This window comes from Pan paniscus, chromosome 15, assembly GCF_029289425.2.
Source record: "Pan paniscus chromosome 15, NHGRI_mPanPan1-v2.0_pri, whole genome shotgun sequence".
NCBI lineage: Eukaryota > Metazoa > Chordata > Mammalia > Primates > Hominidae > Pan > Pan paniscus.
The window spans coordinates 21,736,542-21,808,630 of NC_073264.2; the positions used below are offsets into that span (position 1 = coordinate 21,736,542).

The window sequence follows — 72,089 nt, forward strand, 5'->3', positions numbered from 1 at the left end:
CTGGATGGCAAAAGGCCGTCTCTACCTGTGGGTCACACTTGGTTGTTGTGTCTCTGTTCTATGGAGCCATAATGCTGATGTATGTGAGTCCCACACCTGGCAACTCAGTTGCTATGCATAAGCTCATCACACTGATATATTCTGTGGTAACACCTGTCTTAAACCCCCTCATCTACAGCCTACGCAACAAGGACATGAAATATGCCCTCCATCATGTCTTCTGTGGAATGAGAATTATCCAGAGATCATGAATAGGGTTTTTGATAACCCAATGACTCTTAATGTGATTGGAAGAATAATCCTCTTCTTTTAACACGAACTGACTTGATTTTATTCATGGTCATTGCAGTCCTTTTGTACAAGCAAAACTCTTCATGTATCTGATCATATTTTGATGAGCTTCTAGTTTCAGAAATGTGCTCCATGGGAGCAGGTTGGCCCCAACATATGCTAAAAATAACACTTAAAAATCTTAATATCTTCATCCATGTCCCTACAAAGGACATGAAGCGGTCATTTTTATGGCTGCATAGTATTCCATGGTGTATATATGCCACATTTTCTTAATCCAGTCTATCATTGTTGGACATTTGGGTTGGTTCCAAGTCTTTGCTATTGTGAATAGTGCCACAATAAACATACGTGTGCATGTGTCTTTATAGCAGCATGATTTATAATCCTTTGGGTATATACCCAGTAATGGGATGGCTGGGTCAAATGGTATTTCTAGTTCTAGATCCCTGAGGAATGGCCACACTGACTTCCACAATGGTTGAACTAGTTTACAGTCCCACCAACAGTGTAAAAGTGTTCCTATTTCTCCACATCCTCTCCAGCACCTGTTGTTTCCTGACTTTTTAATGATCGCCATTGTAACTGGTGTGAGATGGTATCTCATTGTGGTTTTGATTTGCAACCATCATTCTCAGCAAACTATTGCAAGGACAAAAAATCAAACACCACATGTTCTCACTCATAGGTGGGAATTGAATAATGAGAACACATGGACACAGGAAGGGGAACATCACACACTGGGGACTGTTGTGGGGTGGGGGGAGGGGGAAGGGATAGCATTAGGAGATATACCTAATATTAAATGATGAGTTAATGGGTGCAGCACACCAACATGGCATATGTATACATATGTAACAAACTTGCACATTGTGCACATGTACCCTAAAACTTAAAGTATAATAATAAAAAAAATCTTAATATCTATTTCCAGAAAGGTTTTTACTTTGGTGTGCAGTCTCCATCCACACAAATTTATTAAGACATATTAATCCAATTGATTGTTTGCTTACAGAGTTGTCTATCACTTCTTTTAAAAAACATAATATGCCTGTTGACCTAGATTTTTGGTGACACGTCATTATATAAACTAAGATACACTTTATATATATAAACACTTTATACTTTAAGTTTTAGGGTACATGTGCATATTGTGCAGGTTAGTTACATATGTATACATGTGCCATGCTGGTGCACTGCACCCACTAACTCGTCATCTAGCATTAGGTATATCTCCCAATGCTATCCTTCTCCCCTCCTCCCACCCCACAACAGTACCCAGAGTGTGATATTCCCTTTCCTGTGTCCATGTGATCTCATTGTTCAATTCCCACCTATGAGTGAGAATATGCGGTGTTTGGTTTTCTATTCTTGCGATAGTTTACTGAGAATGATGATTTCCAATTTCATCCATGTCCCTACAAAGGACATGATCTCATCGTTTTTTATGGCTGCATAGTATTCCATGGTGTATATGTGCCACATTTTCTTAATCCAGTCTATCATTGTTGGACATTTGGGTTGGTTCCAAGTCTTTGCTATTGTGAATAATGCCACAATAAACATAGGTGTGCATGTGTCTTTATAGCAGCATGATTTATAATCCTTTGGGTATATACCCAGTAATGGGGTGGCTGGGTCAAATGGTAATTCCAGTTCTAGATCCCTGAGGAATCGCCACACTGACTTCCACAATGGTTGAACTAGTTTACAGTCCCACCAACAGTGGAAAAGTGTTCCTATTTCTCCACATCCTCTCCAGCACCTGTTGTTTCCTGACTTTTTAATGATTGCCATTCTAACTGGTGTGAGATGGTATCTCATTGTGGTTTTGATTTGCATTTCTCTGATGGCCAGTGATGATGAGCATTTTTTCATGTGTCTTTTGGCTGCATAAATGTCTTCTTTTGAGAAGTGTCTGTTCATGTCATTCGCCCACTTTTTGATTGGGTTGTTTGTTTTTTTCTTGTAAATTTGTTTGAGTTCATTGTAGATTCTGGATATTAGCCCTTTGTCAGATGAGTAGGTTGCAAAAATTTTCTCCCATTTTGTAGGTTGCCTGTTCACTCTGATGGTAGTTTCTTTTGCTGTGCAGAAGCTCTTTAGTTTAATTAGATCCCATTTGTCAATTTTGTCTTTGTTGCCATTGCTTTTGGTGTTTTAGACATGAAGTCCTTGCCCATGCCTATGTCCTGAATGGTTTTCTTCTAGGGTTTTTATGGTTTTAGGTCTAATGTTTAAGTCTTTAATCCATCTTGAATTTATTTTTGTATAAGATGTAAGGAAGGGATCCAGTTTCAGCTTTCTCCATATGGCTAGCCAGTTTTCCCAGCACCATTTATTAAATAGGGAATCATTTCCCCATTGCTTGTTTTTGTCAGGTTTGTCAAAGATCAGATAGTTGTAGATATGCGGCATTATTTCTGAGGGCTCTGTTCTGTTCCATTGATCTATATCCCTGTTTTGGTACCAGTACCATGCTGTTTTGGTTACTGTTCCCTTGTAGTATAGTTTGAGGTCAGGTAGTGTGATGCCTCCAGCTTTGTTCTTTTAGCTTAGGATTGACTTGGCGATGCGGGCTCTTTTTTGGTTCCATGTGAACTTTAAAGTAGTTTTTTCCAATTCTGTGAAGAAAGTCATTGGTAGCTTGATGGGGATGGCATTGAATCTGTAAATTACCTTGGGCAGTATGGCCATTTTCACGATATTGATTCTTCCTACCCATGAGCATGGAATGTTCTTCCATTTGTTTGTATCCTCTTTTATTTCATTGAGCAGTGGTTTGTAGTTCTCCTTGAAGAGGTCCTTCACATCCCTTGTAAGTTGGATTCCTAGGTATTTTATTCTCTTAGCAGCAATTGTGAATGGGAGTTCACTCATGATTTGGCTCTCTGTTTGTCTGTTGTTGGTGTATAAGAATACTTGTGATTTTTGTAAATTGATTTTGTATCCTGAGACTTTGCTGAAGTTGCTTATCAGCTTAAGGAGATTTTGGGCTGAGACAATGGGGTTTTCTAGATATACAATCATGTTGTCTGCAAACAGGGACAATTTGACTTCCTCTTTCCTAATTGAATACCCTTTATTTCCTTCTCCTACGTAATTGCCCTGGCCAGAACTTTCAACACTATGTTGAACAGGAGTGGTGAGAGACGGCATCCCTGTCTTGTGCCAGTTTTCAAAGGGAATGCTTCCAGTTTTGTCCATTCAGTATGATATTGGCTGTGGTTTTGTCATAGATAGCTCTTATTATTTTGAAATACATCCCATCATACCTAATTTATTGAGAGCTTTTAGCATGAAGTGTTGTTGAATTTTGTCAAAGGCTTTTTCTGCATCTATTGAGATAATCATGTGGTTTTTGTCTTTGGTTCTGTTTATATGCTGGATTACATTTATTGATTTGCGTATATTGAACCAGCCTTGCATCCCAGGGATGAAGCCCACTTGATCATGGTGGATAAGCTTTTTGATGTGCTGCTGGATTTGTTTTGCCAGTATTTTCTTGAGGATTTTTGCATCAATGTTCATCAAGGATATTGGTCTAAAATTCTCTTTTTTTGTTGTGTCTCTCCCTGGCTTTGGTATCAGAATGATGCTGGCCTCATGAAATGAGTTAGGGAGGATTCCCTCTTTTTCTATTGATTGGAATAGTTTCAGAAGGAATGGTACCAGTTCCTCCTTTTACCTCTGGTAGAATTCGGCTGTGAATCCGTCTGGTCCTGGACTCTTTTTGGTTGGTAAGCTATTGATTATTGCCACAATTTCAGCTCCTGTTATTGGTCTATTCAGAGATTCAACTTCTTCCTGGTTTAGTCTTGGAAGAGTGTATGTGTCCCGGAATTTATCCATTTCTTCTAGATTTTCTAGCTTATTTGCGTAGAGGTGTTTGTAGTATTCTCTGATGCTAGTTTGTACTTCTGTGGGATCGGCGGTGATATCCCCTTTATCATTTTTTATTGCCTCTATTTGATTCTTCTCTCTTTTTTTCTTTATTAGTCTTGCTAGTGGTCTATCAATTTTGTTGATCCTTTCAAAAAACCAGCTCCTGGATTCATTAATTTTTTGAAGGGTTTTTTGTGTCTCTATTTCCTTCAGTTCTGCTCTGATTTTAGTTATTTCTTGCCTTCTGCTAGCTTTTGAATGTGTTTGCTCTCGCTTTTCTAGTTCTTTTAATTGTGATGTTAGGGTGTCAATTTTGGATCTTTCCTGCTTTTTCTTGTGGTCATTTAGTGCTATAAATTTCCCTCTACACACTGCTTTGAATGTGTCCCAGAGATTCTGGTATGTTGTGTCTTTGTTCTCGTTGGTTTCAAAGAACATCTTTATTTCTGCCTTCATTTCGTTATGTACACAGTAGTCATTCAGGAGCAGGTTGTTCAGTTTCCGTGTAGTTGAGCAGTTTTGAGTGAGATTCTTAATCCTGAGTTCTAGTTTGATTGCACTGTGGTCTGAGAGATAGTTTGTTATAATTTCTGTTCTTTTACATTTGCTGAGGAGAGCTTTACTTCCAAGTATGTGGTCAATTTTGGAATAGGTGTGGTGTGGTGCTGAAAAAAAATGTATATTCTGTTGATTTGGGGTGGAGAGTTCTGTAGATGTCTATTAGGTCTGCTTGGTGCAGAGCTGAGTTCAATTCCTGGTATCCTTGTTGACCTTCTGTCTCGTTGATCTGTCTAATGTTGACAGTGTGGTGTTAAAGTCTCCCATTATTAATGTGTGGGAGTCTAAGTCTCTTTGTAGGTCACTCAGGACTTGCTTTATGAATCTGGGTGCTCCTGTATTGGGTGCATATATATTTAGGATATTTAGCTCCTCTTGTTGAATTGATCCCTTTACCATTATGTAATGGCCTTCTTTGTCTCTTTTGATCTTTGCTGGTTTAAAGTCTGTTTTATCAGAGACTAGGATTGCAACCCCTGCCTTTTTTTGTTTTCCATTTGCTTGGTAGATCTTCCTCCATTCTTTTATTTTGAGCCTATATGTGACTCTGCACGTGAGATGGGTTTCCTGAATACAGCACACTGATGGGTCTTGACTCTTTATCCAATTTGCCAGTCTGTGTCTTTTAATTGGAGCATTTAGTCCATTGACATTTAAAGTTAACATTGTTATGTGTGAATTTGATCCTGTCATTATGATGTTAGCTGGTTATTTTGCTCGTTAGTTGATGCAGTTTCTTCCTAGTCTCAATGGTCTTTACATTTTGGCATGATTTTGCAGCAGCTGGTACCAGTTGTTCCTTTCCATGTTTAGTGCTTCCTTCAGGAGCTCTTGTAAGGCAGGCCTGGTGGTGAAAAAATGTCTCAGCATTTGCTTGTCTGTAAAGTATTTTATTTCTCCTTCACTTATGAAGCTTAGTTTGGCTGGATATGAAATTCTGGGTTGAAAATTCTTTTCTTTAAGAATGTTGAATATTGGCCCCAACTCTCTTCCACTTGTAGGGTTTCTGCCGAGAGATCTGCTGTTAGTCTGATGGGCTTCCCTTTGAGGGTAACCCGACCTTTCTCTCTGGCTGCCCTTAACATTTTTTCCTTCATTTCAACTTTGGTGAATCTGACAATTATGTGTCTTGGGGTTGCTCTTCTCGAGGAGTATCTTTGTGGCGTTCTCTGTATTTCCTGAATCTGAACCTTGGCCTGCCTTGCTAGATTGGGGAAGTTCTCCTGGATAATATCCTGCAGAGTGTTTTCCAACTTGGTTCCATTCTCCCCATCACTTTCAGGTACACCAATCAGACGTAGATTTGGTCTTTTCACATAGTCCCATATTTCTTGGAGGCTTTGCTCATTTCTTTTTATTCTTTTTTCTCTAAACTTCCCTTCTCGCTTCATTTCATTCATTTCATCTTCCATCACTGATACCCTTTCTTCCAGTTGATCGCATCAGCTCCTGAGGCTTCTGCATTCTTCACGTAGTTCTCGAGCCTTGGTTTTCAGCTCCATCAGCTCCTTTAAGCACTTCTCTGTATTGGTTATTCTAGTTATACATTCTTCTAAATTTTTTTCAAAGGTTTCAGCTTCTTTTCCTTTGGTTTGAATGTCCTCTCGTAGCTCAGAGTAATTTGACCATCTGAAGCCTTCTTCTCTCAGCTCGTCAAAGTCATTCTCCATCCAGCTTTTTTCCGTTGCTGGTGAGGAACTGCATTCCTTTGGAGGAGGAGAGGCACTCTGCTTTTTAGAGTTTCCAGTTTTTCCGTTTTGTTTTTTCCCCATTTTTGTGGTTCTATCTACTTTTTGTCTTTGATGATGGTGATGTACAGATGGGTTTTTGGTGTGGATGTCCTTTCTGTTTGTTAGTTTTCCTTCTAACAGACAGGACCCTCAGCTGCAGGTCTGTTGGAATACCCTGCCATGTGAGGTGTCAGTGTGCCCTTGCTGGGAGGTGCCTCCCAGTTAGGCTGCTCGGGGGTCAGGGGTCAGGGACCCACTTAAGGAGGCAGTCTGCCCATTCTCAGATCTCCAGCTCCATGCTGGGAGAACCACTGCTCTCTTCAAAGCTGTCAGACAGGGACATTTAAGTCTGCCGAGGTTACTGCTGTCTTTTTGTTTGTCTGTGCCCTGCCCCCAGAGGTGGAGCCTACAGAGGCAGGCAGGCCTCCTTGAGCTGTGGTGGGCTCCACCCAGTTCGAGCTTCCAGGCTGCTTTGTTTACCTAAGCAAGCCTGGGCAATGGTGGGCACCCCTCCCCCAGCCTCGCTGCTGCCTTGCAGTTCGATCACAGACTGCTGTGCTAGCAATCAGCGAGACACCGTGGGCGTAGGACCCTCCGAGCCAGGTGCGGGATATAATCTCCTGGTGCACTGTTTTTTAAGCCTGTCGGAAAAACGCAGTATTCGGGTGGGAGTGACCCGATTTTCCAGGTGCCGTCCGTCACGCCTTTCTTTGACTCAGAAAGGGAACTCCCTGACCCCTTGCGCTTCCCAAGTGAGGCAATGCCTCGCCCTGCTTCAGCTCACGCACGGTGCACACACCCACTGACCTGCACCCACTGTCTGGCACTCCCTAGTGAGATGAACCCGGTACCTCAGATGGAAATGCAGAAATGGCCCGTCTTCTGCGTCGCTCACGCTGGGAGCTCTAGACCAGAGCTGTTCCTATTCAGCCATCTTGGCTCCTCAAGCTATATATTTATATATTACATATAAATATATAGTATATATATTTATATATTACATATAAATATATATAGTATATATATTTATATATTACATATAAATATATAGTATATATATTTATATATTACATATAAATATATAGTATATATATTTATATATTACATATAAATATATAGTATATATATTCATATATTACATATAAATATATAGTATATATTCACATATTACATATAAATATAGTATATATATTCACATATTACATATAAATATATAGTATATATATTCACATATTACATATAAATATATAGTATATATATTCATATATTACATATAAATATATAGTATATATATTCATATATTACATATAAATATATAGTATATATATTCATATATTACATATAAATATATAGTATATATATTCATATATTACATATAAATATATAGTATATATATTCATATATTACATATAAATATATAGTATATATATTCATATATTACATATAAATATATAGTATATATGTTCATATATTACATATAAATATATAGTATATATGTTCATATATTACATATAACTATATAGTATATATGTTCATATATTACATATAACTATATAGTATATATGTTCATATATTACATATAACTATATAGTATATATGTTCATATATTATATATAACTATATAGTATATATGTTTATATATTATATATAACTATATAGTATATATGTTTATATATTATATATAACTATATAGTATATATGTTTATATATTATATATAACTATATAGTATATATGTTTATATATTATATATAACTATATAGTATATATGTTTATATATTATATATAACTATATAGTATATATGTTTATATATTATATATAACTATATAGTATATATGTTTATATATTATATATAACTATATAGTATATATGTTTATATATTATATATAACTATATAGTATATATGTTTATATATTATATATAACTATATAGTATATATCTTTATATATAATATATAGTATATATATTTATATATTATATATAGTATATATATTTATATATAATATATGGTATATATTTATATATTATATATAATATATATACCATATATTATATATAGCATATATAAATATATACCATATGTTACATGTGGCATATATAAAATATATACCATATGTTACATGTGGCATATATAAAATATATACCATATGTTACATGTGGCATATATAAAATATATACCATATGTTACATGTGGCATATATAAAATATATACCATATGTTACATGTGGCATATATAAAATATATACCATATGTTACATGTGGCATATATAAAATATATACCATATATTACATGTGGCATATATAAAATATATACCATATATTACATGTGGCATATATAAAATATATACCATATATTACATGTGGCATACATAAAATACATACCATATATTACATGTGGCATATATAAAATACATACCATATATTAGATGTGGCATACATAAAATATATACCATATATTACATGTGGCATACATAAAATATATACCATATATTACATGTGGCATATATAAAATATATACCATATATTACTTGTGGCATATATAAAATATATACCATATATTACAAGTGGCACATATAAAATATATACCATATATTACATGGGGCACATATAAAATATATACCATATATTACATGTAGCACATATAAAATATATACCATATATTTCATGTAGCACATATAAAATATATACTATATATTACATGTAGCACATATCAAATATACACTATATATTACATGTAGCACATATAAAATATGTACTATATATTACATGTAGCACATATAAAATATATACTATATATTACATGTAACACATATAAAATATATACTATATATTATATGTAGCATATATAAAATATATATTATATATCACATATATAAAATATATACTACATATTATATATCACATATATAAAATATATACTATATATTATACATATACTATATAGTATATATTTATATATACTATGTATACTTCATAGTATATATTATATATACTATGTATACTTCATAGTATATATTATATATACTATGTATACTTTATAGTATATATATTACATAACATATATACTTTATAGTATATATATTATATGATATATACACTTTATAGTATATATATTATATGATATATACACTTTATAGTATATATCTTTAATATAAATATATATACTATATAGTATATATTGATATATAATATATATACTATATAGTATATATATTTTACAATATATATACTATATAGTATATAATTTATATATTATATATAATACATAATATATATTTATATATTATATTTAATATATATTTATATATTATATATATAAAATATATACCATATATTACGTGGCATATATAATATATATACCCTATATTTTATATATGGTATCTATAATATATATACCGTATATATAATATATATTATATATTATATATAATATATTATAAATTACATAAGATATATTATATATCATATATTATATATTATTTATATATAATATATATAATATATATTATATATAAATATATAAAATACATATTATATATTATATATTATTTAAATATATACTATGTATATTTATATAGTATATATAGTATATATATGCTGTTAATATATACTATATAAATACTATAATTATCTAAATTATATAATTATAATTATATAATTCATAATTTATAATATATAAATTTATATATTTATATATAAACAAAAGATAATATATAATTATATATTCTATATAAATATAATATATAATTTATAAATATATAAAAATATAATTATATAAATATATAAATATATATAGTATATAAATATATACTATATAATATATACTATATATAATATATATACTATATAGCATATAAGATTATATAATATATTATATATAATTATTATAAATGTATATATCATATATATTACATATAATATATATTATATATAATATATAATATATTTATATTATATATTATATATAATATATAATATATTTATATTATATATTATATATAATATATAATATATATAATGTATATATAGTATACATATTATATATAAATATATATACTATTATATATACATATATATATACTATCTATTATATATATTGTAGGTGAGCCCCAGTGTTGGAAAGAGAATGCACTCCAGGGAAACTTGGGTAAGCCACTGAGACCATATGGGGAGAAACACAGGGCTTTACAGTAATCCCTGAGTGAAAACATAGATGTAATACTGATTCGCGTGTTAAACCTCTCAGCAAATTCTGAGAAAAGCCTCTGGAGTCTCCAGGAATGAAGGCAGGGCAATAAACCACATATAATGCCCTCACCTGGAGTTTTCCTCAACAGAGCCAGTGAAGAGGAGATGCTTGATGCTGAGGTTCTGCTCAATTCTGCCTCAATTCTGCCGTGCGCACCGCTGTCTCCAAACTGAGCCAGAAAAGCCATGATTGTAGGTAAGAAACCACTGCTATGATATGCTGCAGAGTCTCTTTGACTTTATAAATCTGATTAGGCACTGTTTCTCTGCAAAGACTCAAAGGAGGCAGTATAATAGTATAGTATAAAAGTTCCATATGTGAATCCAGGACACATATTTATTGGGTAAAAAGTCGTGCCCCTCTCTGAGCCTCATTTGTAAAATGAAATTAGATCATTATACCATTTCTTCTAATTCTATGATTTTATGGTCATTAACAACCATCTTTCTGAAAACAATCTTACTTTCCAGGAGTAATCAGGTGGTATGTTCCTTCTCTCAGGACACCTGGGAAGACAATATACTAAGTGAGGGGCATTCAACAGCAGGCTATCAAAACAAGCTATCACACTTATGGTAGGTGGACTGGTGGGTTGATTGGTTGGTTGGTAGTTTCTTGTACTGGAAAGGAGTACAGTACATGAAAGAGCTGGTTTCGGCCGGGCGCGGTGGCTCATGCCTGTAATCCCACCACTTTGGGAGGCCGAGGCAGTCCGATCACGAGGTCAGGAGATCCAGACCATCCTGGCTAACACGACGAAACCCCGTCTCTACTAAAAATACAAAAAATTAGCCGGGCGTGGTGGCGGGCGCCTATAGTCCCAGCTACTCGGGAGGCTGAGGCAGGAGAATGGCGTGAACCCGGTAGGTGGAGCTTTCAGTGAGCCGAGATCGCGCCACTGCACTCCAGCCTGGGCGACAGAGCGAGACTGTCTCAGAAAAAAAAAAAGAAAGAAAAAGAAAGAGCTCCTAGGATTGTAGCTCAAATAATGATATATCTCAAAAAACAGGAGAAACAGTATGTTTGTGGCATAAAATAATGACGATTCTATTCTAATTACCTAACTATTCCCAGACAGCGTTTTGAAGACTTTGGAGGGTGGTGTTATATAAAACTTTGTGGAAACAGTTTATTCCGTCAATGCGAAAACTCTGAAATTGATTACTCGGGTCTTTCTATTAAGCTCCCCAGCTTTTGATCATTCCACTACTTATCTACACTTCTCCAAAGGCTTCAGAAAAAACAATGTTGCTGCTAATAAAGCACTTGCAGAGTAGGGTAGTAGAAAAGACGAAGTGTAGTGTAAAGTTGTCAGTGTATAATGGAGAATGTCCTAAACTGTTATTCTCATCAAGCAGGCATTCAGAACAAAGGGCGGGAGGCTCAGATCTCACAATTCTGGTTCCCAATTTAAGTCTGAGCCTGGACTTGTTCTCTGACCTGTGTATAGCAGAGAAAGGGATGTATTTATGCTTCGTAAACAACAATCTGGAAATCACCTATTGAGCACCTTATTCAAGGAAGATGGTAAACAAATGCCTTTTAAATTCAGCATTGATTGGAAAGCTGGACAACTTTAGAACTCAGATGCTCCAAATTTCCCTTTTTATGCATCCTTAAAAACTACCAAAGAACTAGTGATGTTGAGATTCAAATCTTCATTCCCAAGAATACCTGATCCTTCCTTCAACTTCTGCGTTCTTTGTTGCCTTTCACATTTTTCTTTTACATTTCTGACAAAGTTATGACTGGTGGCCTGCAATAAACAAGACAAAAGATCTAAACTTAACAAGAAACTCAATATTGAAACTACCTTTTTTTTTTTTTTTTTTTTTTTTTTTGAGGTGGAGTCTCGCTCTGTCACCCAGGCTGGAGTGCAATGGTGTGATCTCGGCTCACTACAACCTCCACCTCCTGAGTTCAAGCAATTCTTCTGCTTGGCCTCCCAAGTAGCTGGGATTACAGGCACGCACCACCACACCCAGCTAATTTTTGTATTTTTAGCAGAGAAGGGTTTTCACCATGTTGGCCAAGCTGGTCTCAAACTCCTGACTTCAGCGATCTGCCCACTTTGGCCTCTCAAATTGCTGGAACTATAGGCATAAGACATTACACCCAGCCAAAACTACCACTTTTTTAAGACTTAATCAGCACATTTTAAGTATTAATCAAGTATAAGATTACTGTTGTTTAAACACATTTGTATATTTTATTTAATTCTTAAATACATAAACTTGTTGCTACTGAAAAGTACATACCTAGTCAAATATTTGAAAATGTCCTTACCTTCCTTTCAGTAAACAAAATTCTAATACATAGGATTGCAGACGAAGCCCCATTTCATCTCAGATTCTTTTAGAAAATCCCTTTGTTTTCACCACCGAAAAAGCTCACTAAATAAACTAAATTTTTGTATTGAAAACATCATTTTCTTTATTTCATCTACATGGTATCTGATTACAAAAAGTAAGATAGTTCCTTTTTGTATAGTATGTGTAAAAAAACATAAAAATAAACACTGCCGATCGTTAGAGATGTTTTTAAAATATTATCACGGAGTTGTATCTCCATGCAGCAGTCAATCTATTTTGTTTCGTTCAAACATCTAAACCAATTTTATATCAGTTATCCTCAAAATGTCTTTTCTAACAACTTGTGCTAAATAAGAGAAAATTGATGAACTTGTGCTAGAAAACCCATAATCAACATTGGAAAAACAAATCAAAAGCTGAAAAGTGCTTCTCAAGCATCCAAGGAAAAGAAAGAAAATACATTTGTCTGGTTCTGCCACTAGTGTCTGGAGAGGTGGCCTGCCCCTCCACACCTGTGGGTATTTCTGGTCGGGTAGGACAAGAGACTGAGAAAAGAAATAAGACACAGAGACAAAGTATAGAGAAACAACAGTGAGCCCAGGGGACCAGTACTCAGCACACAAAGGACCTGCACCGGCACCGGCCTCTGAGTTCCCTCAGTTTTTATTGATTATTATTTTCATTATTTCAGCAAAAAGGAATGTAGTAGGAGAGCATGGTGATAATAAGGAGAAGGTCAGCAAAAAACATGTGAGCAAAAGAATGTATATCATAATTAAGTTCAAGGGAAGGTACTATGCCTGGAAGTGCACGTAGGCCAGATATATAGTTCTCTCCACCCAAGTATCTCAGTGAAGTAAAGAATAACAAGGCAGCATTACTGCAAACATGTCTCGCTTCCCACCATATGGTGGTTTTTCTCCTATCTCAGAATTGAACAAATGTACAATCGGGTTTTATACCTAGACATTCAGTTCCCAGGGGCAAGCAGGAGACAGTGGCCTTCCTCTATCTCAACTGCAAGAGGCTTTCCTCTTTTACTAATCCACGTCAGCACAGACCCTTTACGGGTGTCGGGCTGGGGGATGGTCAGGTCTTTCTCATCCCACGAGGCCATATTTCAGACTATCACATGGGGATAAACCTTGGACAATACCCCGCTTTCAAGGGCAGAGGTCCCTGCGGCTTTCCACAGTGCATTGTGCCCCTGGTTTATTGAGACTAGAGAATGGCGATGACTTTTACCAAGTATACTGCTTGTAAACATTTTGTTAACAAGGCACGTCCTGCACAGCTCTAGATCCCTTAAACCTGGATTTTATACAACACATGTTTTTGTGAGCTCCAGGTTGGGTCAAAGTGGCTGGGGCAAAGCTACAAATTAACATCTCAGCAAAGCAATGTTTAAAGTACAGGTCTTTTTCAAAATGGAGTCTCTTATGTCTTCCCTTTCTACATAGACACAGTGACAGTCTGATCTCTCTTTTCCCTACAGTGTGGAAAATTCTAGCTGCATTGGATTGCATTGGATTCTAGCAAAATAACACAGAGAACCACAGTCAATTCAAAATCTGGTAGGACATATTCCCACCTGATCTCAGATTCCCACCTGGTCTCATGTATTTTCCTGTATACCTCAAGTCCTCGTCTCAGTAAAATCCTTGAGATATGTAGCAAGCAATTGGATTACACTCCAAGAGACTTGGATTACACTCATGTCTTTCTTCTTTGTAGACTTAAGACCCATGAACAGGTCAGCAACACACATCGTGACAGAGTTTATTCTCCTGGGATTCCCCAGTTGCTGGAAGATTCAGATTTTCCTCTTCTCATTGTTTTTGGTGATTTATGTCTTGACCTTGCTGGAAAATGGGGCCATTATCTATGCAGTGAGATGCAACCCACTACTACACACCCCCATGTACTTTCTGCTGGGAAACTTTGCCTTCCTTGAGATCTGGTATGTGTCCTCCACTGTTCCTAACATGCTAGTCAACATTCTCTCCAAGACCAAGGCCATCTCATTTTCTGGGTGCTTCCTCCAGTTCTATTTCTTCTTTTCACTGGGAACAACTGAATGTCTCTTTCTGGCAGTAATGGCTTATGATCGATACCTGGCCATCTGCCACCCACTGCAGTACCCTGCCATCATGACTGGAAGGTTCTGTGGTAAGCTGGTGTCTTTCTGTTGGCTTATTGGATTCCTTGGATACCCAATTCCCATTTTCTACATCTCCCAACTCCCCTTCTGTGGTCCTAATATCATTGATCACTTCCTGTGTGACATGGACCCATTGATGGCTCTATCCTGTGCCCCAGCTCCCATAACTGAACGTATTTTCTATACTCAGAGCTCCCTTGTCCTCTTTTTCACTAGTATGTACATTCTTCGATCCTATATCCTGTTACTAACAGCTGTTTTTCAGGTCCCTTCTGCAGCTGGTCGGAGAAAAGCCTTCTCTACCTGTGGTTCTCATTTAGTTGTGGTATCTCTTTTCTATGGGACAGTCATGGTAATGTACGTAAGTCCTACATATGGGATCCCAACTTTATTGCAGAAGATCCTCACACTGGTATATTCAGTAATGACTCCTCTTTTTAATCCTCTGATCTATACTCTTCGTAATAAGGACATGAAACTCACTCTGAGAAATGTCCTGTTTGGAATGAGAATTCGTCAAAATTCGTGAGCCAAAGATGTGCCATACTTACAAGTTCTAACGAAGAACAAGGTCGAGATGTTGTCAGTTCTTTAGCAGTCTTTCAGTCCTCAGTCTGAGTAGTTAGAGGTTGTATATTTTACCTGGAAGTGTGCCCAGCTTAAATATGTTTCCAGCACTGACTCTTTAAACCTTAATTAACTGGTCTTCAACATCCACTTAAAAGTTTTCAAAGCCTGTCTTTATTAGAATGATAAAATGGAATTTCTACATGAGATGCCCTCCTGCTGACATGCCCCATGGTTCATCATTGTATATCTTCTTCCTCATTGCAACAAGACAATAAACCCAACTTTGTTCAACTACAGGTATGCTCCTAGGAGTCTTTGTCTGATGGGAATCAATAGTGGCACAATACCCAGCAAACGGTAAGGCCTCAGACATGTTTTTTAAATATCTCTATCTCAATTTTTTTACTTACAACAATAATATGTGATTGTTGTAACAAATTCAAGCAACTCAGAAGAATGTCCATCTTCACTCCCATATTCACCAATTTTCCTCTCTGCTCCTCAGAGTCAATACATCTAAATCCCTCTGTCTGGCACTCGACACCCTTCGTAATACATCCCCACTAAATCTGTTTCATTTGTTTTCCATTTCTTTGCAACATGAGCCCTCGGCTCTAGTCTGGCCAGTTACTTTATTTATTCCATTCTATCATCTTTTCACCTTTTCTTAGGCTATTCTTTTTTTTTGAGACAAAGTCTCACTCTGTCGATGGGCTGGAGTGCAGTGGTGCAATCTCAGCTCACCACAACCTCCGCCTCCTGGGTTCAAGCAATTCTCCTGCCTCAGCCTCCCAAGTAGCTGGGACTACAGGTGCAAGCCACCACGCCCAGCTAATTTTTGTATTTTTAGGAGAGATGGGGTTTCACCATGTTGGCCAGGATAGTCTCGATCTCTTGACCTCATGATCCACCCACCTCGGCCTCCCAAAGTGCTGGGATTACAGGCGTGACCCACCACGCCTGGATAATTTTTGCATTTATAGTAGAGACTGTGTTTCACCAAGCTGGCCTGGGTGGTCTTGAACTTCTGACCTCAGGTGATCCACCCACCTTGGCCTACAAAAGTGCTGTGGTAACAGGCATGAGCCACCATGCCCGGCCTAGGCTGTTCTTTCAACCTAGAGAGCCTCACCTCATCTTCTGCCATGCAACTTGAGAAAGATATTTAACACTTAAATTCCTGACTTCTTATTTTATAAAATGGGTATAATTCATGCCTTGTAACAATGTCGTAAGAATTAAATCTGATCATTTCTGTAAGAGCCATAGCACAGAAAGACACATATAGGAGGCTCTGAGTACACGTTGTTCTCTTCTCCTTCCTGTCTTTCAAACCTGACTATGGATACTTTTCTGGTTATCTTTTAGATATTTTGCAATCCTCATGGAAACCTATATACTTAAAGATGGCTTATTTAAAAACCAGTTGGGATGGATATATATTTTATATAAATTTATATATAATTATATATTTTAGACATATTTATATATTTTATATATGAAGTTTATATATGTAAAATCTCTTCATATATGTATATAATATATACTTGTATAATATATATGTATGTATATATACTAGATATGTGTATATATAGATAGATATAGATATAGATTTGATATAGATTTGGCAACCATAAAGAGATTGATTAGACTGCCAACTTTGAGTCAGACTTGTTTCCTGGTTTATCTGCTTACTAGCTATGTGACTTTGGCAAACAAGCTGCTTAAATGCTATGAACTTCATCTGTAAGATAGGGTAATAATAACACCTTAGAGTTGTTGGTTTGTTATGACTTAATACTTATAGAGCACTTAGAACTATGCCTGGCAAACAGTAAAGTTCAATAAATATCAGCTTTGAAAAAATTATTTAACTCTGTAAAATATCATGGTAGCTTTCAAAATCAGCCCATATAATTTTTCCATTTAACAGATACATTGTTCCATTATATGAATGTTTCATCATTTATTCATTACTCAATGATAATATATTGTATCATATTTTATAATTAAAACAATGCTGTAATTAATATCCTTGAATATGGCCTCATAGAGCCACATTGATATTCCATAAGTTAGAGGAAGAGTTTATGGAACACAGGAAATGTGCATTTTTAATTATGCTAAATACTGGTAAATTAGATGCCCTAAATAGCATGGGACAAATGGTGCTGGGGCAAGTAGACATCCATATGCAAAAGAAAGAAGTTGGATACCTATCTTACACCATTTACAAAAATTAATTAAAAATGGATCAAAGATCTAAATGCAAAAGCTAAAACTACAAAACCCTTCACAACCTAGGATTAGGCAGTGGTTTCTTAGATATGACACATAAAGCACAAGAAACTAAGGAAAAAATCAGTAAGTTGGACTTTATCAAAATAACAATTTTTGTGCTTCAAAGGATACCATCAAGAAAGTGAAATGACAACTGCTATGGCTTGAAGGTCCGTGTCCTGTCCCAAATTCATATGTTGAAATCCTAACCCCCAAAGCAATAGTGCTGGGAGGTAGGGCCCTTGGCTTTGATTAAGTCATGTGAGTGGACCCCTCCTGAATGGGATTAGTGCCCTTATAAAATAGGCGAAAGGAGCTCATTTGCCCCTTCAACCACATAAAGACACAGCAAGAAGTCACCATCTATGAACTAAGAAATGGACCTTCATCAGACACCAAATCTCTTGGTGCATTGATCTTTGACTTCCCCATCTCCAGAACTGTCAAAAATAAATTTATGTTTTTTATAAATTACCCAGTTTATGGTATTTTCTTATAGCAAACTGAACAAACTAAGATAAATATTTAGCCCCTAACATTTAGAGACCAAAGGTACATTAGTAGTGGCCAAGGACTAGGAGGAGAGGATGAGAAATGACTACTGCTAATGGGTACTCTGTTTCTTTGGGGGTGATAAAAATTTTCTGGAAACAGATAGTGGTGATGGTTGTACAAGCTTGTGAATATACTAAAAATTACTGAAATATATGAGTAAATGTTCCATCAGGGAACTGCAGATTAAAACCATAATAAGATATCACCTCACATATGTTAGCATGGCTACTACCAAAAAGACCAAAATAACCAGTGTTGGCAAGGATGGGAGTAAAGGGAACCCTCATATACTGTCGGTGGGAATGTAAATTAGCACAGCCACTATAGAATACATTATGGAAGTTCCTCAATAAATTAAAAATAAAACTACCATATAATCCAGCAATTCCACTTCTTGGTTATGTATCCAAAGGAATTGAAATCAGGATCTTGAAGAGATATCTGCATTTCCATGTTCATTTCAGCATTATTCACAATGGCCAAAACATGGAAGCAACCCAAATGTCCATCGATGAATGAATGGATTTTTTTAATGTGGTATAAACACACAATGGAATAGTATTCAGCACTATAAAGGAAAGAAATTTCGCCATTTGCAACAACATGAATGAATCTGGAGGACATTATGCTAAGTGAAATAAGCCAGACACAGGACAAATACCACATAAGTGATGAATGCAAAATAGTTAAATTCATAGAAGCAGAGAGTAGAATGGTGCTTGCCTGGATTAATGGGAGGGTAAAATAGGGAGGTATTAGTCAAAGGGTACAAAGTTTCTGTTATACAAGATAAGTCCTAGATATCTACTATATAGCACACTGCTTATAGTTAACAATATTGCTTTGTATACTTAAAATTTTGCTAAGAGGGTAGATCTTATGTTAAATGTTCTTATCACAAAATAATAGTAATGATTAATAAGTGGATGGGAAGAAACTTTTGAAGTTGATGGATATGTTCATGGCCTAGAATCTGGCAATGATTTCATGGATGTATACTTCTCTCCAAACTCATCAAGTTATATATATTATATGCCTACAAATGTTTACATGTCAATCATATCTCAATAACGTATTTTTTGTTTATCTAAATTTGTTCTCCAAATAAATCTGGAAAAAAAAATCTTAGCTCTGTAGGACAGAACCTGGTCTTACCTATCTACCTGTGCTCTACTGACCTCTAATGGCCATTATGCTTCCATGGTACGCCTAAGAATGCAACAGGAGAAACCTCAACCCGCCCAAAAGTAGTAAGAAAAGGAGTATAGGCCAGGTATGGCAGCTCACACCTGTAATTCCAGCACTTTGGGAAGCTGATGCAGGAGGATTACTTGAGCCCAGGAGTTGAGACCAGCCTAAGCAATATAGTGAGACCCCATCTCTGCAAAAAAAAAAAAAAAAAATTAAAAATTAAAAATTAACTGGGCATGATACACACGCCTGCAGTCCCAGCTATTTAAGAGGCTGAGATGGGAGGATCTGTTCAGCCCAGAAGTTTGAGGCTTGCAGTAAACTGTGATCGCACCACTGCACTCCAATCTGGGCAACAGAGCAAGACCCTGTCTCCAGAAAAAAAAAAAAGAGAGAGAGAAAAGAAAGAAAGGAAAAGGGGTATATTGGTTAATAGAATTTTCTAGTTAACTGCTGACCAGAGAAAAAAAAAAAAAACTTTGATACTGAGTATTAAGGCATTCCAGGCTGGGTGCAGTGGCTTTTCCCTGTAATCTGAAAAGGGAGGATCACTTGAGGCCAGGAGTTGGAGACCAGCTGGACAACATAGTGAGACCTCCATCTTTAAAAAAAAAATTAGCCAGGCGTGGTGGTGACTTGGGAGACTGAGGTGGGAGGATTGCTTAATCCTGGGAGGTTGAGGTTTCAGTGAGTTGTGATTATGCCACTGCACTCCAGCCAAGGAGAACTTGTCTCAAAAAAAAAAAAAAAATCTAAAGTCTATGTTCCCACCTTTATACTTTATTACGTTGAAAATAATTTAATCTTTTACCCCACAAGAACTCAGGAAGTGCAACATGTCCGAACAGTGAACAGGCAATCAAATGATGGGGGTTTCCAATCCCAGCTCAACACCAACTAGCTATGTGTCCTTACACAGGACACCTGACCTCTCTGGTCTCAGCTCTCTTATCTGTAAAATAAGAAAGTTGAACAAAGTGAATTTTCTTTTTTTAATTTTATTATTATTATACTTCAAGTTTTAGGGTACATGTGCACAACGTGCAGGTTTGTTACATATGTATACATGTGCCATGTTGGTGTGCTGCACCCATTAACTCATCACTTAACATTAGGTATACCTCCTAATGCTATCCCTCCCCCTCCCCCCACCCCACAACACACCCTGGTGTGTGATGTTCCCCTTCCTGTCTCCACGTGTTCTCACTGTTCAATTCCCACCTATGAGTGAGAACATGCAGTGTTTGGTTTTTTGTCCTTGCGATAGTTTGCTGAGAATGATGGTTTCCAGCTTCATCCGTGTCCCTACAAAGGACATGAACTCATCATTTTTTATGGCTGCATAGTATTCCATGGTGTATATGTGCCACATTTTCTTAATCCAGTCTATCATTGTTGGACATTTGGGTTGGTTCCAAGTCTTTGCTATTGTGAATAGTGCCGCAATAAACATACGTGTGCATGTGTCTTTATAGCAGCATGATTTATAATCCTTTGGGTATATACCCAGTAATGGGATGGCTGGGTCAAATGGTATTTCTAGTTCTAGATCCCTGAGGAATGGCCACACTGACTTCCACAATGGTTGAACTAGTTTACAGTCCCACCAACAGTGTAAACATGTTCCTATTTCTCCACATCCTCTCCAGCACCTGTTGTTTCTGACTTTTTAATGATGGCCATTCTAACTGGTGTGAGATGGTATCTCATTGTGGTTTTGATTTGCATTTCTCTGATGGCCAGTGGTGATGAGCATTTTTTCATGTGTTTTTTGACTGCATAAATGTCTTCTTTTGAGAAGTGTCTGTTCATATCCTTTGCCCACTTTTTGATGGGGTTGTTTGTTTTTTTCTTGTAAATTTGTTTGAGTTCATTGTAGATTCCGGATATTAGCCCTTTGTCAGATGAGTAGGTTGCAAAAATTTTCTCCCATTCTGTAGGTTACCTGTTCACTCTGATGGTAGTTTCTTTTGCTGTGCAGAAGCTCTTGAGTTTAATGAGATCCCATTTGTCAATTTTGGCTTTTGTTGCCATTGCTTTCAGTGTTTTAGACATGAAGTCCTTGCCCATGCCCATGTCCTGAATGGTATTGCCTAGGTTTTCTTCTAGGGTTTTTATGGTTTTAGGTCTAACATGTAAGTCTTTAATCCATCTTGAATTAATTTTTGTATAAGGTGTAAGGAAGGGATCCAGTTTCAGCTTTCTACATATGGCCAGCCAGTTTTCCCAGCACCATTTATTAAATAGGGAATCCTTTCCCCATTTCTTGTTTTTGTCAGGTTTGTCAAAGATCAGATAGTTGTAGGTATGCGGCATTATTTCTGAGGGCTCTGTTCTGTTCCATTGGTCTATATCTCTGTTTTGGTACCAGTACCATGCTGTTTTGATTACTGTAGCCTTGTAGTATAGTTTGAAGTCAGGTAGCATGATGCCTCCAGCTTTTGAGCAAAGTGAATTTTCTACAGTTGCCTACACTCATGTTTCCTCAAAATGCAATATGTCTCATGGTACATACAGTGTAAGGGAGGGGAAACAGATAAATGAAAAGCCAATTTTAATTTAGTGTGGGAAGTGCTATAACAGAGTGAGTATAGAATGCTGTCAGAGCACATGAGAATAGCACATAACTCAATCAAGATCTAAGGGTGTATGGGGAGGTGATGGGGAAATTGTTAAGGAGAAGTAACATCTAAGCTGCTGACACCTACTGGGTGAATAGGAATTATCTGATGAACTGAGATGGAGGAGAAGGAACAATATTTACAAAAGATCAGAAATGAAAGTGAGTAAGCATTCAGGAAACTAAAATTAGTTTGTTTTGGCTGGAATATACAGTGTAAGGAAGAAATGTCAAAACATAACAGGGGTAAGCATTGGCCAGCTCACTGAAGGTAATATACATCAAAATGAGAACTTTGGATTTGATCCTAAGACCAATGAGAAATGTTTGAAAGGTTTGACTCAGGAATGATATAATCATTTACATTTTTGAAAGATCAATATGACCACAGGATAAAGAACACACTGGAGAATAAAGGTCAAGGTTTCTTTTGTTGTTGTTTTTTCAGACAGGGTCTCATTTTGTAGCCCAGGCTGGAGGACAGTGGCATCATCATAGCTCACTGCAGACTTGACCTCCAGGGCTCAGGTGATCCTCCCACCTCAGCTTCCCGAGTAGCCAGTGCTACAGGCACACACCACCACAACCAGCTAATTTTTTGTATTTTTTGTAGAAATGAATTCTCACTTTGTTGCCCAGGCTGGTCTTGAACTTTTGGGCTCAAGCAATCCTCCTGCCTCGGCCTACCAAAGTGCTGGGATTATCTGCATGAGCCACCACAACAGGCCAAAGAACACACTGGAGAAGAAAGGTCAAGGGTAAAGGGAGGGGACAGATTATAAGAGTACTGCAGGAGTCAAAAGAGAATAGGACGGTGACCTAATCTCAGACAGTGTTTCTTTTTTTTTTTTTCTTTATACTTTAAGTTTTAGGGTACATGTGTACATTGTGCAGGTTAGTTACATATGTATACATGTGCCATGCTGGTGCGCTGCACCCACTAATTCATCATCTAGCATTAGGTATATCTCCCAATGCTATCCCTCCCCCCTCCCCCAACCCCACCACAGTCCCCAGAGTGTGATATTCCCCTTCCTGTGTCCATGTGATCTCATTGTTCAATTCCCACCTATGAGTGAGAATATGCGGTGTTGGGTTTTTTGTTCTTGTGATAGTTTACTGAGAATGATGATTTCCAATTTCATCCATGTCCCTACAAAGGACATGAACTCATCATTTTTTATGGCTGCATAGTATTCCATGGTGTATATGTGCCACATTTTCTTAATCCAGTCTATCATTGTTGGACATTTGGGTTGGTTCCAAGTCTTTGCTATTGTGAATAATGCTGCAATAAACATACGTGTGCATGTGTCTTTATAGCAGCATGATTTATAGTCCTTTGGGTATATACCCAGTAATGGGATGGCTGGGTCAAATGGTATTTCTAGTTCTAGATCCCTGAGGAATCGCCACACTGACTTCCACAATGGTTGAACTAGTTTACAGTCCCACCAACAGTGTAAAAGTGTTCCTATTTCTCCACATCCTCTCCAGCACCTGTTGTTTCCTGACTTTTTAATGATTGCCAGACCATACTTTAAGAAACACTGTCTGTCATGAACAGACAGACAGTGTTTCTTAAAGTATGGTCTGCAATGAGAAAAGAACAGAAATTGAGAGAAAGCTTTAGAAACTTTTACAGCAATTCAACATTGTGGTAACATCCAAGCACATGATCAGCTGTCTCTTCTTCTTGAACAAGATATAAACAAGTTTGAGTATTGTAGTACTATCCATTTATACTAGTCATGCACAGTTGAACTGCATTAAAATGTAATATTTTAAAGTTGGCTTGTAAACTATAATCAAAAGTAAATAAAAATTCAGAAAGCATATACTTTATTTTTATAGCTTATTTTCATAATCCTTTTAAATTTTTAATTAATAGTATAAATTTTGGAAATATAATTTATGTTATTTATTTTTAATCCTAATTTATTTATGACAGAATAAACTTTACTGGACTCCTTTTCAAGAAAAGATACATCCTTTCTGAATGTAGTCATTGTAAAAAACCAGATGATAGCAATGAAATGTTTCCCAAGAAATGAAGACTAGTCCATACTAGTTTTACTCAAAAGTATGAACCTTCATGTATTTTTAATTACATAGCTATAGTTGAGTGTGAAGTACTAAAACCACAGTGTGTTATTTTGCAGAGATATATTGGCTAATGATGCAATGAAACCATCAAAAATTAAGCATCTTTTGCATACAAAACATAGACCTAAGTTCAAAACCAAAGAATTTTTTAAGGAAATGTTATTGAATTAAAAATTTTTTTAAACTAAAGGCTCATTATTCCATGTGAACATATGGAATATGTTCTTATGGAACATATTTGAACATTATCTCTTGCTAAACCTAAGCATTCGAGTTGCTAAACCTAAAAAAAATACCATTCTGAGTCATTAGTTAAAGACTGTATCAAAGATGATTCCCAGCAAATCTTGGATGAATCAGTGGCAATGAAGATAGCTCAACTACCACTTTTTAATGACTCCGTAGCTCAATTTATTAAATAACTAGACCATATGATGGTTGTACAACAGTATGAATTTGCTTAAAACCATTGAATTGTACATTTAAAGGTGGTTACGTTGGTAAATTTTCTGCTATATGTATTTTACAATTTAAAAAATGAAAAAAAACTAGACCACAGAATAAAATTAGCAAATTATTTTCCATCAACTTGATGAATGCACAGCTATTGCTAAAATAGCAATTATTTTTGTATATATGCAACCTACTTTATTTTATTTTTAAATTTTATTTTAGGTTCAGGGGTACATGTACGGGTTTGTTATATAGGTAACTTGCATGTCACGGGAGTTTGGTGTACATACTGTAATACACAAACAGCAAATAAACACATGAAAAGATGCTCAACATCATGTCATTAAAGAAATGCAAATTAAAACTACAATGAATTGCCACTACACACCCATTAAAATGGATAAATCCAAAAGACTGACAATAATAAATGCTGACAAGGATGCAGAATAGCAAACTCTCAATCATTGCTGGTGGGAATGCAAAATGATACAGCCACTCTGGAAGACAGTGTGGCAGTTTCTTATAAAACTAAGTATAAAACTTAACCATATAGCCAGCAATCATATTTCTAAGTATTTACCCAGGTGATTTTAAAACATGTCCACACAAAAATCTATATACAAACGTCTATACCAGTTTTATTCATAGTCACTAAAAACTGAAAGCAACTAAAATGTCTTCAACAAGGAAATAGATAAGCTGTGGTATATCCATACAATGGAATATTACTCAGCAACAAGAACGAATGAGACATTGAATCATGTAACAACACAGCCATAGATGATCTTAAATGCATTTTAGAAGTGAAAGAATAATCCAAAAGACTACATATTGCATGATTCCATTAATACAATAATATTCTGGAAATAGCAAAGCTATAGGGATGGAAAACATAGTAGTAATTGCCAAGGGATAAGAAAGAAGGGAGGCCGGGTGCAGTGGCTCACACCTGTAATCCCAGCACTTTGGGAAGCCGAGGTGGGCATATCACGAGGTCAAGATATCAAGACCATCCTGGCCAACATGGTGAAACCCCATCTCTTCTAAAAATACAAAAATTAGCTGGGCACGGTGGCGCATGCCTGTAGTCCCAGCTACTCAGGAGGCTGAGGCAGAAGAATAGCTTCAACCCGGGAGGCAGAGGTTGCAGTGAGCCAAGATCATGCCACCGCACTCCAGCCTGGTGACAGAGTGAGACCCTGTCTCAAAAAAAAAAAAGAAAGAAAAAAAAAGAAAGAAGGGAGTGGTTGACAACAAAGAAAATGCACAGGAAAACTTTTAGAGTGAAGGAATTATTTTTTGTGGTACTGGGGTGGGTAGTAGATACATAACTCCATGCATGTGTCAAAACCCATAGAACTGTACATCACAAAAAGTGAATTTTAATGTATGCATCTAGAAAAGAATAAACCAAGATGTAGGGGAATCCAAAGATGGGATAAAGACTGTGACAAATGAATCTAACCATATCACAAATAAGTGACATATCTACACTGACAGGGGTAGGGAAAAGAGGCACTAATCTAAGTAACTTCAAAAAAGGGTGCTTTGATTGGAAATTGTAAGGCTAAAGATAAAAGCAATTGTACATAAATACTGTGCTTTAGTTGGTTGATTTCTTTATAGTGGTGTGGTTAGCAATTCTGAAACTGCATCTAAAACAGTTTCAAAAGTATACTGTGGTTAAACAAATAAGTAAATGATTGGTAGATGGTAGAATCCAGGTTCCTCAGTTTCTCATTGCTGCTGTGATATCATTTGGCTCTGTGTCCCACCCAAATCTCATGTCAAATTGTAATTCCCAGTGTTGAGGGAGGGACCTGGTAGGAGGTGATTGGATCGTGGGGGGGATATTCCCCCCTTACTCTTCTCATAATAATGGGTTCTCACTAGATCTGATTGTTTGAAAGTGTGTAGCACTTCCCCCTTTGCTCTCTCTCTCTTCTGCCATGTGAAGATGTGCTTGCTTACCCTTCACTCTTTCATCATGATTGTAAGTTTCCTAACACCTTTCCAGCCATGCCTCCTATACAGTCTGTGGAACTGTGAGTCAGTTAAACCTCTTTTCTTTAAAAGTTACCCAGTCTCGGGTAGTTTTTTGTTTGTTTGTTTGTTTGTTTGTTTGTTTTTAGATGGAGTCTTGCTCTGTCACCCAGGCTGGAGTGCAGTGGCGCGATCTCGGCTCACTGAAAGCTCTGCCTCCCAGGTTCACACCATTCTCCTGCCTCAGCCTCCTGAGTAGCTGGGACTACAGGTGCCCGCCACCACGCCCAGCTAATTTTTTGTATTTTTAGTAGAGACAGGGTTTCACCATGTTAGCCAGAATGGTCTCAATTTCCTGACCTCATGATCCGCCCACCTCGGCCTCTCAAAGTGCTGGGATTACAGGAGTGAGCTACCGCGCCTGGCCAGGTAGTTCGTTATAGCAGTGTGAGAATGGACTAATACATGCTGCAACAAATTACCACCAATTTAGTGGCTTAAAACAACAAACACTTATTTATTATCCTGTAGTTCTGGAAGTCAGATGTCCAGAATCAGCCTCACTAAAGTAAAGACGTCCAGGTTGCCTCTTGAGGCTCTGGAGAATCTGTTTTCTTTGACTTTGCCAGCTTCTAGAGCCCACCTACATTCTTTAGCTAATGGCCTGTTCCTCCATCTTCAAATCTAGCAGCATAGGATCTTCTAATCTTAGTATCTCTCTTCATATCTCTCTCTCTCTCTTTCTCTCTCTCCCTCCTTCCATCCCTCTCTCCCTCCCCCCTTTAGTTATCACATTGCCTTCTTTGTCTTCAACCCTCCTGCCTCCCTCTAATAAGGACTCCTGTAATGACATTGACCCACCCAGATAATTCAGGATAAACTCCCACATTACAAGATCTTTAGCCTAATAATATATGTGAACTCTCTTTTGCCATGTGAAGTAACACATCTAAAAGTTACAGAAATTATAATATAGACATCTTGGGATGGCCATCTTTCAGCAGCCTACCAGCCCATCAAAGAGAGACATTACAGTAAAGCAAGAAAACAAAGCAAGAATAAACTCTGTGCTACTGGTTAGAGTCAGAGACACCCTTATAAATTCATATTTAGTGTAATATATATACAGATATAGAAATAAGTATGGACACGTGTATATACATGCATAATATGTGTATAAAGACATATATTATGTAGTTCTGTCTGCCAAAAGTGCCTAGAAGCAATAAGCACACTCAGCACCCAGATCTTGGTTTTAAAATACCATTTTTCAATAAAAGGTAGTAGGGCTCCTTCAAGAAATGACTGTTTCTAGGGCTGGGACAAGGAAAATACAGAATGAACCCAGCGAATTTTGTAGTACCAAAAAGTACTCAAAACTCAAAAGGATAGAAACACATGAAGGTGATACAAGAGCCAATCTAAAAGAGCTCTCAAGATCAGCTGGCACAATTTGAGCAAGAAAATAATAGGGTAGTATTGGATTATAACACAAAGTATGAAATAAATATATGTAAGTACACACTGGTGTTAATAAATGACTGAATAAATAAACAGAAAAGGGGAGACAAATTTTCCTTACAGATGACTTCCAAATAATGTATGTATATACTCCCCCAGGAGGTGGAGCTTAACCCCCTTTCCCCAAAGGTGGCCTAGACTTAGTGACTTACTTCCTAAGAATATTAGGGAAAAGGGAAAATAGTAACTTTACAGTGGCGAAACATGGCAAACACTACATTGACCAAGTGATGAAGACTAACATCACCAGTGATGTCATGTGATATTGTTTACCTCTGATATGATGCTGATATGGTTTGGATTTGAGTCCCCACCCACATCTCATGTCGCATTGTAATCCCCAGTGTTGGAGGTGGGGCCTGGTGGGAGTTGATAAGATCATGAAGGCAGAATTCTCCCTTTGGTGCTGTTCTCATGATAAGAGTTTTTTATGAGATCTGGTTGTTGAAAAGTGTATAGCACCTCTGCCCTCTCTCTCTCTCTTCCTTCTGCTCCAACCATCTAAAACATGCCTGCTTCTCCTTCGCTTTCCGCCAAAGTTTCCTGAAGCCTCCCCAGAAGCCATTGTGCTTCCTGTGAAGCCTGCAAGACCATGAGCCAATTAAACCTCTTTTATTTATAAATTATGCAGTCCCAGGTATTTCTTTATAGCAGTGCGAAAATTGACTAATACAGATGTATTGAGAAAGGCACTTCATCTGCATGGTCTGTTTCCCCAAAATCCATTACTACAGTCTAATCATGCAGAAAAACATCAAACCCTGAATGGGGATCATTCTACACAATACTCCTCTGGACTGTCAAGGTCATAAAAAAAAACAAGAAAAGACAGAAACTTTCACAGACTCGGATGGAGAGACATGACATCTAAATGAAATGTTGTACACTGGATCAGATCCTGAAAGAAAGAAAGGGCATTAATGGAAAATTGGTGAAATCCAAATAAAATCTGGAATTTAGTTACTAACAACATGTTAGTTAAGTAGTTAGCTTCTTAATGTACCATGGAGATGGAAATAGAAGTTGTTAACAGTGGGGGAAACTGGTAAGGAATATGTGGAGATTCTCTATATTATCTTTGAAATTTTTCTGTAAATATAAAATTATTCCAAAATAAAAGTTTATTTTTTAAAAAAATGGCTTACCTGATATTTCTGATCACCTGAATGATCTCATTCAAAAATACCAAGGCCTACATTAATTATATTAATGTACTGAAAATGTATATAGATTCAAAACAAAAGACAACTTTTAAAAAGTAAGCTTAAAGTGGTTTACTAGGCTGGGTGTGGTGGTTCACACCTGTAATCCCAACACTTTGGGAGGCCAAGGTGTACGGATCACTTGAGCTCAAGAGTTCAAAACCAGCCTGGCCAGATGGCAAAACCCCATCTCTACAAAAACAAACAAACAAAAAAAAAATTAGCTGGGCGTGGTGGCACACATCTGCAGTCCCAGCTACTCAAGAGGCACAAAAGTGGCTTGAGCCCAGGAGCCAGAGGTCACAGTGAGTAGAGACCATGCCACTGCACTCCAACCTGGGCGACAGACCGAGAGACTCTGTTTCAAAAAAACTAACAAACAAAAAACAGTGGTTCACTAGTAATGTTTAGTCAGGTTTATTATTTGAATCCTGAAGATTTATTAAGACTAGTAGAGCAATACTGGTATATGCTTGAGGGAAATCTTAGCCATTTTTTTATACTTGATATAAGAAAGTTTGATTCACTATTAATGTACTGTTAAAAGTTTCCTCACAAGACCCTTTAACATTACATTTGTCAATGACAGGAAAAGAAGAGCTATGAGACTTAAGGCATAATCACACCCTAAGCACAATCCATAAAAACTGATTTATCCAAGCTCTCATTAATAGAAAGATGTCCAACTATTATTATAGTAAAATATAAAAATATAGAAAAGGCAATATATACCTTCTACCACTTGCTACCATGTACAATGCAAAGAAAACTTCTCATCACTGGTGATTATCTAGAAGTTGAAGAGATCATTACTTGAAGTTTCTATCAGGAATTGTATGAACCAAACCAAGCAAAAAAACTAGTATTAAAAGTTACATATTTAAAATTTATGCCCAGGCACAGTGGCTCATGCCTGTAATCCCAGAACTTTTGGAGGGCGAGGGGGGTGAATCACTTGAGGTCATGAGTTCAAGAGCAGCCTGGCAATATGGTGAAACCCCGTCTCTACTAAAAATACAAAAATTAGCCAGGCATGGTGGCATGCACCTATAGTCCCAGGTACTCGGGAGGCTGAGGCAGGAGCATCGCTTCAACCTGGGAGGCAGAGGTTGCAGTGAGCCAAGATCGTTATCACTGCACTCCAGCCTGGGCCACAGAGCAAAACTCCATCTAAATAAATAAATAAATAAATAAACTTACATATATATAAACAAGCTGAAAGTTTTTATTGAAAATTTGGTCCAAGTAGATGTGGTCAGTGAAAAGAAAAAAAGGAAAATATTTTATTTACAAATTTTATAGAAATTTAAAATTTAATACATTTGAATTTTTGTTATGAATTTAATCATATTGTTATATTTTTCTAATATAAAAATAAGACATTTTTCAACAAAATCTATACAGATGCCTCCAAATCCTTTCTAGTTTACTCCACTATGTCAAACATCATTTTCTTAATGTACCATTTTCTAAGCACTGCCTTAAAGAACAGCACGTCTGTTCAGTTGATGAATCTCTACAATATCCTGGTGAAATTAAGTTACTCTAATTCAGTTTCTCCTCCAAGAATTGTTCTTAAAGATGAATATATTTAGCGCTTTAAAACTTTACGAACTCGGCTGGGCACAGTGGCTCATGCCTGTAATCCCAGTGCTTTGGGAGGTCAAGGTGGGTGGATCATTTGAGGTCAGGAGTTCAAGACCAGCTTGGCCAACATGGTGAGACCACATCTCTACTAAAAATGCAAAAATTAGCCAGGCATGGTGGTGCACGCCTGTAATCCCAGCTATTTAGGAGGCTGAGGTAGGAGAATAACTTGAACCCAGGAGGTGGAGGTTGCAGGGAGCCAAGATTGTGCCACTGCACTCCAGTCTGGGCGACAGAGTGAGACTCTGTCTTAAAAAATAAATAAATAAAAGAAAACTTTATGAACACTCTTGAGAGGTTGATCCTATCCAATACAACTTGTCTGTATTATTCTGATTCTGTGCTCTCCTCAGTTCTCCAAACATGCCATCCCTGGGCAAGCATCTTTTTTTTTTTTTTTTTTTTTTGAGACAGGGTTTCTCTCTGTCACCCAGGCTGGAGTGCAGTGGTGTGATCATTGCTCACTACAGCCTCCAACTCTTAGGCTCATGCAATCCTTCCACTTTAGCTTCCCAAGTAACTGGGATTTCAGGCACACACCACAATGCCCAGCTAATTTTTTTTTTTTTTTTTTTCATAGAGACAGGGTCTCCTTATGTTGCCCAGGCTAGTCTTAAACTCCTGAGCTCAAGCAATCCTCCCACCTCAGCCTCCCAAAGTGCTGGGATTACAGGTGTGAGCCACCATGTCCAGCCTTCTATTTTTCATAATACTATTTACTACAACCACCAACTCAATTTACCCCTTGGTTTAATAAGATCTTCTCATATTTTTTAGAATAAAATATGCCATCATTTTGAGGTTTGACTTTGGCTGCTTACTTTTTCCTAGGGTCTTGAAAGATAATATTAAGAAAACTACCACACTGGTTATGTTCTAACAGTATAACTAGAAATCCAAAGAAATGGTTTACTAAAAGGCTAGATTAACACAGTTTTATCCTCAATTATATATTTTTCTATAAAACAGGAAAGTATAAACATCAAATACATGAAAAAACTGCATTGAAAAATTAAATCTAAACACTCAAGAAGAATTAGGCACTGTATTCACTAATCTAAACAGAATTTAATCTTTCTTGCATTATATTTTCATGGGTTTAAATAAGAAAGCAATTATTTTCACTTTCCTACTTTGACATAATAACCCCACAAAACAGCCTGGCATAAAAGTATTGACTTGGTGGCAAGAGACCCAGACTTAAGCCTAGGCTTACCACTTACCAGCTGTATGACCTTATTCATCTTCAAACCCTTGTACGGCTATATCCAATACTACAGAAGGTGTTCCATAAACACTTATGACTTTAGGAAGTAAAGTTCTCCTCTTTGCTTGCCTGTGCTACAGCAACAGGCAAATAAATAAAAGGAAGGATATAGTTCTCCCTCCCAATAGTTCAACCATCTGGCAGGGCAAACAGAAAATGACCACACCAGAAAAGGAGTACAAAGAGAAGCAAAACTGGAGAAAATGAAAAGGATAGGGGGCTTATCCCCTCACTGGGACTCCATATATCCTGGGAAGCATTGCTTTTTCCTTATCCACACTGGCCAACTATGTACTCTCCCATTCAGTGGGACCATGCTCTAAAATCCCATCACCCTGGATCTATTTCTATATTTATCTGCTGAGATTCTGGTGTAATCTCCTCTACAGCCATCCTGCCCTGGGCAAAGATAAACAGGACCATGAAGCTTTTTCTGTTTGTTTGTTTATCCTATCAATATAAATATGTAAATGCATGAAAAAAATGTGAGAATCTAATCTTATAAATCTAAAGTAAGCAGGTATAGAAAAATATGTGTTCAGAGAATTGTAATCAACAACAGAATAATGTTTATTCATTAAATATTTATTGTGTACTATAAATTGACACTACACTAGAATTAGGCACACATTTTAGAAAGATATATTTTCTGTCTAGAAGACACCACAGTATCATAGGAGATCTTTATAATTTACAAATCACTTATACATTACATAATAAAAATGTATACATATGATTGCTTTATCCAGAACACAGTTCCCAATAAACACTGATGAAACTATGTATAGACTGAGATTTCAGTGTCTTTCTTGGTTTTTTAAGCAAGTTTATCTATGGGCTAAAAACTACCCTATCATCCAGTAAAAAGGTTACAATTCAACCCTCAACAAGTGTTTTCCAACCGGACCTTAACTGTGGCCTGGCCAGAAAGTGTTGGTAATAAAGCAGTCAAAGTCAAACCTACTGCATTGCTTGTCCAAGAACAGACTACACTGGGTATCAAGAAAATTTCCTTTAATACTATCCATTTGTCAAAACAAAGGTTACAGGCCAGGCACAGTGGCTCACACTTATAATCACAGCACTTTGGGAGATTGAGGCAGGAGGATCACTTGAATCCAAGAGTTTGAGACCAGCCTGGTTAACATAGTAAGACCTCATCTCTACTAAGAATTTTTTTTTTTTTTTTTTTTTGAGATGGAGTCTCGTTCTGCCACCCAGGCTGGAGTGCAGTGGCACGATCTCGGCTCACTGCAAGCTCCGCCTCCTGGGTTCATGCCATTCTCCTGCCTCAGCCTCCCCAGTAGCTGGGACTACAGGTGCCCACCACCAAGCCCGGTTAATTTTTTTTTTGTATTTTAGTAGAGATGGGGTTTCACCGTGTTAGCTAGGATGGTCGCGATCTCCTGACCTCATGATCCGCCTGCCTCGGCCTCCCAAAGTGCTGGGATTACAGGTGTGAGCCACTGCACCCGGCCTCTACTAAGAATTTTTTTTTAATTAGCCAGGCTTGGTGGCTAATGTCCCAGCTATGTGGGAGACTGAGGTAGGAGGATTGCTTAAGACCAGGAGTTTATGGGTGCAGTGAGCTATGATCATTCCACTGAACTCTAACCTGAATAACAGAGTGAGACCCTGTTCCCCCAACCCCCAAAAAAGAGGTTACACAAATATGCTTGGGTATGCCATAGATACACTTACCCTCTATTGTAGCTTTAGTATCATTCTAAAATTATTTTTAAATGTCCATTTTGAAAGGTAATCCATGGAGTAAGGAGTCAACCTGAAAAGGTACATACTCTGATTCCAATTTTATGACATTCTGAAAAAGGCAAAAGTATAGAAACAGTAAAAAGATAGTGGTTTCTAGCAAGGAAGCCCTGGGAGGCATAAGAAAAAAAATTTTTTTAATTAAAAAATGAAAAAAGATAGTGGTTTCCAGGGGTGAGGGAGGAGGGGAGATAAGGACACACAGGTAGAACACATAGGATTGTACAGCAATGAAACTATTCTGTATGATAGTTTAATAAATACATGTCAGTATACATTTGTCAAAACCCATAAAATGTACAACACCAAGAGTGAACTCCAATATAAACCATGGACTTGGAGTGATAATGATGTGTCAATGTAGGCTCATGAATTATAGGAAGTGTACCACTCTGGGATGGGACATTGATAATGGGGAAGGTTGGGCATAAGGTGGGTGAAGAGGTATATAGAAACCCTCTGTACTTTCTATTCAATATTGCTGTGAACCTGAAACTGCTTTAAAAGACAAAGCCTATTTTTAAAATAACTTTTTAAAATGTAACCCAATAATAATATTGGCCAAAGCTGCACAGCTAGGTTTACTTTCCTCTGGGCAGTGACAAACAGAAGCAGACAAGGTAAGTTTTCCACAAGGCCTTTTGCTAATAGAGAAGCAGTATGTGGACCAATATGTTGAGGCTCACATTCCTCAAATGATATGCTTTTTCATCTTCTCTTTTCTATCATTTGCCTCCCCCGCTGTGGACACATGAAACAGATACCTAATCTTTTCCCCTCTCTGCCAGCATGAACAAAAAGATTCAAGCTGAACACAATAGTTGGCAAAGTCTAGAAGATACTGGCATTATTAAAACTGTCTCTGCAAAGGCAATGCCCAAAGGAACCCCATTCTCCCAGGCCTAATCCAAAAGCAAAGTTGTTTTAACAGATTAGAAAAGAAAGTTGAAGGAGCAGAGTCACAACAGAACCTAGGTCCCTGAGTGCCAGTTTCGGGCTCTCTGCAGCAGCTCTGCCGTGGTTGATTAGCAGGAGTTGGAGTCCCCTGAGAGCCAATTAGAGGAGGAAGTCAGGGTGGGGGAGGGAGGAGTGATTCCATCAACTCCCCATTAAAAGTGAGTGGATCCCACAGCACAGAGGGACAGTGACTCAAACTGTTGCATCAGCCAAAGTTCCAATACTAACTCCCTAAACGTGAGGAAGGGCAAAGGGAAGGAGTGAGGGAGGAAGGTGAGGTGTCTCACACTCTGGCAAGCTTCCACTTCCTATCTCAAGCGAATAGATCTCTTCATTAGCCGTGAAGAAAACCCCAACACACTATGAGAGGAATTAGCCAGGGGGCTGCTGACACACAGCCAGGCTGCCAATTCAGAATCACTCTTGTCAAGTCAGATCCCATGTGACTCATTGTCTTTTGTGTAGAAAAGTAAAACTTTCATGACTACCCTCCCTCCATCTCAAACTTATAAAATAACTGATGATTTTCCAAACATGTTCACAAACACTACTTGATTGATTTCTACAAAATCACTGAGTTTTTCCAGGTTTGTGTAAGTATTTTCATCTAGGAATTTAAAGAAGTTAATAATGAAGTTCAAGAGATTTTCCCAAAATCACACAGGCAGTGTTATTTGTGTATTTTTAAGCAATATACCACTATGCTTATATAGATAGAATATCTCGGGAAGAAAACAATAAAATGGAGTCGTTACTCCAGTAAGGGAAGTAGAGGTCAGGGGTGAAAAGGAAGTTTTTTCTCTGTATAGTTTTTAATAACTTTTCAATTTTACACCATTGTATATATAACATCCTGAAATAAACGAAAAAGAAAGTTACAATTAGGGAGCAGAAAACTATAATCCAATTCTCTTTCCCACTGTACAGCACCATCTCCTATGGGGGGTAAGGAGTAAGAACAGTTTTCTTTTTCCTGTATCTTCCCACATATGCCCCATTGCATCACCTCCCTATCCACATATAGATGCAAAATTTTCTGTGAGAACTTTCCCATTGTTGCCTGCTCTATGCAAACCTGCCAGGAGCTGAGTGTGCTGAGAAAACCAACCAAGTCCTAGGAAAATTTAAAATGTGACTCTGACTTATACAGAGACTAATTCTAACAACACAATTTTCATTTGAAATTAAAAATAGCATTTTTGTCCAAATGTCTTCTGAGAATAGATAAACTAACACTTCAGCATAAAAGATCAAGATTAGAAAGAATGAAGGCAGTAAACTTGCCAGTACCAGGCACTGTGCTTCCCCAGTACTCAACAGGCTGACGGGTCACTGACAGACGAGGAGGAACAACCTGTCCTAGATATCATTAAAGGAGATTCTTGGCTTGATGGAGAGACAGGCTCCCACAAAAAGAAAAATGAGAGGATGTTACGGTCATGTATTACTAATAGTTTAGAGGAGAAAATTTGAAAACGTATATGAAATGGATAAATTACTATAAAAATACAAAATATTAAAACTGACTCAAGAGAAAAATTAAATGATTCAAACCAATAAACATCAAAGAATTTAAATCAGTAGTTAACCTTTCTATTAAAAAAATGTGCAGTACTGATGACTTTACAGGTAAATTCTACCAAAAAAAAAGAGAAGACAATTTCATATAAACTCTTCAAATAATCACACAGAGGAAACACTCTTTACTCATTGTATGAGGCGAGCTTACATTTGATACCAAAACCAAACTAGAATACACTAAGCAATAAAAACTAAACTAAAATCACTTGTCACCCACACACACATAAACCTAGTTAAATGAATACAGCAGTGTATAAGAATATATATAACCTACGCCAGGTGCGGTGGCTCACGCCTGTAATTCCAGCACTTTGGGCAGCTGAGGCAGGTGAATCACTTGAGGTCAAGAGTTCAAGACCAGCCTGGGGCAACATGGCGTGAAACCCCATCTCTAGAAGAATCAAATAGATGCAATAAAAAATGATAAAGCGGATATCACCACCGATCCCACAGAAATACAAACTACCATCAGAGATTACTACAAACACCTCTATGCAAATAAACTAGAAAATCTAGAAGAAATGGATAAATTCCTCAACACATACACTCTCCCAAGACTAAACCAGGAAGAAGTCGAATCTATGAATAGACCAATAAAAGGAGCTGAAATTGTGGCAATAATCAATCTCAATAGTTTATCAACAAAAAAGAGTCCAGAACCAGATGTATTCACAGCTGAATTCTACCAGAGGTACAAGGAGGAGTTGGTACCATTCCTTCTGAAACTATTCCAATCAATAGAAAAAGAGGGAATCCTCCCTAACTCATTTTATGAGGCCAGCATCATCCTGATACCAAAGCCGGGCAGAGACACAACCAAAAAAGAGAATTTTAGACCAATATCCTTGATGAACATTGATGCAAAAATCCTCAATAAAATACTGGAAAACTGAATCCAGGAGCACATCAAAAAGCTTATCCACCATGATCAAGTGGGCTTCATCCCTGGGATGCAAGGCTGGTTCAATATACACAAATCAATAAATGTAATCCATCATATAAACAGAACCAAAGACAAAAACCACATGATTATCTCAATAGATGCAGAAAAGGCCTTTGACAAAATTCAACAACCCTTCATGCTAAAAACTCTCAATAAATTAGGTATTGATGGGACATATCTCAAAATAATAAGAGCTATCTATGACAAACCCACAGCCAATATCATACTGAATGGACAAAAACTGGAAGCATTCCCTTTGAAAACTGGCGCAAGACAGGGATGCCCTCTCTCAGCACTCCTATTCAACATAGTGTTGGAAGCTCTGGCCAGGGAAATCAGGCAGGAGAAGGAAATAAAGGGTATTCAATTAGGAAAAGAGGAAGTCAAATTGTCCCTGTTTGCAGATGACATGATTGTGTATCTAGAAAACCCCACTGTCTCAGCCCAAAATCTCCTTAAGCTGATAAGCAACTTCAGTAAAGTCTCAGGATACAAAATCAATGTGCAAAAATCACAAGCATTATTATACACCAATAACAGACAAACAGAGAACCAAATCATGAGTGAACTCCCATTCACAATTGTTTCAAAGAGAATAAAATACCTAGGAATCCACCTTACAAGGGACATGAAGGACCTCTTCAAGGAGAACAACAAACCATTGCTCAATGAAACAAAAGAGGATACAAACAAATGGAAGAACATTCTATGCTCATGGGTAGGAAGAATCAATAACGTGAAAATGGCCATACTACCCAAGGTAATTTATAGATTCAATGACATCGCCATCAAGATACCAATGACTTTCTTCACAGAATTGGAAAAAACTGAAGTTCACACGGAGCCAAAAAAGAGCCCACATCACCAAGTCAATCCTAAGCCAAAAGAACAAAGCTGGAGGCATCATGCTACCTGACTTCAAACTATACTACAAGGCTACAGTAACCAAAACAGCATGGTACTGGTACCAAAACAGAGATATAGACCAATGGAACAGAACAGAGCCCTCAGAAGTAATGCTGTATATCTACAACTATCTGATCTTTGACAAACCTGTGAAAAACAAGCAATGGGGAAAGGATTCCCTATTTACTAAACGGTGCTGGGAAACCTGGCTAGCCATACGTAGAAAGCTGAAACTGGATCCCTTCCTTACACCTTATACAAAAATCAATTCAAGATGGATTAAAGTCTTAAACGTTAAACCTAAAACCATAAAAACCCTAGAAGAAAACCTAGGCATTACCATTCAGGACATAGGCATGGGCAAGGACTTCATGTCCAAAACACCAAAAGCCATGGCAACAAAAGACAAAATTGACAAATGGGATCTAATTAAACTAAAGAGCTTCTGCACAGCAAAAGAAACTACCATCAGAGTGAACAGGCAACCCACAAAATGGGAGAAAATTCTCACAACCTACTCAACTGACAAAGGGCTAATATCCAGAATCTACAATGAACTCAAACAAACTTACAAGAAAAAAACAAACAACCCCATCAAAAAGTGGGTGAAGGACATGAACAGACACTTCGCAAAAGAAGACATTTATGCAGCCAAAAAACACATGAAAAAATGCTCACCATCACTGGCCATCAGAGAAATGCAAATCAAAACCACAATGAGATATCATCTCACACCAGTTAGAATGGCCATCATTAAAAAGTCAGGAAACAACAGATGCTGGAGAGGATGTGGAGAAATAGGAACACTTTTACACTGTTGGTGGGACTGTAAACTAGTTCAACCATTGTGGAAGTCAGTGTGGAGATTCCTCAGGGATCTAGAACTAGAAATACCATTTGACCCAGCCATCCCATTACTGGGTATATACCCAAAGGACTATAAATCATGCTGCTATAAAGACACATGCACACGTATGTTTATTGCGGCACTATTCACAATAGCAAAGACTTGGAACCAACCCAAATGTCCAACAATGATAGACTGGATTAAGAAAATGTGGCACATATACATCATGGAATACTATGCAGCCATAAAAAATGATGAGTTCATGTCCTTTGTAGGGACATGGATGAAATTGAGAATCATCATTCTCAGTAAACTATCACAAGAACAAAAAACCAAACACCGCATATTCTCACTCATAGGTGGGAATTGAACAATGGGAACACATGGACACAGGAAGGGGAACATCACACTCTGGGGACTGTTGTGGGGTGTGGGGGGGAGGGACAGCATTGGGAGATATACCTAATGCTAGTTGACGGGTTGGTGGGTGCAGCGCACCGGCATGGCACATGTATACATATGTAACTAACCTGCACATCGTGCACATGTACCCTAAAACTTAAAGTATAATAATAAATAAATAAATAAATTAGCCAGGTATGGTGGTGCATGCCTGTAATCCCAGCTACTTGGGAGGCCGAGGCAAGAAAATCACTTGAACCTGCGAGGTGGAGGTTGCAGTGAGCCAAAATTGTGCCACTGCATTCCAGCCTGCAACAGAGATCCTGTCTCAGAAAGAAAAAGAATACGTATATCTTGACCAAGTAAGGTTTGTACCAATAACACAAATTTGATTCATTGACTGAAAGTTGAGTACTCTTATTCACTGCATTGACAGGTTAAGGAACAGAAAACAATCATTTGCCATGTCAATAAATACAGAAAAAGCATTAGATAGAAAAAGATAAATTAGGTAAAATTTAAAATTTTTGCTAAAAGCTCATAACAAACTTAGTGTCTAAGAGCAATTGTATATAAAGCCACATAACAAACATCTTATTTGACAAGAAAATGTTGAAAGTATTTTCCTTAAGTACAGAAACAAGACAAAGACGCTTGCTATCACCATTTCTATTCAGCATACTAGAGGTCCTAACTAGTACAGGGAAAAAAAAAACTAAACAAAAGCTAAAAGGATTGCAGAAGACCCCAAGTGGTCATTATTTATATACAGAAAACCCGAAGGAATCATCAAATTATTAGAATGAACGAGTTCTAAAAAGGCTATAGCTGCAAAAACTAAATAAAATACTAATTGTATTTCTATTCTGAAGCACAGTTAGAAAATTTAATTCTTAAAAATGATACTACTTACAATAGCAGCAAAAACTATAAAGTGGCCAGGAATAAATCCAATAAAAGCCATAAACAAACTTTCTGGAGAAAGTATACAATTATATCAAAAGACTAAACCAGAAAGAAATAGAAATCCTAAACATAACAATTTGAAAAAGTAGTAAAATTGAATCAGTAATAAAAAGCTTCCCAAGAACAACTAAAAATCCCAGAACTAGATGAACTCACAGCTGAATCCTATCTAATACAGGAAGAATGACTGGTACCACTCCTACTGAAACTGCTCCAAAATGTCAAGAAGGAGAAAATATTCCCTAATTCATTCTATGGAGTCAGTATCCTCTTGATACTAAAGCCAGGTAAGGACACAACTAAAAAAGAAAACTACAGACCAATATCTCTGATGAACATAGATGCAAAAATCCTCAGCAAAATACTAGCAAACCAAATCCAACAGTACATCAAAAAGATGATACATTATGATCACCTGAGTTCTATCGCAGAGATGCAAGGATGGTTCAACATATGTAAATCAATAAATGTGATTCATCACATAGACAGAATTAAAAAACAAAAACCCTATGATCATCTCAACAAATCTGGAAAAGAATTTGATAAAATTCAGCCTCCCTTCATGATAAAAACCCTCAACACACTAGACAGAAGAAACATACCTCAAAATGATAAAGGACATTTTTGCCAATGTGGGGAAAAGAGAGATCAGATTGTTACTGTGTCTGTGTAGAAAGAAGTAGACATAGGAGACTCCATTTTGTTCTGTACTAAGAAAAATTCTTCTGCCTTGGGATGCTGTTAATCTATAACCTTACCCCCAACCCCGTGCTCTCTGAAACATGTGCTGTGTCCACTCAGGGTTAAATGGATTAAGGGTGGTGCAAGATGTGCTTTGTTAAACAGATGCTTGAAGGCAGCATGCTTGTTAAGAGTCATCACCACTCCCTAATCTCAAGTACCCAGGGACACAAACACTGTGGAAGGCCACAGGGACCACTGCCTAGGAAAGCCAGGTATTGTCCAAGGTTTCTTCCCATGTGACAGTCTGAAATATGGCCTCGTGGGAAGGGAAAGACCTGACCATCCCCCAGCCCGACACCTGTAAAGGGTCTGTGCTGAGGAGGATTAGTATAAGAGGAAGGAATGCCTCTTTGCAGTTGAGACAAGAGGAAGGCATCTGTCTCCTGCCCGTCCCTGGGCAACGGAATGTCTCGGTATAAAACCCCATGGTATGTTCCATCTACTGAGATAGGGGAAAACTGCCTTAGGGCTGGAGGTGGGACATGCAGCAGCAATACTGCTCTGTAAGGCATTGAGATGTTTATGTGTATGCATATTTAAAGCACAGCACTTAATTCTTTACCATGTCTATGATGCAGAGACCTTTGTTCACGTGTTTATCTGCTGACCTTCTCTCCACTATTATCCTATGACCCTTGACAAATCCCCCTCTCCGAGAAACACCCAAGAATGATCAATAAATACTAAGGGAACTCAGAGGCTGGCGGGATCCTCCGTATGCTGAACGCTGGTCCCCTGGGTCTCCTTATTTCTTTCTCTATACTTTGTCTCTGTGTCTTTTTCCTTTCCAAGTCTCCTGTTCCACCTAATGAGAAACACCCACAGGTGTGGAGGGGCAACCCACCCCTTCATGCCAAACCACAGCCAACAACATACTGAATGGGGAAAAGTTGAAAGCAATTCACCTAAGAACTTAAGTAAGACAAGGATGCCAACTTCCACCACTTTTATTTAACATAGTATTAGATGTCACAGCCAGAGCAACCAGGCAAAAGAACGAAATAAAAGTCATCTGTGTTAGGCTGTTCTTACATTGCTATAAAGAAATACCTGAGACTAGGTAATTTATAAACAAAAGAGGTTTACTTGGCTCAGAGTTCTGCAAAGTGTCCCAGCATGGCTCCAGCATCTGCTTCTGGTGAAAGCCTCAGAACCTTTACAATCATGGCAGAATGTAAAGCAGAAGCAGACATGTCATTGGTGAGAGTGAGAGCAAGAAAGAAGGAGAAGTGTCACGCTCTTTAAACAACCAGACTTCATGAGAACTCACTGTCTCAAGGAAAGCACCAAGTTATTCATGAAAGATCTGCACTCACGACCCAAACACATCCCACCAGGCCCCACCTACAACATTGGCAATTAAATTTCAATATGAGATGTGATTGGGACAAATATCAAAGCTGTATCTTTCCACCCCAGCCCCTCAAATCTAATATCCTTCTCACATTGCAAAATATAATCATCTGCTCCCAATAGTGCCCAAAACTCTTAACTCATTCCAGCAACAAACCCAAAGTTCGAAATCTCAACTGAGACTCATCTCCTTCCACCTATGACCCCGTAAAATCAAAGCGGGTTATTTAATCCCAAGATACAATGGTAGTACAGGCATTGGGTAAACATTACCATTCCAAAAGGAAGAAATTGGCCAAAAGAAAGGGGTAATAGTTCCCACACAAGTCTGAAACTCAGCAGAGGAGTCATCAACTCTTAAAGCTCCAAAATAATCTCCTTTGACTCCATGTCCCATATCCAGCCCATACTCATGCAAAAGGTTGGCTCCCAAGGTCTTGGGCAGCTCTGCCTCTGTGGCTTTGCAAGGTACAGCCCTCACAGCTGCTCCCACAGGTTGCAGTTGAGTGTCTGTGGCTTTTCCAGAAGAAGGGTGCAAGCTGCTGATGGATCTATCATTTTGGTATCTGGTGGGCAGTGCCCTGGTAGGGACTCTGTATAGGGGTTCCAACCCTACATTTACCCTCCTCACTACCCTAGTAGAGGTTCTCCATGAGGGCTCCACCTCTGCAGCAGGCTTCTGCCTAGGCACCCAGACTTTCTTATATATCCCCTGAAATCTAAGGGGAAGCTGCCAAGTCTCCTTCACTCTTGCAATCCATATGCCCACAGACTTAACAAAACATGGAGGCCACCAAGGCTTATGGCAGCTTGCACTCTCCAGAGCAACAGCATGAGCAGTATTTGGGGTCCTTTGAGCCAAGGCTGGAGCTGGAGCACCCAGGAAGCAGGGAGCACTGTCACAAAGCTGCACAGTGCAGCAGTACTCTGGAACTGGCCCACGAAACCATTCTTTCTTCCTAGGCCTCTGAACCTGTGATAGGAGAGGCTGTCTCAGAGATTTCTGAAATGCCTTCAAGGTCTTTTTTCCCCATTGTTTTGGATATTAGCACTTGACTCCCTTTTATTTATGCTGATCTCTCTAGCAAGTGCTTGCTCCACAACCTGCTTGGATTCTTTCTCTACCATATGTCCAGGCTGCAAAATTTTCAAACTTTCACACTCTGTTTCCCTTTTAAATATAAGTTCCAACTTTAAGTAATTTTGCTCCCACATCTGATCATAGGCTGTTAAAAGCAGCCAGGCCATATCTTAAACAATTGCTGCTTAGAAATGTCATTCACTTCATACCCTAAGTTATCACTCTTAACTTCAAACTTCCACAGATCCCTATGACATGAACATAATACAGCCAAGTTCTTTGCTAGGGTGTAACATGGGTGACCTCTACTCCAGTTCCCAATAAATTCCTTATTTCCATCTGAGACTGATATGGTTTGGCTGTCTTCACCCAAATCTCATCTTGAAGTGTAGTTCCCATAATCCCTACATATTGTGGGAGGGACCAGGTGGAGATAATTAAATCATGGGGGTGGTTTTCCCCATTCTGTTCTCATGATAGTAAGTTTTACAAGATCTGATGGTTTTAATAGGGGCTTCCCCCTTTGCTGGATTCTCATTCTCCTTCCTGCTGCCATGTGAAGAAGGACATGTTTTCTTCCCCTTCTGCCATAATTGTAAGTTTCCTGAGGCTTCCCTAGCCATACAGAACTGTGAGTCAATTAAACCTCCTTCCTTTATAGATTATCCAGTCTCAGATATGTCTTTATTAGCAGCATGAGAACAGACTACTACAGTAAATTGGTACCTGAGAGAGTGGGGCACTGCTGTAAAGATATCCAAAAATGTGGAAGCGAGTTTGGAACTGGGTAACAGGCAGAAGTTGGGACAGTGTGGAGGGTTCAGAAGAAGACAGGAAGATGTGGGAAAGTTTGGAACTGCCTGGAGGCTTGTTGAATGGCTTTGATCAAAATGCTATAGTGATATGGACAATGAAGTCCAGGCTGAAGTGGTCTCAGAAAGAGATGAGGAATTTGTTGGGAACTGGAGTAAAAGTGACTCTTGCTATGTTTTAGCAAAGAGACTGGCAGCATTTTGCCCCTGCCCTAGAGATCTGTGGAACTTTGAACTTGAGAGAGATGATTTAGGGCATCTGGTGGAAGGAATTTCCAAGAAGCAAAGCATTCAAAAGGTAACTCGGGTGCTGTTAAAAGCATTCAGTTTTATGTATTCATGAAGATATGGTTTGGAATTGGAACTTATGTTTAAAAGGGAAGCAGAGCATAAAAGTTCAGAAAATTTGCAGCCTGACAATGCAATAAAAAAGAAAAACCCACTTTCTGAGGAGAAATTCAAGCTGGCTACAGAAATATGCATAAGTAACGAGGAGCCAAATGTTAATCACCAAGGAAACGGGGAAAATGTCTCCAGGGCATGTAAGAGGTCTTCACTGCAGGCTCTCCCATCACAGGCTCAGAGGACTAGAAGAAAAAAACGGTTTTGTGGGCCAGGCCTAGGGCCTTGATGCTATGTGCAGTCTAGGGACTTGGTGCCGTGTGTCTTGGCCATGGCTACACGGGGCTAATGTGGAGCTCAGGCCATTGCTTCAGAGGGTGCAAGCCCCAAGTCTTGGTGGCATACATATGGTGTTGGGCCTGGGGGTGCACAGAAGTCAAGAATTGAGGTTTGGGAACCTCCACCTAGATTTCAGAAGATGTATGGAAATGCCTGGATGTCCAGGTAGAAGTTTGCTGCAGGGGTGGAGTTCTCAGGGAAAACCTTTGCTAGGGCAGTGCAGAAGGGAAATGTGGGGCCAGAGACCCCACACAGGGTCCCCCCAGGACACTCCCTAATGAAGCTGTGTGAAGAGGGCCACAGTCCTCCAGATCCCAGAATGGCAGATCCACCAGCAGCTTGCACACTCAATGCCAGCCCATGAAAGCAGCCAGGAGGGGGGCTTTACCCTGCAAAACCACAGGGGCAGACCTTCCCAAGGCTGTGGGAGCCCACCTCTTGCATCACCCTGACCTGAATATGAGACATGAAGTCAAAGGAGATTATTTTGGAACTTTAAGGTTTAATGACTGCCCTATTGGATTTCAGACTTGCATGGGGCCTGTAACCCCTTTGTTTTGGCCAACTTCTCCCACTTGGAATGGGTGTATTTACTCAATCATTGCCTGTACCCACATTCTATCTAGGAAGTAACTAACTTCCTTTTGATTTTACAGGTTCATAGGCAAAAGGGACTTACTCGTGTTGTCTCAGATGAGACTTTGGACTCGGACTTTTGAGTTAACTCTGAAATGGGTTAAGACTTTGGGGGACTATTGGAAGGGCATGATTCTGTTTTGAAATGTGAGGACATGAGATTTAGGAGGGGCAAGGGGTGGAATGATACAGTTTGGCTATGTCCTCACCCAACTCTCATCTTGAATTTTAGTTCCCACGTGTCATGGGAGGAACCTGGAGATAATTGAATCATGGGGGCAGTTTCCCCCATCCTGTTCTCATAATAGTGAGTTAGTGCTCACAAGGTCTCATGGTTGTATAAGGAGCTTCCCCCTTTGCTGAATTCTCATTCTCCTTCCTGCCACCATGTGATGAAGGACGCGTTTGCTTCCCCTTCCACCATGATTGTAAGTTTCGGAGGCCTCCCCAGCCATGCTGAACGGTGAGTCAATTAAACCTCTTTTTTTTACAAATTACCCAGTCTTGGGTACCAGTATTTTGGTCACAACCATTGAACCAGTCTCTGAGAAGTTCCAAACTTTCCCTTATCTTCCTGTCTTCTGAGCCCTCTAAACTCTTCCAACCTCCGCCCATTACCCAGTTGAAAGTTGCTTCCACATTTTCAGGTATCTTTATAGCGATGCCCCACTCCTGATACCAGTTTTCTGTTAGGCCATTCTTGCATTGCTATAAAGAAATACCTGAAACTGGGTAATTTATAAAGAAAAGAGGTATAATTGGTTCAGAGTTCTGAAGGCTGTATCAGCATGGCTCCAGCACCTGCTTCTGGTGAAGTCTTCAGAAACCTTACAATCATGGCAGAAAGTGAAGTGGGAGCAGTCACATCACATGGCAAGAGCAGGAACAGAGAGTGGTGGGGAGGTGCCACACACTTTCAAACAGCCAGATTTCACAAGAACTCACTATCTCAAGGACAGCACCAAGCCATTCAGAAGGGATCCACCCCCATGACACAAGCACCTCCCACCAGGCCCCACCTCTATCATTGAGGATTACATTTCAATATGAGACTTGGAAGGAACAAACATCCAAACTATATCAGCATCCAAATTGGAAAACAAGAAGTCAAACTATTGGGTTGGTGCAAAAGTAATTGCAATTTTTGCCATTTGCCACAATTACTTTTGCACCAACACAATATCTCTGTTCACTGATGATATAATCTTATACCTACAAAACCCTAAATACTTTTATTAAAAAACTCTTAGATTTGATGAACAAATACAGCAAAGTTTCAGGATACAAAATCAATATACAAAAATCAGTACCATTTTTATAACCAACAACAAGCTGAGAACCAAACTAAAAAAGCAATCCCATTTACAATAGCTACAAAGAAATAAAATATCTGGGAATATATTTAACCAAGGAGGCGAAAGATCTTTACTACAAAACACTGATGAAAGAAACTGTAGATGACACAAACAAATGGGAAAATATCCCACGCTCAGGGAGAAGAATGAATAACATCAGAATGACCACACTACCCAAAGCAATGTACAGATTCAATGCAATTCCTATCAAACTACCAATGTCATTTTCACAGAACTAGAAAAAGCAATCCTAAAATTCATATAGAACCAAAAAAAAAGAGCTTGAATAGCCAAAGCAACCCTAAGCAAAAAGAACAAAGCAGGAGGCATTGCATTACCTGACCTCAAATTATATTATAAAGCTATAGTAACCAAAACAGCATGGTACTAGTATGAAAATAGACACATAGATCAATGAAATAGAAAAAGAGAACCTAGAAATAAACCCACATATCTACAGCCAGCTGATCTTTGACAAAGTTGACAAATATATACATGGGGAAAAAATGACACCCTTTTTAATAAATAGTACTGACAAAATTGGATTGCCATATGCAGAAGAATGAAACTGGATCCCTATCTCTCACTATATACAAAAATCAACTCAGGATGAACTGAAGACTTAAATGTAAGATCTGAAACTCTAAAAATGCTAGAAGGAAATCCAGGGAAAACTATTCTGGACATTGGTCTAAAGAATTCATAACCAAGACCTCAAAAGCACAAGCAACAAAAACAAAAATAGACAAATGGGACTTAATTAAACTCAAAAGCTCCTGCACAGCAAAAGAAACAATCAACAGAGTGAACAAACAACCTGCAGAATGGGGGAAATTATTTGTAAACTATGATCCAACAGGGGACCAATATCCAGAATTTACAAGAAACTCAAACAACTCAATAACAACAGAAATCAAAAATACAATTAAAAACGGGCAAAGGAAATGAGTGGACATTTTTCAGAAAAGACATACAAACGGCCAACAAGCATATGAAAAAATGGCCAACTTCACAAATTATCAGAGAAATGCAATTTAAAACCATAATGGGATATCATCTTATATCAGTCAGAATGGCTATTATTAAAAAATAAATAAATAACATGTTGGAGAAAGTACAGAGAAAAGACAACTCCTACATACTGTTGGTGGGAATGGAAATTACTACAACCTCTATGGAAAACAATATAGAGATTTCTCAAGGAAATAAAAATAGACCTACTATTCAACACAGCAATCCCACTACTGGGTATCTACCCAAAGGAAAAGAAATCATGATATCAAAAAGACACCTGCACTCATGTCTCTCACAGCACTATTTACAACAGCAAAGTCATGAAATCAACCTAAATATCTATCAATGGGTGACTAGATAAAGAAAATATGGGGTGTGTGTTTGTGTACCTATGCATATATGTGTGTGTGTACATATATATATACACACACACACACACACACACACAATTTAATACCGTTTGGCCATAAAAAAAGAATGAAATCATATATTTTGCAGCAACATAGATGGAACTGGAGACCATTATCCTAAGTGAAACAACTCAGAAAGTAAAATACAGCATGTTCTCACTATATGAGTTAAATAATGTGTACACACGGATACAGAGTGTGGAGTAATAGTCACTGGAGACTTGGAGGGGTGGGAAGGTAGGAGGTGGGTGAAGAATGAGAAATTACTTAATGGGTACAATGTACACTATTTGTGTGATGTTTACACTAAAAGTCCAGGCTTCACTGCTAAGCAATACATCCATGTAACAAAACTGCACTTGTACTCCTCACATTTATACAAATGTTAAAAATAGGAAACAAAAGCAAACTGGGTGGAGAAAAAAATGCAGATCATTCCATTGTATTTAGGAAAATCAAAGAATTCAAACACATTTAACAATATCCAACTTCATTTTGACAATCAAAAATATGCAATGTTTTCATAGCTTGTTAGTTCTGCTAAGAAAATACCTGATAGTGGATAATTTATAAAAAAACGAATTTATTTCTGACAGTTCTGCAGGCTGAGAAGTCCAAGATGAAGGTGCCAGATTCAGTGTCTGGTGTCTTGCTGCATTCTCACTTGGCAGAAGGCAGAAGGGCAAAAAAGGTATGAACCTGCTCTCTCACGCCATTTTAAAAGGACACTACTCTTGTCCCTGACAGCTGTCTTCATGATTTAATCACCTCCTGAAAGTCCCACCTCTTATCACATGGGTAATTAAGTTTTAACATATGAAATTCGGTGGATACATTTGGACCATAGCAAATGCGAATTAATCATTTTTAATTTTAAAAATAATTTGAAATAATTTCTAATGTATGGATATTTATCATTTGCCCAGATTCCTCAGCTGTTAAACTCTTTACCTCACTTGCTTTATAACTTTTTTTGCTTTATATATTATTGCATTTTATTCATTTCTTTCTGAAACATGAAAGGGGCAGGCATGGTGTCCACCCCTAAATTTGCCATTGTGGTTTTCCCCAAGGCAAAATTTTCTCTACATAATCATGCTACCACTTAAGGCAAAAACCAATGGCAAAACATGACTGCCCAAGCCACAGATGCCCTTCAGATGTTCACTCCCATGTGACAGTGTCTTGTTTTCCTTTCTGCTACAGGATCCGCACCCTGGAACATGTGTTGCATTCGGGAGTCATACCATTTTCTTCTTCTCCAGTCTCAAACTGTTCTTCATCATTCCTTGTACTTCTCGCCCTCAATATCCTACATGAAACTGAATGATCCTCTACTGGGTCTTTCTGATGATTCTTCATGACCAGATTCAGTGATGTTCCCTTAGCGGGAAGAATACAGAAATTGTGCTGTGCCCTTAGTGCCTCCCACCAGGGATCTACATTTGCTATCCCTCCCACCCTGGTGACGTAACCATTAATGACCTGGTCTGGTTGGCATCTGCCATCCTTATGCAGCTTTAATTTACACTTTTTACTTTATATTGAATAAGAGATATTCAAGGCAATGTCAGTAAACTGTTCCTCATCACATCTCCACTAACCAGCTTTTTTGTATAACTCCTATCTGAACCATCTAATACTATGATGATTGCCTAATGGCAGCTTTAGACATCCTGTAGTTGACGTCTACTCTAAGGAGTATTCCCTTCTCCTTCACTTTTCTATTTTTTTATTTATCTTCATATCAAAAATACTCTTCATTTATTATATTATCCAATGGGCTCCATTTTGTTACAATCACTTATTTTCATGCTTATGTGCCAGATTTGGCCAGCGGGAGACTTCTAAAGCTCATATTTTTACACAAGAGGTTCTAGGCTCAGACAATTCCAGATGTCATGCTGATATTGTCAATTTCATCAAGAAATATGATTCCCTGTCATGGAGCATGTTATGCAGACACCAAGAGTGTTCATACTTATTTATACCTTATGTGTTTCAAAATCCAATCTCATAACCACATCTCTAATGTTCCCTGTCTCTATCTTACTTTCTCCTAATACCTCCATGTCCTCAGATGCTAGCTGGCTGGCTAGCTGCCAATGTGCCTCCATGTGACTACCTCCCCACTTCCTGTTTGAATCCTTGGGAGCTGGCTAATACACCACTAACACACATCTTCTCTGCTCACCTTTTCCCTCACTGCATTGCCTTCTAGGTTGTTCTAACCCTACTACTAAGGTAACCCAGCAACCAAGGCCAACCTCTGTGGCCAAAAGCAGAGGGAAGGAAATAACAGACAGGAAGAGAGAAAAGAAAGAGCAAGGGAAAGATACACATTTTCACTGGAAACAAAATTCTGAGCTGACCATTTTTTTCTTTCCTAATGGTACCCTAAGATTGTACAGCTCAAGGAGCAGAGCTGGGATTTTAAAAATGGGTGAGTCTGATTGCAGTTAGTAAATGTAGAAATTAGAATGAAATTAGAATATCACCATTTGGCAACTACTACAGAAATAGTAAAATTACGTAGTCACAAAAAAAAAGAGACAATGAAGAAGACTGACTTACATAAAGAAAATGGTAAGACTCAACATTATGAAGGATGCCTATTCTTCCTAAACTTATCTGTAAATTCAATGCAGTCCCAACTAAAGTCCCTGGAATTTTTCATGAAAAGTTACAAGCTGATTTTAAACTGTAAATGGGACACTTGTGAAGAACAATATAAAATAACTTGTCTGATTAGATACTTTTTTTTTTTTTTTTTTTTGAGCCGGAGTTTCACTCTTTGTTGCCTAGGCTGGAGTACAATGGCACAATCTCAGCTCACCACAACCTCCGCCTCCTGGGTCCAACGGATTCTCCTACCTCAGCCTCCTGAGTAGCTGGGATTACAGGCGTGTGCCACCAAGCCTAATTTTGTATTTTTAGTAGAGACGGGGTTTCTCCATGTTGGTCAGGCTGGTCTCGAACTTCCGACCTCAGGTGATCCACCCACCTCGGCCTCCCAAAGATACTGACTTTTTATAAAACTATAAGGCAATATAGTACTGGCATAAAAATAAACAGAGCAGAACAGATCAGAATAGAGGACCAGGCGTGGTGGCTCATGCTTGTAATCCCAACACTGTGGGAGGCCAAGTCGGGAGGATCACTTGAGCTCAGGAGTTCCAGACCAGCCTGAGCAACATGGCGAGACCCTATCTCTACAAAAAATATATTTTAAAAAAATTAGCCAGGGATAGTGGCACACACCTGTAGTCCCAACAAGTTGGGAGGTTGAGGTGAGAGGATTGCTTGATCCTGGGAGGTCAAGGCTGCAGTGAGCTATGATTGCACTACTGCACTCCAGCCTGGGTGACAGAGTGAGACTCTGTCTCAAAAAAAAAAAAAAAAAAAGAATAGAGAACTCAAGAACAGAGATACATATGAAAAGTTGATTAAGACAGTCTGGGCTTTAAAGATCAGTGTGGATGGATGGATGGATGGATGGATGGATGGATGGATGGACAGAAAGATAGGGAGAGAGAGAGAGAGAGATGGAAAGTCAGTGTAAGACAGACTGGGTGGGGCGGAGCCAAGATGGCCGAATAGGAACAGCTCCAGTCTATAGCTCCCAGTGTGAGCGACGCAGAAGATGGGTGATTTCTGCATTTCCAATTGAGGTACTGGGTTCATCTCACTAGGAGTGCTGGACAGTGGGTGCAGGACAGTGGGTGCAGCACAGCGTGCATGAGCCGAAGCAGGGCGAGGCATCGCCTCACCCAGGAAGCGCAAAGGGTCAGGGAATTCCCTTTTCTAGTCAAAGAAAGGGGTGACAGATGGCAACAGGAAAATCGGGTTGCTCCCACCCTAATACTGCACTTTTCCAATGGGCTTATCAAACGGCACACCAGGAGATTATATCTCACACTGGGCTCGGAGAGTCCTATGCCCACGGAGCCTCACTCATTGCTAGCACAGAAGTCTGAGATCAAACTGCAAGGCGGCAGCCAGGCTGGGGGAGGGGCGCCTGCCATTGCTCAGGCTTGACTAGGTAAACAAAGTGGCCGGGAAGCTCGAACTGGGTGGAGCCCACCACAGCTCAAGGAGGCCTGCCTGCCTCTGTAGGCTCCACCTCTGGGGGCAGGGCACAGACAAACAAAAGACAGCAATAACCTCTGCAGACTTAAATGTCCCTGTCTGACAGCTTTGAAGAGAGTAGTGGTTCTCCCAGCAGGCAGCTTGAGATCTGAGAACGGGCAGACTGCCTCCTCAAGTGGGTCCCTGACCCCCGAGTAGCCTAACTGGGAGGCACCCCCCAGTAGGGGCGGACTGACACATCACACGGCCGGGTACTCCTCTGAGACAAAACTTCCAGAGTAACGATCAGGCAGTAGCATTTGCGGTTCACCAATATCCGCTGTTCTGCAGCCACTGCTGCTGATACCCAGGCAAACAGGGTCTGGAGTGGACCTCCAGTAAACTCCAACAGACCTGCAGCTGAGGGTCCTGACTGTTAGAAGGAAAACTAACAAACAGAAAGGACATCCACACCAAAAACCCATCTGTATGTCACCATTATCAAAGACCAAAGGTAGATAAAACCACAAAGATGGGGAAAAAACAGAGCAGAAAAACCGGAAACTCTAAAAATCAGAGCACCTCTCCTCCTCCAAAGGAACGCAGCTCCTCAACAGCAACGGAACAAAGCTGGATGGAGAATGACTTTGACGAGTTGAGAGAAGAAGGCTTCAGAAGATCAAACTACTCCAAGCTAAAGGAGGAAGTTCGAACCAATGACAAAGAAGTTAAAAACTTTGAAAAAAAATTAGATGAATGGATAACTAGAATAACCAATGCAGAGAAGTCCTTAAAGGAGCTGATGGAGCTGAAAACCACAGCACAAGAACTACGTGACGAATGCGCAAGCCTCAGTAACCGATGCGATCAACTGGAAGAAAGGGTATCAGTGATGGAAGACGAAATGAATTAAATGAAGCATGAAAAGAAGTTTAGAGAACAAATAATAAAAAGAAACGAACAAAGCCTCCAAGAAATATGGGACTATGTGAAAAGACCAAATCTACATCTGACTGGTGTACCTGAAAGTGATGGGGAGAACAGAACCAAGTTGGAAAACACTCTGCAGGATATTATCCAGGAGAACTTCCCCAATCTAGCAAGGAAGGCCAACATTCAAATTCAGGAAAAACAGAGAACACCACAAAGATACTCCTCGAGAAGAGCAACTCCAAGACACATAATTCTCAGATTCACTAAAGTTGAAATGAAGGAAAAAATGTTAAGGGCAGCCAGAGAGAAAGACCGGGTTGCCCACAAAGGGAAGCCCATCAGACTAACAGCTGATCTCTCGGCAGAAATTCTACAAGCCAGAAGAGAGTGGAGACCGATATTCAACATTCTTAAAGAAAAGAATTTTCAACCCACAATTTCATATCCAGCCAAACTAAGCTTCATAAGTGAAGGAGAAATAAAATACTTTACAGACAAGCAAATGCTAAGAGATTTTGTCACCACCAGGCCTGCCCTAAAAGAGCTCCTGAAGGAAGCACTAAACATGGAAAGGAACAACCAATACCAGCCACTGCAAAAACATGCCAAATTATAAAGACCATCAAGGCTAGGAAGAAACTACATCAACTAACGAGCAAAATAACCAGCTAACATCATAATGACAGGATCAAATTCACACATAACAATACTAACCTTAAATGTAAATGGGCTAAATGCTCCCATTAAAAGGCACAGACTGGCAAATTGGATAAAGGGTCAAGACCCATCAGTGTGCTGTATTCAGGAGACCCATCTCACGTGCAGAGACACACATAGACTCAAAATAAAGGGATGGAGGAAGATCTACCAAGCAAATGGAAAACAAAAAAAAGGCAGGGGTTGCAATCCTAGTCTCTGATAAAACAGACTTTAAACTAACAAAGATCAAAAGAGACAAAGAAGGCCATTACATAATGGTAAAGGGATCAATTCAACAAGAAGAGCTAACTATCCTAAATATATATGCACCCAATTCAGGAGTACCCAGATTCATAAAGCAAGTCCTTAGTGACCTACAAAGACACTTAGACTCCCACACAATAATAATGGGAGACTTTAACACCACACTGTCAACATTAGACAGATCAATGAGACAGTTAACAAGGATACCCAGGAATTGAACTCAGCTCTGCACCAAGCGGACCAAATAGACATCTACAGAACTCTCCACCCCAAATCAACAGAATATACATTCTTTTCACCACCACACCACACCTGTTCCAAAATTGGCCACATAGTTGGAAGTAAAGCTCTCCTCAGCAAATGTAAAAGAACAGAAATTATAACAAACTGTCTCTCAGACCACAGTGCAATCAAACTAGACCTCAGGATTAAGAAACTCACTCAAAACGGCTCAACTACATGGAAACTGAACAACCTGCTCCTGAATGACTACTGGGTACATAATGAAATGAAGGCAGAAATAAAGATGTTCTTTGAAACCAACGAGAACAAAGACACAACATACCAGAATCTCTGGGACACATTCAAAGCAGTGTGTAGAGGGAAATTTATAGCACTAAATGCCCACAAGAGAAAGCAGGAAAGATCTAAAATTGACACCCTAACATCACAATTAAAAGAAATAGAGAAGCAAGAGCAAACACATTCAACAGCTAGCAGAAGGCAAGAAATAACTAAGATCAGAGCAGAACTGAAGGAAATAGAGACACAAAAAACCCTTCCAAAAACCAATGAATCCAGTAGCTGGTTTTTTGAAAAGATCAACAAAATTGATAGACCGCTAGCAAGACTAATAAAGCAGAAAAGAGGGAAGAATCAAATAGATGCAATAAAAAATGACAAAGGGGATATCACCACTGATCCCACAGAAATACAAACTACCATCAGAGAATACTATAAACATCTCTACACAAATAAACTAGAACATCTAGAAGAAATGGATAAATTCCTCAACACATACACTCTCCCAAGACTAAACCCGGAAGAAGTTGAATCTCTGAATAGACCAATAACAGGCTCTGAAATTGTGGCAATAATCAATAGCTTAACAACCAAAAAAAGTCCAGGACCAGATGTATTCACAGCTGAATTCTACCAGAGGTACAAGGAGGAGTTGGCACCATTCCTTCTGAAACTATTCCAATCAATAGAAAAAGAGGGAATCCTCCCTAACTCATTTTATGAGGCCAGCATCATCCTGATACCAAAGTCTGGCAGAGACACAACAAAAAAAAGAGAATTTTAGACCAATATCCTTGATGAACATTGATGCAAAAATCCTCAATAAAAAACTGGCAAACTGAATCCAGCAACACATCAAAAAGTTTATCCACCATGATCAAGTGGGCTTCATCCATGGGATGCAAGGCTGGTTCAACACACACAAATCAAAAAATGTAATCCAGCATATAAACAGAACCAAAGACAAAAACCACATGATTATCTCAATAGATGCAGAAAAGGCCTTTGACAAAATTCAACAACCTTCATGCTAAAAACTCTCAATAAATTAGGTGTCGACGGGACGTATCTCAAAATAATAAGAGCTATCTATGACAAACCCACAGCCAATATCATACTGAATGGACAAAAACTGGAAGCATTCCCTTTGAAAACTGGCACAAGACAGGGATGCCCTCTCTCACCACTCCTATTCAACATAGTGTTGGAAGTTCTGGTCAGGGAAATCAGGCAGAAGAAGGAAATAAAGGGCATTCAATTAGGAAAAGAGGAAGTCAAATTGTCCCGGTTTGCAGATGACATGATTGTTTATCTAGAAAACCCCATTGTCTCAGCCCAAAATCTCCTTAAGCTGATAAGCAACTTCAGCAAAGTCTCAGGATACAAAATCAATGTGCAAAAATCACAAGCATTCTTATACACCAATAACAAACAGAGAGCCAAATCATGAGTGAACTCCCATTCACAATTGCTTCAAAGAGAATAAAATACCTAGGAATCCAACTTACCAGGGATATGAAGGACCTCTTCAAGGAGAACTACAAACCACTGCTCAATGAAATAAAAGAGGATACAAACAAATAGAAGAACATTCCATGCTCATGGGTAGGAAGAATCAATATCGTGAAAATGGCCATACTGCTCAAGGTAATTTATAGATTCAATGCCATCCCCATCAAGATACCAATGACTTTCTTCATGGAATTGGAAAAAACTACTTTAAAGTTCATATGGAACCAAAAAAGAGCCCGCATCGCCAAGTCAATCCTAAGCCAAAAGAACAAAGATGGAGGCATCATGCTACCTGACTTCAAACTATACTACAAGGCTACAGTAACCAAAACAGCACGGTACTGGTACCAAAACAGAGATATAGACCAATGGAACAGAACAGAGCCCTCAGAAATAATGCCGCATATCTACAACTATCTGATCTTTGACAAACCCGACAAAAACAAGAAATGGGGAAACAATTCCCTATTTAATAAATGGTGCTGGGAAAACTGGCTAGCCATATGGAGAAAGCTGAAACTGGATCCCTTCCTTACACCTTATACAAAAAATTAACTCAAGATGGATTAAAGACTTACATATTAGAACTAAAACCATAAAAACCCTAGAAGAAAATCTAGGCAATACCATTCAGGACATAGGCATGGGCAAGGACTTCATGTCTAAAACACAAAAAGCAATGGCAACAAAAGACAAAATTGACAAATGGGATCTAATTAAACTAAAGAGCTTCTGCACAGCAAAAGAAACTACCATCAGAGTGATCAGGCAACCTACAGAATGGGAGAAAATTTTTGCAACCTACTCATCTGACAAAGGGCTAATATCCAGAATCTACAATGAACTCAAACAAATTTACAAGAAAAAAAAACAACCCCATCAAAAAGTGGGCAAAGGATATGAACAGACACTTCTTAAAAGAAGACATTTATGCAGCCAAAAAAACACATGAAAAAATGCCCATCATCACTGGCCATCAGAGAATGCAAATCAAAACCACAATGAGATACCATCTCACACCAGTTAGAATGGCCATCATTAAAAAGTCAGGAAACAACAGGTGCTGGAGAGGATGTGGAGAAATAGGAACACTTTTACACTGTTGGTGGGACTGTAAACTAGTTCAACCATTGTGGAAGTCAGTGTGGTGATTCCTCAGGGATCTAGAACTAGAAATACCATTTGACCCAGCCATCCCATTACTAGGTATATACCCAAAGGATTATAAATCATGCTGCTATAAAGACACATGCACACATATGTTTATTGCGGCACTGTTCGTAATAGCAAAGACTTGGAACCAACCCAAATGTCCAACAATGATAGACTGGATTAAGAAAATGTGGCACATATACACCATGGAATACTATGCATCCATAAAAATGATGAGTTCATGTCCTTTGTAGGGACATGGATGAAGCTGGAAACCATCATTCTCAGCAAACTATCGCAAGGACAAAAAACCAAACACCACATTTTCTCACTCATAGGTGGGAATTGAACAATGAGAACACATGGACACAGGAAGGGGAATATCACACTCGGGGGACTGTTGTGGGGTGGGGGGAGGGGGGAGGGATAGCATTAGGAGATATACCTAATGCTAAATGACGAGTTAATGGGTGCAGCACACCAACATGGCACATGTATACATATGTAACAAACCTGCATGTTGTGCACATGTACCCTAAAACTTAAAGTATAATAATAATTAAAAAAAAGAGAGAGCATTAAGAAAATGAAAAAGCAAGCTGCGATTTGGATAAATATATTTGAAAAACATAATTTATAATGGATTAGTATCCAGAACATGTAAGGAATCAATAAGAAGACAACCCAATAAAAATTGGACAAAAGAAAACAGAGATTTCATAGAAAAAGAAACAGGAATGGACAAAGAAATGTAATTTATGCCTACTATGTGATATTTTATAATCATCTGGTTGGTAAAAATTAAAAAGCTAGACAATTTCAAAAAAAGAAAAAGACAGACTGGGCTTTAAAGATCAGTAGGGAAAGGATTGATTCTTTAATAAAAGGTGCTGGGCTATTTACTCATTATGAAAAAAATTATATCCGTACATAACATAAAATAAAGTCATACTGTAAGAAAAGGACAAAATAACTTCATAAAGCAATAGAGGGAAAATGTCCTTATGACTTTAGGAGAGCTAAGAACCTCTTAAAACACAAAAAGCATTATCATAAAAGATGGATAAATTCAATGACATTGAAATTAAGAACTTCTGTTCAGCAAAAGACCCAATAGAATAAAAAAAAACAGGATAAAACTGTATGCAGACAAACGATTAGTACAGGGAATATATAAATCAATTTGACATCCAAATACAGAAGTGTGCAAAGACTCGAATAGGCATTTTACCGAGAGAAAATATTAGTGGCTTCTAAATATATGAAAAGATGCTCAAGCTCATTAATAATCAGAGAAATGCAAATTAAGGCCACAAGGAAATAATACTCAAATCTCCTGTATTTGCAATACCTAAAAGATAATACCAAGCACAGAAGAGGATGGGGAGCATTGGGGTGACTCATCTATTGATAGTAGAGACATAAACTAATATAAGCACTTTGGAAATGTTTAGTGCTTCTCAAAAAAGTTGAACATGTATATACTCTATGATCCAGCAATTCCATTCTATGTCAATACTCTTAAACAGTGGTTCTCAAATTTTACTGTGCATCAGAATCACCTGGAGGGTTTGCTAAACACAGATTGCTGGGCTCTTCCCACATAGTTTTGAATTCAGTAAGTCTGGGTAGGGGGCTTGAGAATTTGCATTTCAAAGAAGTTCCAAGGGATGCTGATGCTGCTGGTCTGGGAACCACTCTTCAAGAGCCATTGCTGTAAAAGAAACTTTTGCACTTACATATCAGGACATATACAAGAATATTAATAATGTAGTGCTTTGGTAGTAAAAAAAGAAAAACTGGAAACCCAAATATCCTTTAACAACAGGATGAATAAATTATGGTATAATCATACAATGAGATTTATATAGCTGTGAAGACAAATGAGATCATGGAGAGGTATGCAAGGGCTTCCAAGTTATCAATGATGTTCTAGTTTTTAAGGCAGGTGGATATTTTATGGGTATTCTAGTTATTCCTGAAACCGTATGTACAAATTTTGCATACTTACTTGTTTGTACGCACTGCTTCTCTGTGGCTACCACCTACTGGCCATTTTTCTACTCTCTAGCCCTACACAGAACATGTCAACTCATCTCAGAATTTGAGTAAAAGGGGAACAGTATTTGGGTCCCACATCTCTACTGCCTCAAATGTTTACACATACTACTACCCCCATCTTCCCTAGTTGCTTTCAGCCAATTCTCAAGTTATTTTTATATCCCACAAGCTCCTAATCACTCTTCTATGACTCTAGGCCTCAAAATGACACCCAAAACTAATTTAAGACTCCATATGTGGTATAACAGACAGTACTTCTAATAAAAACTGTCTCTTGCTACCACAGGTTTTTTTGGTGCAGTCCACGAAGAGTGTTCTTGCAAACTATATCAGACTGGTTACTCATACTGACTTTAGCTTATCTACTAAGATTCTTAGTAATATTCATATATGATGTTGAAGCTATACCTGAGAATGTTAGCCTTTTTGGACCAAAAGAATGGACTGAAAATTTTATCTTATTAGACTCAGCCTTTATGACTTAGAGATAGATAGATAGATAGATAGATAGATAGATAGATAAAACTTCTCTCAATGCATTTCTATCATCCATTCTCTGAGGAGGCCTCTGCATTCTTTATAAATTTAATGAGTCATCAATGATATTCAAGGCACTGATCAAGAACTGAACAGGACTGGACCAAGAACAAAGATCTGAGTCATTTCACTAGAAGACTTCTCAATTCATCTGTATACATTAATGTATTATAGCCATTCAGTTGTTGTTGCTGTTTGAGACAGAGTCTCGCTCTGTCGCCCAGGTTGGAGTGCAGTGGCGCGATATTGGCTCACTGCAACCTCCACTTCCTAGGTTCAAGCAATTCTCTGCCTCAGCCTCCCCAGTAGCTGTGATTACAGGTGCCTGCCACCACACCCAGCTAATTTTTGTTATTTTTAGTAGAGACGGAGTTTCACCATCTTGGCCAGGCTGATCTTGAACTCCTGACCTCGTGATCCACCCGCCTTGGACTCCCAAAGTGGTGGGATTGCAGGCTGAGCCACTGTGCCAGGCCAATTCAATTGGTTATTAATCCTCACTCACATTTCTCCATTTTACCACAAGGATATTAAGATAAACTGTTATAAAACATGTCACTAGACTCTAAAGAAACTGAGTATTTATCTAACTCTCTCTGGTCCTTCAGCCTAGTAACACTATTAGAACAGTATTGCTCTGTCATCTTGGACCATAATGAAGACCACCCCTAGGGAATGACAGAGTGGGAAAATGGAAGAAAGCTGGTCTCTAGCAACTTTGTGGAGTTGCCATTCCTGCCTGGGGCTGTCTATTGTCGGAATTCTTTTAACTGGGAGAGAAATAAACTGCTTTGTATAAAGAAAAAAATGGGGGTATTACTCCAATAAATTGAAGTGATCCTAAAACCAAGAATACAAGCCTAGGGAGAATAAAGCAGGCCAAACTACGTGGTTTTGTTTTGTTTTGTTTTCAAACAAATTTAATTCTGTTCCAGCCCCAAAGAAGAGGAAGGACCTAAATTTCAAAAATAAAAATAAAAATTGCTAAAAATAAAAGCCTTTACAAAATTAAGCCCCCTCCTTTAGCAATAAATACTGAACTGATATATACATATGAGGCTTACGAAGGAGGCAACAACAGGAACCTTGGGGACTCTGTCCCATGGCAACATCCCAAGACTTCTACCAATTCCATGCTCTTTGCTGAAAACATAGAGAGCAGTGGAAGAGACAGGAGAGATATGCCAGAAGAGTATGTGGCCCTGTAGAGAGCTGGAACATGATGAGGACAGAGGAGAGAGAAGAGATATGAAGTGTAATACAGGCAGGGAAAGAGAAAGTCTTCATTTAGAACATTCCTCCCATCCCTGCTGAATCACTGATGTGGCTGGACCGGCTGTCCAGGGCCTTGTCTCCTCTCCTCCACTCCCTGTTGAGCATGCAAGTCAAAGAAGGTCATTCACACTGTGGTCGCGATGCCACTGTGGCAACAGCCTGGCTGCTGGATCCCTGAGGCTTCCCATTCACCACTAGCAGGAGGGGCGTCTCCACTCGAACACTGGAAAAGGAATAGTCCTAGAAAAGACAGACAGACAAAGGTTCACTACAGATTCCAAGATGGAAAAAGCTCCAGCATGGGGATACACCACTTGCAACTTTCTGCACCACCTCCCCCGTTGTATACCCCCTCTACTTCCATCTCACATCAGACAAAACTGAGCTAACAAAGGGGACGAAAATTTCCCAAAGTTTTCAATCTTCAGAAGGAAAACATGGAGCATGTAAGGTCATGTAGTGCCACTACAAGAATGAGACAGCTCTTTGATCCAAAAAAGGCAGGTTCCTGGCATTGCCTAACAAAAGAATGCAACCAACTCTCATAGAATCTGCCTTTTCCCACGGTGTTTCCTGATAATTAACTAGATACACATAGCAGCCGGCCAGAGCCAGTGGGAATCCTGAGAAAATCTCAGTCCAAATGTTTATAAGGTCCTAATTTAATCCACCAAATACAAATTAAAGTTACTTCTTTTTTATATCAAGAGGAGGAAATAGAACATGAAACAGAATGTAGCCGTTTTCCTAATAACAAAAAGGGTATCAGCTCACTGTATCAGTTTAAGTGTATTTTAAGTTGTAAAACATGTTAAATAGTCTTCATCCAAAAAATATGGCAATGAGAGGCAGGCTCTTTTAAGTCCAAGTAAAGTAAATTTAAAAGTTCTCATAAACCAATTTTTTTTAAGTCTTCACAGAAATATCGACAAGTGACACAAAAAATGGCAATTTATACAAGAAATATAAATTAATATTCATGCTATATTTTCCATGTAAAATTAGAAAATAACTTTTCAAAGGTTTCCAACCAGAGTTGAGAAAAAAACTACAGAGAAACACTTATTTACATCCACTGTTGGTAGTGACAACTAACTAGTACAATTTTCCAAAGAATTATTTGGCAATATGTATCAAAAGCCTCAGAATTCTGCATACCCTTTGGACCCAGGAGTCTACATTAGAAATTCATTTAAGGAACTAATCATAGATACAAGCAAAGATACAAAAATCCTCACTGTGTTTCTAATTTTTTTTCTATTATAAAAGTACTAATTTAGATCTGAGGTCATCAAAGTATTTCTGCAAAGGGCCAGATAGTAAATATTTTAGGCTTTGTAGGTCATATGGTCTCTGTTACAGAACAAGTCACCTCTGACACTATAGTGCAAAAACAGCCACAGACAATAGTAAGCAAATGAGTGTGGCTGTGTTCCAATAAAGCTTTATTTGTGGACACTGAAATCTGAATTTCCTGTAATTTTCACATATCACAAAATATTATGCTTCTGTCAATTTTTTTCATTTAACAACACAGAAACAATACTCTTTTTTTTCTTTGAGGCAGACTTTCTCTATCACCCAGGCTGGCGTGCAATGGGACAATAATGGCTTACTGCAGCCTCAAACTCCTGAGATAAAGTGGTTCTCTCACTTCAGCCTCCTTAGTAGCTGGGACTACAGGCATGTGCTACCACACCTGGCGAAGTTTTTTAACATTTTTTTGTAGAGACGGGGTCTCACTATGTTGCCCAGGCTGGTCTTAAACTCCTGGGCTCAAGTGATCCTCCCACCTTGGCCTTCCAAAGTGCTGGGATTTTACGCATGAGCCACCATGCCCAGCCTAGAAACCATTATTAATCAACACAAGCAGCGAGCCAGATTTGGTCAATGGGCTTTGCCAACCTCTGATCTAAATGGTTAAACAGTAGTTAAATATCTACATTCATAAGGTTTTTGTAAGAATTGAATGGGGCAAGACAGGTAATAAAAACTCTTAGCACAGTGTCTAGCACTCAATTAAGTGTTAAATAAATGTTAACTATCATTACCATCTTCATCACCCCGTGTCTACTCAATGTAGTGAAATATGTAAAAACATAGGAAACATTCACAAACATTTGCATATAATATCCCACTCACGATTTAAAATATAGATATATGTGTATATATTTGTGAAAAGAAAATTCAGGTATATACACCAAACTGTTAACAGTAACAGTTACAAGGCAGTAATACCTGAGTGATAATATTTCACTGCATTTTTTTATTTTTCTGCTTATCAGTTTACCTTTTTAGTAAAAAAATACATATATATATAAATAAAACATATACACACAAATATATATACACATAGCCTACACACATACTCACATATAATTATTTCTATATCTTTTATAAAAAGATAGGCTTGGTTCTACTTTTAGAGCCTACGAGTTGTAAGAGAATCCTAGCCATTGCTCACCTTTCCTTTGTGCTGAATTCGGTGAAGCCGCAGGTTGGGCTCAGGAATGGCTACAGAGTCTCCAATGAGCACTCCCCAGCTCTGCACTATATTGTACACCATCACTGCATAGCAAGGTCCATCTGAATCTACCAGGCCAAATGTACTACCAAGACAAGACAGATTAGGAGAGAGGAAAACAAAAAGGTATGTGGGTAGGAAAGAAGAGCACAAACAGTGGTTTAAAAATACTAGCAAAATACTGGACTTAAAGTCAGTGACAGGTAATTAAAATAAAATATAAAATTTAACTTAATTAAACTTTAAAAATAAAATACTAACAAAATAAACAAATGCTTTTTCTCAGTTACTCAGAAAACCTATGAGACGTACCATCTTCCACTTTATATATCTGAGTCTTCATTTTTCTGAAACTCATCAGTCACTTTGCTAAGAACTTAGGACAAAGCACACTGAAGCCATTCAACAAATATTAATGATGAACTAGACCAACATGTTACAGTTGTAACATTATTCCTGGTCTATCAATTTAACTATCATACTCTTAACCAAAGCCTCTAACCATCACTGTCTGTGTAGTTTAACTCCACAAACTTTCACTGAACATTACATATGTGCCAAGCATTGTGTTTAGCAATAAGATACCAATCCAGCTATGAATGACCTATAGTCTAGCAGGAGTCAGACAATGAAGTCATCACTTACAGCACAGTGTGATGGGTGCTAGAATAGCTTTTCCCTTGTGCTGAATTCAATGAAGCCACAGATTGGGCTGTGGGAGCCCAGAGGACAAATATCTAAATCAAAATTGGAAAGCAGGGAAGATTTCCTGGAAGAGGTGACGCTCAAAGTGAATCTTAAAGGGTAAAAAACCAGCTGGGTTAAAAAAGAAAAATTAATCCTCGGTAAAAATGTTAAAAACCTCTGAGGGGATAGGAACAGAGATTTTGACTTGGAGGCAACATGAGGGAACTTCCCAGAATGGTGGTAATGATCTCTATTTGGGTTATACAGATATTTTCCATTTGTTAAAAGCTATGAAATGTACACTTAAAATTGTACATTTCATTGTATGTAAATTTTACATAAAAAGAAAAAATTGAAACAAATACTGAACTCAGTTAATGACTGCATGCTAAAGTATGTAAAGTATATTGATCTCTGCAATTTACTCTGATAGCAGGATAAACAGACTGATATGTAATAAGCTAAGTAAAATAAAATATTAATGGTAGAATATAAGTGGTTGAGAACACAAATGTTCAATGTAAAATTCTTTCAACTTAGCTATATGTTTGAAAATTTTTAAAACAAAATGTTGGGGGCAGAAGAGGATGTTAGCTGTCAAGAAGAAGCTAGAGATTATCCAGGCAGAGTAACCGTATATAAGACACAGAGGCATGAAAACAGCTGTTCTAAAACCAACAAAATTGTTCCATGGTTGAAACAAAAGGCACTGGTGGGAAAGAGACAGAAGATAATGGAAAGAGAAGCAGGGAGCAAATCATGAAGGACTTTGTATGCTAACCTAAGTAGTTCACACTTTATCCCAAAAGCTACATATAGTACCAGTAAGGGATCTTAAATAAGAAGTAGCAATGGTCAGATTTACATCTAAGAAACATTTCTCTGGCAGCACTGTGGAACACTGGAGGAAACCAGAGAAACAGGGAGACCTATCTGGAGAAGTGATAAGGGGGTGAATTAAGGTGGTAAACACAGAGAAGTCAAGTCTATAGGACAAAAAAGGCAAATCTTTTTGGAGAATGGAGAAGCCTATTCTTCCAAAAGTCTTAATCAAGTGACTGAGAGGTGATACCATTCATTCACAAGGAATCCAGGGAGGAGAAACAGGTTTACAGAGAAAGATTTAGGTGAGTAATACTGAAATACTGAGTTAGAGATTTCTTATTGGAACCCAGAGGCAGCTGGTTATAGGAATCCAACACTTGGAAATGAAGCTTGGGCTGGAGATATATCTGTAAGCATATAGGAGGCTGCCAAAGCCTTGGGTTTATATGACATCACAGGGCAAGATGATCTATAGACAGGATGGAGAAGAATCACACTCATGCCATCACGTGACACGCCTGAATTCACAGGAAATATTGCAATCAAGCAAAGCACTCTCCTGATGAATCCAGTCAAAGCCTCAGAATCCTTCTACACAGTATGTCAGGCAACCACTGATAAGTGATCAAAGTTGGCAACTATAGGCCATCCTGATATAAAGAGAAAAAAGGAAAAAAACAAAAATAGAGTCCTGGAAACCTAAGATTTAAAAGTTAGGCAGAAAAAGAGAAACCAAGGAGTGGCAAAATATCTATTTGTTCTCAAGGTCCTCCAAAACCTACCTTTGTCTATATCCCTTTCTAATTCTTCTCAGCTCTAGGATTTGCTCTAGTAAACTAAACTGTTCTCAACTATCTTTTTGCCCTTCAACTCGTCAAACACACAAACCCCTAGAAAATGCCATGGAGAAAGCTTGGGCATATAATGGGAATTGTGAATATTTCTGTTTAGATGAACAGAAAGGATGTGAAAAGCAATAGTGAGAAATAAGTCAGAATGTTTTGGAACCATGCAATAGAAGTTGCTGGATCCAGTGCCTAGAAAGACAATGGTGATCCTAGGAAAATAACAATTTCAGTAGAAAAGAGAAAGGGGAAACCGGTCAACCAGGGATTAGGAAGTGAGTGAAGGACCAAGGAGTGGTGGCATTCACTAAACCCTAACTTTTCAAGATCCAAAAATTTTCTAAACAAATATTCTTAATTCATTTCCTCTGCTGCTAGAAGCACCTGCACCTGGGTCCTTTACATTTCTTTTTTCTCACTCCCTACGACACATATACTACACACTCAATAAATATTAGTTGAATGACATCTAAGACAATCTCCCAACCAGACTTTAAATTATAACTCAAAGCTCACTTTTCAGAACTAAGTATACCTAAGTACAAACAGGACTAAGAAATTTGTCCTCCTTCAACTTCTATGATCATGAAAATGCAAAGGGACAGAAGAATTTTGAGGTTTCTGTCTTATAAAAAAATATGTCCTGCCAAATTTCAACTATGGATATAGGAATCCACATAGCACCAAACTCAGGGATACAAAATGGGCAGTGACAGAATCTACAAAAGCCTCTGATCAAAAGATGGTTAAACATCACCCAGACAATATCTGCCCATGGGATAGTCACAGAAGGAAATCAGAAGTCACAAATCTGTGACCACTGACAATCTCCTCAACTGCCAGGGAAAGAACAGGAAGTGAGAGCAATTAGTTCAAAAGGGTAAAACGGGGGAAATCCAAGAGAAACTCACAAGGGGACTTTCTCCTCTGTGGTGAGGCTAAATACCACCTTTCCCAGGATGACGGCACCGCTGTTCACCCCAGGCTGAAGCGTACTCAGTGGCTTGAGCTCCAGGGTCACTTTCTGCCCAGAGGCTGACTGATAGTGCCCATCACTGCAAGGGCCTAGATGGGCTGGGCGCAAGCTTCCCAGCATGCTCTGCAGCTTTTTGGTCTTCACCTTTCCCTGCAAAGAAGGGGAAATAGGTAAGAAGCTGGAAACTAGTCGCCTTCCTTGAGATTCTAATCCTTCCCTCCCACCCACTTCTATAGGGTCTCTACCTCCTAAACCTATTTATTCTTATTTTATTGACCCACGACAAAATAAAAAAAAAAAAAAAGTAGAATTCAGCCCTTCAGACATTTTTACCTTACTCTCAAGGAGGCTGGTTAATCTATCCAGGAATTCCAGAAGTTGTTGCTCTCGTTGCCGGGGCTCTGGCCAGGCAGGGTCCAGGGCTGCAGCCCGAGAGAAGCCCTCCAGGGCCTCCCCATAACTCTCTTCATATTTATGCAACTGTACAAGAAGTGTATCCCAATTATAAGTATATCCAGACAAACTATCCCGAGGGAATGGCACCATGGGCTAGGAATCTAGAGAAATAAACTGTTTTCCTTCCTGGTTATTTTCCTGTGCTGCAACAAACAGCCTGAAGAGCTGGTAACACCTTACATCCTTCTTCCTAGCCAAGATGATCACAACCCCAAAGATGGAATCATTTCAAAGAAGCTAATTTCCAAACTCTAAAATAGTTAAGTTGTATATATTGGCTCACTTGACCTTTATATTTACTTAACATTTCAGAAGTCTTCTAAAAGATCCCCCCATTCTCTACATATTCTTCCACCTCCTCAGCCCCTTCTCCTTTCCCTCCAGTGACTACACCAGATACTGAAGCCAAACCGAGCTAGCTATTTATAGAAATAGCACGGCTTTCCTCTCACAGTCTGTACCCAATCTTGTCCCTATGCAAACTCAGTTATCCTCACAAGCTAAGACATAGGTGTCTTATTTATTTGACCCTCAGATGACTACACCCCAAAGGTCTTACCGTCGCCCTGTTCAGATGAAGGTCAGGATTGCTAGAAGCTTTTCTGTCAACTTTCTCCTATAATGGGATGAAAACATTATCAGTGGATCCTGTCTCAATGTTAAGGACTGACATGCCCAACATGTCCTACGCCTCCTCTTTCTAGAGAAATGGAAGTTTCTTCCTTGCCAAAATGGTATTTATACCACAGAAGCAGTTACCATATAACAGTGTGGATATCTTAGTCCCAAAACCTTAGGGATATAAGTGTTTTTGTATGTGTGAGACTTTAAAATATTATTATAATTTATCCATGTAGTAGTATTAAGATAGAATAAATCTTTATGTAAATGAAATATGTGGGCCGGGCACAGTGGCTCACGCCTGTAATCCCAGCACTTTGGAAAGCCAAGGCCGGCGGATCACCTGAGGTCAGGAGCTCAAGACCAGACTGGCCAACCTGGTGAAACACTGTCTCTACTAAAAATACAAAACTTAGCTAGGCATGGTGGCATGCACCTGTAATTCCAGCTACTCAGGAGGCTGAGGCAGAATTGTTTTAACATGGGAGGTGGAGGTTGCAGTGAGCCGAGATCGCACCACTGCACTCGAGCCTGGGTGACAGAGTGAGACTTCATCTCAAAAAAAATAAATAAATGAATGAAATAGGTGAAATCATTTTGATTTTTAAAAATTTAAATAGTGAAGTGCTGGTAACAAATGAAGAAAGGCTAGGATAGAAATGGTGTTCATTTAATGCATTTCCTCTGCCCATAAACCTAGCTCCAGACACAGGCGGAATCATGTTTCTACATCCAAGTTCCCTTAAAACACAGATAGAAAACCAAATTCAGACTCTAACTAAAATAGATGGCCAGGAAAAGAATTTTTTTTAAACAGATAAAATAGATGGCCAGACACCACAAGACAGTGTAGACATGTGCTGTGAAGCAACTGCTAGCTATGTTCATGACTATGCTTATTATATTTTTTTAATTCTCTTCCTGGCGCATTGTAAAAGCACAAACAACATGAATTAAAATTGTTTAAATGGTTGGTTCAGATATGTTTACAAATGCAGGTCTGGGCGAAAAACTTCAGATTAAAAAGAGATGACCAGGCACGGTGGCTCACACTTGTAATCCCAACACTTTGGGAGACCGAGGCGGATGGATCACCTGAGGTCAAGAGTTCAAGACCAGCCTGGCCAACATGGTGAAACCCCGCCTCTACTAAAAATACAAAAATTAGGCGGGCATGGTGTGGCACGTGCCTGTAATACCAGCTACTTGAGAGACTGAGGCAGGAGACTCACTTGAACCTGGGAGACGGAGGTTGCAGTGAGCCGAGATCGTGCCACTGCACTCCAGCCTGGGTGGCAGAATGAGACTCCGTCTCAAAAAAAAAAAAAAGATTAAAAAGTGACTATTTAGCAGAAGCCAAATATAAAATGTTGAAGGAATATACCACACTATTCTTTAAAATGTAAACATTCACCAAATTAAGAAATTAGAGTAAAATATAATTGCTCTAAAAGTTCCGTGATTGAAAAAGGGCAGTTTAAAGTCAAAGGTAGAGTTGTGGGGAGGGTGGCAGGAGGCGGAGAAAAACAAATTTAAAAGGGCAGTCCCTGAATTGCAAACATGAACATACAGTAACTGTGTTCTTTATTCTACCACAGGGAGCAGAATAAGTAATGATAAGTTAAAAAGCAATTCTCTATATCAAGAGAAGCAAAAGAAGAAAGGTAAATATGAGAGCTAAATAAAAAGTGCTCAGAGGACCAATGTGAAGTCAGAAGCCAATTCTAATAATGAGAAAAAAGGCACTCAAAGTCTGAGGGAAAGCCCTATGCAAATGCCTATCAACATAAAAATGCTTGAAAACCTAAATAAATTTCTTGAAAACCTAAATAACCTAATTCACTTAATTCCTAGGAAATGACACAGAACAAGCTACACACTGTTTTCTCTTTTAGCCCATGGGAAATCCAGAGCCATAATATTACCTAACGGTTAATTTGGGGATAGCACTTAATTTACACTGAAGTATAAGTTTTCATTGTTCTTTAAAATGAATGTACAAAAATATTAATAAGCATTATTTTAATAGACTTTTTTCCCATTAAAAAAGATGAACATGTTGAGGCAGCTCTGTCATTTGGTTATACATGTGTGTAAGAAACCTAGACAGGTCAAGAAGCTATCCAGCACCAATGCGACACGATGCAAGTGGTTCCTAACACTCAAGTTATAAGAAGTCAGTCATCTCTACAGACACATCTTTGCAAAATCACAAAAATGAGATGCCAGCAAACACTGCCACTGCCCATGATGCTTGCTAAAGGGCCACAAGGAAGACTGAACAATGCTCTTGCTTCTGTTGTTGCCTATTCATCTGGCCTGGTGACCATAAGTACTTACTGCTTGGGCATAGGCACTGAGGGCTTGCTGGGAGATCTTAGGGTTCTGGCCAGTAGAGAAGTAAAGGGAAAGATATGAATTCCCAAGAATATCTGAAAGAGAAACACAGTGACAAATCATCTCAGAGTCCAAGTTCAAGATATGACTTATTTTGATCATTCTTGAAAGTATATTTGAAAGGTCCCACAAGAAATCCAAACCAGGAATGACACGATACTTAGTATACCCAAAACTCCACTAGGATAGAGCACCAAGGACACCAGACTGAAATTTGAACAGACTGTACAAAAGCCCTGCCTTGCTTACGTGAAAACTAGGATCAAAAGATCGAAGAGTTCCTAGAAAAGTAGTTCCCCAAAATGTCTTTCGTGTGTCTTCAAAACAAAGATGCCCTCTCTGGCTTAAACCTCAGAATCACACTCAAAAGATGGACTGCAAATGTTGCTGTGATTGAAAACATCTGCTCTAGAAACCTGTTGGAGATCTTTTGAGAGCACTCACACCAGGAGCGGCCATCATGGACATCCATCTGAACAGCCAACTTAGCCTGTCGGACACTGTCCATGACATGGTGAGAATGTTCATCTTCAGTGTCAGTCCGCAGCTGACGAAGCACCATTGACAGGTTTTGCAAGGAGACTTTGTTCCTGCACTGCAAATAGAAAGGGCACATACTCAGTCTTCCTGATTCTACCTCCCCTTTCCAGATCTATTCTGAACTCAATCTTCTAAATCTAATTTTTTACCTTTTTAA

General features: G+C 38.4%; 3 protein-coding genes across 3 annotated transcripts in view; 2 read left to right on the forward strand and 1 right to left on the reverse strand.

The window, feature by feature from the left end:
• Positions 1-652, forward strand: part of LOC117975735 (olfactory receptor 11H7) — a 1,768-nt gene extending 1,116 nt beyond the window's left edge. The window contains exon 1 of the mRNA XM_034937210.4: positions 1-652. This exon is cut by the window's left edge and continues 1,116 nt beyond it. Within this exon, the coding sequence (XP_034793101.1) occupies positions 1-251 (251 nt within the window). The 3' untranslated portion in view covers positions 252-652.
• A 10,589-nt stretch (positions 653-11,241) lies between these two features.
• Positions 11,242-16,932, forward strand: LOC100984057 (olfactory receptor 11H4). The gene is made up of 2 exons (XM_057299777.1): positions 11,242-11,287; positions 14,759-16,932. The coding sequence occupies exon 2, from the start codon at positions 14,770-14,772 to the stop codon at positions 15,712-15,714; it is 945 nt and encodes a 314-aa protein (XP_057155760.1). The 5' UTR covers positions 11,242-11,287; positions 14,759-14,769; the 3' UTR covers positions 15,715-16,932.
• A 41,856-nt stretch (positions 16,933-58,788) lies between these two features.
• The window catches only part of TTC5 (tetratricopeptide repeat domain 5), a 19,855-nt gene continuing 6,554 nt past the window's right edge, over positions 58,789-72,089 (reverse strand). Inside the window, exons 4-10 of the mRNA XM_003811718.6 lie at positions 71,837-71,987; positions 71,336-71,427; positions 68,934-68,990; positions 68,252-68,398; positions 67,854-68,068; positions 64,526-64,670; positions 58,789-62,301 (exon numbers count right to left, since the gene is read on the reverse strand). Of these exons, the coding sequence (XP_003811766.2) occupies positions 62,182-62,301; positions 64,526-64,670; positions 67,854-68,068; positions 68,252-68,398; positions 68,934-68,990; positions 71,336-71,427; positions 71,837-71,987 (927 nt within the window). The 3' untranslated portion in view covers positions 58,789-62,181. The remainder of the gene's footprint in view (positions 62,302-64,525; positions 64,671-67,853; positions 68,069-68,251; positions 68,399-68,933; positions 68,991-71,335; positions 71,428-71,836; positions 71,988-72,089) is intronic.

Excerpts from the sequence above, each read along its gene's own strand:
- LOC100984057 (XM_057299777.1), top strand. The coding sequence starts at position 14,770 with ATGAACAGGTCAGCAACACACATCGTGACAGAGTTTATTCTCCTGGGA.